The sequence below is a fragment of the Mustela putorius genome, unplaced genomic scaffold (genome assembly GCF_011764305.1).
Source record: "Mustela putorius furo isolate JIRA1106 unplaced genomic scaffold, ASM1176430v1.1 tig00003962_pilon_pilon_pilon, whole genome shotgun sequence".
NCBI lineage: Eukaryota > Metazoa > Chordata > Mammalia > Carnivora > Mustelidae > Mustela > Mustela putorius.
The window spans coordinates 150,539-221,541 of record NW_025422106.1 but is presented as its reverse complement, the minus strand read 5'-3'; the positions used below and the strand labels follow the sequence as shown (position 1 = coordinate 221,541).

Here is a 71,003-nt window from a genome sequence, read left to right as displayed (position 1 = left end):
AGTGTTTGCCAAATACCACCACCTCCCTCCTCTTGCTGGTGTCAATATTCATCCTTCCAGGGGCGCCTGGGTGGCTCAGTGGGTTAAGCCTCTGCCTTCGGCTCAGGTCATGATCCCAGGGTACTAGGACTGAGCCCCTCATCAGGCTCTCTGCTCAGCGGGGAGCCTGCTTCTCCCTCTTTCTCTGCTTACCTCTCTGCCTACTTGTGATTTCTTTCAAGTAAATAAATAAAACATTTTTTAAAAAAATTCATCCTCTGGAGCCAGCTCAAATGCCGCCCCCCCGCCACGCCAGATTTCCCAGCATCCCCATGAAGAACTAGGATCTGTTCTTCCCTGCTATGCAGTGTAACTCTGGTACTTCTATTTAGCACGCATGTTGTTTGTCCTCCACTGAAAGCCAACCCCTTGAACTCCTCCCCACCCTGAGTGCTTGGAGGGCAGGAATGTGTTGCATTCATCCCGATGACCAATATCTTAGGCGCTGCCTGGCACACGGTCCTCCCCAAAGGAATGCTGGACTTCACTGTGAGTTGCCTGTCGGTGGTTTTTAATTTTTTAAAAACTTGGTTAAATTTGAAAACTCAATCCCCAATGCCAGCATGCACATAAAAATAAGGACTCTCATGCTCTCTTGGTAGGAATGTAAACAGGTTTGATTTTTCTGGACAGTGATTTGAATTACTTTAAATGTATATGCCTTTTGACCATAAAATTTTCTTCTATTTTCTCTTCCCTTCCCTCCCCGCCCCCCCACCCACCATCTTCCGAAGGGGTTCGTGAAGGCCTTTTCATAAAGATATTGTTTAAGTTCCTAGTGATTTTTTTAAGCAATAGCGAAAATGAGACCAGTGCTAATATGGATTTGGATAAATAATTGTGGTTTATACCTATGAGAGAATACTATGTAGCCACGGCGACCGATGGTACACGTGTGTGTATCAATCAAGCAAGCAAAGTGACAAAAACGCATCACAAAATGGGAAGCATGGTATGGTCCCAGTTTTGAAGAAAACACAAGGATTGGTCCATGGGAAAGTGTCTGGGAGCGTTTACATCCAACCGTCTTAGCCCTTTTTGGGGGTGGCGGGACTTTAGGGGATTTTAATTATCTTCTTTTTGTTTCTCTGAATTTCCTTCGTTTCCTACAATGAATGTGGATTACCTTCAGCAAAACACCTTCATGTGTCTTGAGTTGATCCTCCAAATAAACTCCTTGGTCCTCAAATTCTGAAAACCCCAGAAATGAAATCAAAATGTAAATTGGAAGCACTGTTGGAAGTTCTCTGGGCCCAGAGGTTAGCAGACTTGGTTGCACGTTCGAGGTACCCAGGGAGCCTTCAAAACTCTCCAGCTCGGTCCACACCCCATGCCAACAAATCAGAATCTCCACCGGGTGGATCCGGGCACCAGAGCGTGTTCCCTCTGCCCAGGTGATTTTCACGTGCAGCCAACTCTGACAACCACGGCGGCTGAGTTGCACAGTTCAACCCAGTCGCCACTACCCATTTGTAGCTATTTACATTTAATTAAAATTAAGTAAAACTAAATAAAAGTTAAAAATTAGTGCCTGAGTTACACTACATTTTAAGTGCTCAGTAGCCACATGTGGTTAGTGGCTACCGTACTGGACAGTGTGGCTGGAGGGCTACCCCTTAATTTTCAGGACAGGAGACCAGAAGGGCCTCCTTCTAGCAAGACCTGATGCTCATTGGAGAAGATTCCTATTCTTGCCTGCTCCACAGTTGCAGAACAGATCTGCCTGGGCCATCAATCATCGTGTGCCTAGAAAGTTCCTTCTGCTTTCTTGTGTCTACCCCATCCTCCACCTCGAGCACTGGAAATTTTTATGCCACATGTTTATTTTCAAGGGCTCGACAGGCCCAGGCCCTTCTGATCTGTTCAGCCTGGTCAGGCCAGCAGCCACGCTGTTTACCTGGAATCCAAGTGCTCAGCGGAGAGTAGAACAGGGCTGTGTTTTCCACGGCTGCTGAGAAAGGTGAGTGAGCCGAGGCAGAATAACAAAAAGCCACTTCAAAAACACATCAGAAAAAGTCAGAAAGCAGAGACAATCAGAGGTTTGAGAGACACACGCCCCCCCCAAAAAACCCTGCCAAAAAAGCAAAAACAAGTCACAGGGGAGCCTGTCGCCTGATGGTTTCGAGACTGTCGCGGTTGCTGACTTGAGAATGGGCCTGTCCCCGTGGTTCTGCGAGAGGCCGGGAGCTAAGGCTGTGGGGGCTCAGAAACTCTACCTAAGTTCTGAGAATCTTGCGGCCTTGGAGGTGGGACAGTCCCTGAGTGTTTGAGGCTCTGGGAAGACAGGGGCGTGTGGGAATGGCAAGGCCAGGCTGGCTGGGGAAGAGTGTTTTAGCCCAGAGACTGGCCACCTGTTAGGAAGCAGAATCTCACCTGGCCCTGGGCTCTACGGACCTACTGCCTGAGAGGGAGAGGCCTGTATGGACATAGTTCATCATGGAATTCAGGGCCAAAGGCCACCCATGTCTAGGAAGCCCTCCTTCGGGACCCGAGGTGCTAAACACAGAGATGTCAAGCCAGAAACGGAAACCTTAGTTGGTGCTCCCCTCCCCGCCCCATTTCCTGAAGTATCTAGTGAAGAGAGCCTTGGAGTCGGAGAACTTGGGTTTCAGTCCCAGGCAATGTCACTCACTTCCTGTGTGACCTCGGGTGGGTCAGTTTACCTCTTGGACCTTAGTTCATTGACCTATAAATTGTAGTGTTGGCATAGACCAGTGGTTCTCAAGCTGGGCTGCATATTGGAATACCCTGATGAGCTGTAAGAAGAAATGAGGTTCTGGGCTGCCTGGGTGGCTCACTTGGTTAAGCAACTGCCTTTGGCTCGGGTCATGATCCTGGAGTCCCAGGATCGAGTCCTGTGCTGGGTTCCCTACTCGGCGGGGAGTCTGCTTCTCCTTCTGACCTCTCCCTTCTCACACTCTCTCTCTCTCTCTTGAATAAATAAGTAAAATCTTTTAAAAAAGAAATGAGATTCTGTTCTGGCATATAGCCTGCCCTCAGGAATTTCTAGAGCTCCTTGGAGGATTCCAGCGTGTAGCCAAGGTTGAGAACCACTGGTCTATTCAGCACATCTCAAGTATAGCACAGGAGAATGTAGAGGAGAGTGTAGGAGCCATCTGGTTAAAATTCAGATCCTAATTCTATAGGCCTGGCATACGGTATGAGAGTCTGCATTTCTAACAAGCTCACAAGGGATGCCCATGGGCCACACTTGGAGTAGTAGCAAGTCTATCTTTAATGTCCACTTCTCTCTGACTAGCTGCAACTCAGTCTGGGTTTTATTTTTGGAGCTGGCATGGGTAGCGTATTTCCACCAATAGACACCGTCGCTTCTAAGGTCTTTCTTTTCCCTCCTTACAAGAATCACTTAAATTCTCACTTGTCATTTGAATTCTGACAGATTTGAGTCAAATTTCCCTTCAAGGGCAGAAAATGAAAGATAAAGCCAGACTTTGATGTGAGTTCCAGGTGGGGCTGGGACTATTTTACTGGGGGGACGGGTGGAAAGCTTCCACGCAGCTGATAATAACAGGTGTTGTGCCCGCACTTCTGCTGGGCACTGTTCAAGTGCTTTATACAAGTGGTCTCATTTATGACTCACAACAACTTCATGATAAGTACTGATGATGCCCCTGTTTACACATGAGGAAGCCGCAGCTAAAAGAGAATCCGACTTTTCCAAGCAAGGAGCAGTCTGGGACTTGAACTCAGGTATCTGTGTTGACTACTAGTCCATGTAGGGCAGGGTAGTATCTGAGCTATATGCCTGGCCAGACCCAACCAGACCCAACCAGATCCAACTAGACCCAACCAGACTCCAATAGACCCAAGCAGGCCTGACCAGATCTGGCCAGACCTGACCAGACCTGACCAGACCTGACCAGATCTGGTCAGACCTGACCAGATCCACCAGACCCAACCAGACTCAACCAGACCTGACCAGACCTGACCAGATCCACCAGACCCAGCCAGACTCAACCAGACTTGACCAGACCTGGCCAGACCTGACTAGATTTACCAGACCCAGCCAGACTCAACCAGACCTGATCAGACCTGACCAGACCTGGCCAGACCTGACCAGATCCAACCAGACCCAGCCTCTTGACACCAAGTTGTTGGCCAGGAGAAAGGTGGGATGAGGTTTGCCTGAGTTTAGTCTCGTCAAGCAACCTCTCCACTCACCAACCAGAAAAAGGGAAGGGGTAACAGCTTTCCACCCCCAGCTGCTGAGGCCAGACCTCAGGGCTCTCACATGGAGTTTGGCTTGTGGATTCACACTCTTCTCCACTTGGCTGCCTGTCTTTGCGAAAGTCTCTGCTGCCTGCATCTTTTTCTACTTGTATCATTTTCTTTTCCCCAGGGGAACAGGCGGTGTGTCCAGCTTTGAGACTGTTTTGTCTTCCTTTTGTAGGCTTGTCTAGCCTTGTCTAGGCTTGTCTACCTCATCTCCCAAATAGTGCCACACAGAAGCTCGTCTGAGGCCACCAAGATTGCTACAAACTCTAAACATCTCAGATTCTACTGGGTTCTTAGCCAAAATGGTAGTCAACACTCTAACCCAATAGTTTTCCAACTTGACTCAACCCAGCTTGTCTTACTTCCTTATATCAGGGATGTGGGTTTGGAATGGGAGTAAGGGGGTAAGAAAGAAAGAATGAAGATGTTCTCATTCCCTTCCTAGATCTTGAGATCCTGGAGGCAAGGACTTTGCCTTTTCATTTTTGTATCCCTGGTACAGAATATGGTGCTGGGCTGACAGACACATGTTTGTCAGATGAGTGAATGAAGGGGAATAGGGCACCTTTTCTTCATGCTTCTAATGACTGGCAGCACTGATAGCTTGTCCTGGTTGGCAGGAGAATCAGCACAGACTGAGCTTGCAAGGTCCCCGGAACCCTGTGGGCACCGGTACCGGGAAATCTGTCTCTTTCACCACATCTGTTTGGTTCTGCAGCAGCTCAGGAAGGTGAGGTTTCCTTACAGAGCCCCAGCCTCTCGATAAGCTGGGTACGTTGTAGAATGCTAACATTGAGAGAGATCAGGAGAGACCTGGCTGGCATGACCTAGGCAGCCCCAGGACTGTAGAGGAATGAGGGACCCCTCTCTTCTTTATCTTCCAAGAAGGAGGGTCATCTTATTCTCAAGATCTGGTTTGGAGTATCTAACCTTGGAAGCTGGGATGAAAAATGTAGAGGGTTCAGTCCACATGGAAGAATTTTCCTCTGCAGATAGTTTCTCTCCCATTATGAAGGAAGGAAGGCAGGCAGGAAGAAAGAAATAAAATATATGCCTTACCTACACCTATTCCAGGGGCTTAATGTGCTTTAGAATCTAAAGTGACTGCATTGGTCATTTGGGTCCCAGCCAGGGAAATGTTCCCATTTCTTCAATTGGTGTAAGAAAATATTCTCGAGCTGACTCCTTAAGACTCTGTCTTGTCTCTTGAGTCTTAAAAGGAATAAGCCAGTGAGAAGTATGCTGCCACGGCTGAGGTCCTATTCTGGTGGGAGTGGGTTCAGTAAGAAGGGCACAAGTTAGGAGAGGCCCTCAAACAAGACCTCTGGATTCAGATGGGGGCTACTCTTGGGGTCCCATGATTGCCACAGACTCTAGCTCTCTTCCTCTGCCTTTCCCGGGGGCCTGGGAGATTAATGCACTTACACCACCTCCTCCGAACGCAGCAGCTGGTCCAGGGAAATGAACACCAGTGATTGGTACTATTTCTATCCCCTCCTTCCATAAATAGCTGCTTTTCTTAATTTTAATTGCCGGGGTGAGAGCTTTTGATTGTGTGGAACCGTGAGATGGGTCCGGGAGAGTGGACTAATTAATCTTTCATTTAGCAAACATCTCTCCCGGAGTATCCATCGGCTCCATGACTTTTATCTATGTGCTCCTGATGTTTAAACCTGTTTCTTTGTTTTGATCTCTCTCCTTAACAGGAGATGTACATTTCTAACAAAAGAAAAAAAAAAAAAAGAGAGAGAGAGAGACAGAAAGAGACAAAGAATGGAAATTGCATGTAAATGATGGCTGTCCGCGTTACGGAAGTCATTTTGTAATACACAGTCAGTGACTTCGTTTCCAGGTGCAGAAGCTGAGGCCACAAGGCGGGCTGGAATTTGGCTAAAATCTCAACAGAAAATTCATGGCAGTGCCACCATCCTGAGAGTCACCTGTGTCAGAAATAAACCAGGTATTCGAAAGGAAACAAACAAACAAGCAAAAAAACCCACAAAAAAACAAGCCATTGGAGTTGATGCTTGTCCTCTTGGGTTCCTCTTTTTAGGCACAGTCTGCCTTCACCAAGGGAGCGAGCTCGTCTCCATTCTCCTCTCCCCTGCGCCTCCCAGCCCAGGGGATGGTACAGACCAGGGGCCCAAGAGGGATGGAGGCGGGGGTTTGAATCCAGTGATTCAAGCTGACTTGTGAAACTCTTGGTCGTAAACAGCATTAAGTGAGGCCACCTGGTTCTTCCCCATCCTCTCCACTCAACTATGTCCAAAAGGCTTGGCTCAGATCTCAGCATTTTCAAGAAGACTTTCCCGACGTATGCAATCTCTGATATTTGAACAATTCCTATCTGTTCCCCTCATTCGGCACTCTCTCTCTCTACTCATTTATGTGTGGAAGGGGGCACCGTGGCATGTGGGTTGCAAGAGTGGGCGATGGATACGAACCCCATGTTTAAGCCCCACCTCCAGCATTTTCTAGCCGTGTGATCTCAGCAACTCCTCTGAGCCTCAGTTTCCTTATCCGTAAAGTAGGTCGAGTCATAACCCCTCTCTTATAGGCTCGTCTCAAGGATCTGTTGGGACCAGCCCTGCAGAGTGTTTGGTGCGTTGCCAGGCACTCAAGACATTCTGGCAATTATTGTTGTAAGTTTTCACAACAGAATATTTTGTTTCCCCACCTCTTGGAGGATGGTTACCTCACCTGAGAACCGAAGGAAATAATACGCAATCTTAGGGGATCGCCATGACAACGAACCCAGAGGATACATGTGAAAATGCTCTGCGAACCTTTTAGGTTTGGGTGTGAAGTGTGACTGCCAGTGAGATTACACAGCTGGGACGGAGCGGCGCCCTTGTGGAACGGCCACACCCTCCCCCAGCGCAGACACACGCGGCCACACAGACACAAACAGGCACACCGCACCGCCGCCACCCCAGGAGCCTCTGGGCTGTCTGACCCCTGCTGGTGTCCTCGGGGAAGTGGTGCTTCCCTCCAGGCCATCAGAGCGGGTTCTCCAGTGCTGGGCAAGGAGGGGAGTGAGGCCTGGGCCTCGCCCTCAGGAGCTTCCAACCCAGCAGGGGAGAGGTGTGAACCAGACTTATTCTGTGTGAGGCCGGATGACAGGAAAGTGGAGGCACCAGGAGGACGATGACGGAAGGAGGGCAAGTTTGGGAGTGAGAGGAGAATTCACAGCAGGGCAGGCCTTTGAGCAGGTCTCTGAGAGACGGGTCCTGTGTTAGGTTGCTTGGGCTGCCATTACGCACCACCACAGACCAGGTGGTTCACAACACGACACAACACAACACAACACAACACAACATAACACAACACAATTTGTTTTCTCAAAGAGCTGAAGTCTGGAAGTCTGAGACCAAGGTGTTGGCAGCGTTGGTTGCAACTTTGACCTCCCTCTTTGGCTCGCAGATGGCTGCCTTCTCCCAGTGTCCTCACACGGTCGTCCCTCTGTTCTGACTGCCTCATGGTGTCAGGATGCCAGTCATATCTTTGGATTTGGGCCTGCGTGACCCATGCGACCCAATCTAACCTCTGTAAAGGTCCTGTCCCCAAATACATTCTGAGGTACTACGGTTTGGGACTTAACCCATATTAATTTGGGGGCAGGGGAAACATCAGCCTCTAACGAGTAGGATATTTTCTCCTTATATTTGTTCAGTTACAGAAGTAAAATGTTGTGAAGCGTTGAGAAGCCCGGGAAGGAAATAAACCACTAAGGATGACCATATCTGTCCAATCTTTTTTCAAAAAGGAAAGAATGTAGTTTTCAAAATGCATATATGGCACCTGATGTTTTATGCCACTATTTTCACTTGACAAACACATTGTGAACTTTCCTCCTTGTAACTAACTCTCCTTCCACAACATCATTTTCAATGACTGTGTATGGCGGCGCCTGGGTGGCTCAGTCGGTTAAGCATCTGCCTTTGGCTCAGGTCACGATCCTGGGGTCCTGGGATGGAGCCCTGTGTCAGGCTCCCTGCTCAGCGAGGAGCCTGCTTTTCCCTCTCCCTCTGCTGCTTCCCCTGCTTGTGCTCTCTCCTTCTCTCCCTCTCTGTGTCAAATAAATAAAATCTTGAAAAAAAATAAATGGCTGCATATGGGTTCATTCTAAGGACGGATTCGCTGTATTCAGTCAATGGGTGGTGGGATTTTGATTAGCCAAGAGTGGGGTAGAGAAGATCATCTTTGGGAAGGAATGATACAAGCTTCACGAACACAGTGTTGGTTACACTTCAGCAATCAGCCAGTAGAGTTCCCAGAATTAGGTAGATTACACTCACATGTATGTGTAATTTTTTTTTTTTAGGGCTAGACTGTAGATGTGACAGTGCCATTTCTTCTGAGAAGTCCTAACGGGTCCCGAGAACCGAGCCAGCTGTACATTTATGTCTGACTAATTGGGATCTCAGTGACACCCCACAGGGCAACTGAAATTCAATATTTGACTCTACGGGGTGAGATGGAACTTAAAACACTTGCTAGTTTTAATTGAGATGTTGCTTTTTTTTTTTTTTTTTAATGGGCAGACTTTTTGTGATTGGTGACAATTGTTTTTCCCACCCCTCCTTCCCCTCTTTGTCTCCTAACAGTTCATCCCTGGTAAGAACTCTGGTAACACAAAGCAAAGTGACTGAGACTTAACCATACAGAAGACTGAAGAATCCTAAAGGGAAGAATCCTAAAGGGAAGTTCAGATTGGGCTAGGAGGGCTTCCTGGGGAGAGAGGAGGCAGGGAGCATATCTCCAGGATGGCCCGTCCATGGTGGGTGTTGAACAACCCAAAGGGCCATTTAATAGAAAATGCTTACCCTCGTTAATTTCAGTAACTTAGCCTTTCAAATTAGGTTATAAAGCCCACAGAGTCTTAGGTTTCATTTGTTTTGTCATGCAAGCGGGAGAAGAGGAAATGGGAACAGCTTTGTTTGTGATTTGATAGAGAAACCCACAGAATAGCGTCAAAATACAGAGGTGTCAGTTTCTAGATAACAGCCCATTCTTAATGGAGAAATGGGTCAGAATTATAGGTGTCTTTGGGTTTGTTTTTTGTTTTGATTTGTCTTTTACAGACCATGGCAACCACTTCTATAGCCTTAAGAATCTTACCAGACCCTATTTAAAAAGAAAACAAAGATTTATTTATTTCTTTTAGAAAGAGAGAGCGTGTGTGCGCATGCATGTGGGGAGGGGCAGAGAAAAGCCTTCAGGAGTCTCCACTGCGCACGACACTGGAGCCCACCACCCACGAGATGGTGACCTGACCTGAAACCAAGAGTTAGATGCTTAATCAACAGAGCCCCCCAGGCAACCCCTTACCAGACCATTTTGTGGAGTGAATGCTTGCAGGGACAGATTTAGTCTAACCAAGTCCAGCCAAGAACAGCGATGGATATTCACGGGTGTCCACACACTGCCCTGGAGAACAGGATTTATATTCTTGAAGAAACCTTCATCCTACCCCCTTATCAGATCTGATTCCTTGAACTGGTTTTCTGGTGGGGATGCTTCTCTCCTTCCTCAGCTGCGGAGGGAGAGACCATCTTTGGCAGTTCTTTCTTGAGAGCTTAGGTTCATGGTGACGGCTTGCATTTTGAGGGCATTAGAAGGAAATCCCATCAGTTGGCATTAGAAGGAAAAAGCAGGCCTGCTGGGCTCAGTCAGTTTTACTAGCAGAAATGGGAAAAGAATGAAGAGGATTGACTTGCTAACTGTGAACTGGGGAGCAGAAATTGTTTTTGTTTGGGACATGTCCTTTGAATTCCCTTTAATGGTGGAAATTCTGACTTTCCTTAGGTGAGGGGATTAGGTTTACGCCTCTCTGGAGGCTGTGAGTATGATACGGGTTGTGTAAATGATGGCCTTCTTAGGTGCTATTTGCCCCTGGGCTTCAGGGAACACATAGGAAAAGGGACTCCGGAAGGATGCAGTTCACTTCAAACCTTTAACAAATCCACATCACGAGAACCCAATTAAGATGACTTGCTATAAAAAAAGGATTTACCACTTTGCAGCAACTTCACCACGTGATTACTTTAAATAGTTCTTCTTCATTTTGTATCCTTTTTTTCCCCCCCAAAATGAATGTTTTTTTTTTTTTTTTTTTGAGACTGCTCTGTGTGCCTAGATCTGCAGGAAAACCACACAGGCCAGATCTCTAAAACGAACGATGCCCCCTCATTCTGTGCAAGTGAATTTTGGGGTGTCTTGGAGCACCCCCTCCAGTGCCTGGTGAAACAGTCGTGCCACCCAGGAAAGTGGGAAATGCTGCTGAAGAACAGCACCCACATCCCAGCGGTCCTGTGGGGGGCTGGCCACCCCTCTCCAAATGCCGGCAAGATAACATGTGCAAGGGCTCACAGACCCCCTGCCGGAAGCCAGGCAGCCTGGGGAGCAAAGCTGGGAAGATGATGCGTGCCAATGGCCCAATACCGGCAAGGCGCCCAGGGCGAGGGCGGCCATCGGGACAGCTCTGCGTCACTCGATTATAATAGCTGGTTCTATTTAATTCACTTTAATTAAAATAGGAGGGCCAGTTTTACCCTAAGGCAGAAGACACTGTGGAGGCAGACCGAGAGTTGAGGTCCAGGAAGCAAAGGTGTCGCCTCCCTTGCCTCTGTCCTGGAGGACTGACATGGCACTGTGTTACTCTTGTCGTCGCCCTTCCAGAGTCACCAGACTGTTCTCCAGTCTGAAGAATGCAGATTCTCCTACAAGGATGCAGGCATCACTACTACCTTGAAGGGCTAAAGCCCAAGGCCTCGGATGAGCCAGGAGAAGGCATGAAGGGAAATGATGAGTGTGTATGTGACACGGAAGACAGAGGTTTTTTGGGATTTAGCTTTTTATTTGAGAGAGAGAGAGGGAGAGAGAGAAAGAGAAAGAGAGAGAGAGAAGGCATGCACATGGGCGGGCAGAGGGAGAGGGACAGAGAATCTCAAGCCGGATCCCCACTGAGTGCAGAGCCTGACGCAGGGATCAATATCACCACCCTGAGATCACAACCTAAGCTGAAATCGAGTCGGGTGCTTAACCGACTGAGCCACCCAGGTTCCCCCGGAAAACAGTTTGTCTCATTCCCTACTGAAAATAAACTCCTGAGGCAAGCAGAAGTTCTTGTGTTTTGCTCATTGATGAATCCCCCAGCACCAAGGACCAAGTCTGGGGCATCGTAGGATCTCAGTAAATATTTATTCAGTGAGCGCTTCTGAAGTGTTGAATGAGGGAGTCCTTCCAATGAAGGGGCTGCTTCACCGTGAAGCCGTATGGGAACAAAAGCGGTGTGAGGCAGGGTGCCTGTCCTAAAGTCTGGCCATATGCTAGCCCGATAACAGTTGGCATTCATTCATTCATTCATTCAAGGAATATTTCCCCAACCTCTCTTGTGTAATATCCTACCCAACGTGAGCCGGGCTCTGAGGTTACCATGGTGACACAGGTTGAGACCACAACTTTCCGGGGACATTCACCGGGCTGGGGTGGGGCTCAGGGGAGCAGTGGGGCAGCTCGTGTCAAAGCCTACAGTCCCACAAAGGCAAACTGGAGCCACCTACCAGCCACACCCCATCACTCTGCACTTCACTACAGAACACACTGAACATAACCTTCCCTCTGGCTAGTCCTTCATGGTTCTTCCTGTCTTTGTTCACCACAGGGCCCAGAACCATAGTAAATGTACAGCACAGATAGGGGTGCTGTTGATCCCAGCAAATGTAAGAACAGTTTCTCAGAGCTTTGTGACTTTACTGGGGCTGATGTCACTGGTGGCTAGGGGATGGTGACTCCCATTTAGCTTCTGTTCCTTGGCCCGAAGCACCTGTTCCTTGGTGGAGCAGGCTGGGGAGGACTGGCCATTCCTGGGTTCTCTGCGTTGTTGAAATACCACCTGGCCCCCACTGGGGACCAGCAGGTCATAGCGCCCATGGACTCTAGCATAACACAGAGACAATGCCTTCCACGGGACTGCCTGAAGATGGTAACAGTTATCTGGTAACAGATAACTGGTAACAGTTATCCAGGTCCAGGCTGGAAGGGCTTTGACAGGGCAATATGGTGTTAGTATGTCGGGCCAGGGGGGTCTCACCACCCACACATTTGTTCTGATCTCATGATTCTTTCAGGCTTTGAATTTGGAACGTCAGAACCCAGTCACGTGGCTGCCACCAAAAGATACTGTTAAAATGCAACTAGAATTTTGTTTTGGTATTTTTTACACGTCACCTGCAAATCTTTGTAGGATTTTCCCCTTCCCAGGGTAAAGAGAGAGAAGAGGAAGTGAAAACAGGAGGGGAGAATTTTCTTATGGTGCCTCTTGCCCTGCAGATAACAACCAAAAACCCCCTTGGGGTTAAGCCGAGACTTGTACTTTTGCGTAGCTTGAGCCCATTCCCAGATGGCCTCATTGGGTTCTGAAAGCTCCCCTAGGTGGGAGGCGGAATTCTGAGCTGCCCCACTTTTCCTCTCATTTGCAGACAGGACGCACTCCTGGGGCTAGAGGCAAGGGCTGGGCACTGGCTATTTCGGGAAAGGAGGTAATTCTTCAGAGCTGTTCAGGAGAGGCGCTGGGGGTTTCTGAGTTTCCTCAGGACAGCACACACGCCAGGGCTGGAGGACGCTGCCCGGGTGGAGAAAGGGTCTGCAGAAACAGGGATCCTCACCTCCTCCTCTGGGTGGAGCCCTTTGGCTGCAGAAGACAGAGGAGCTGTGCTCCCCCCACCAAGGCAACATCCGCTCATTGCTCCTAGTTGTGGGATTCTCCTGGATGCGGGGGATCCCCTACCCCAAAGCCCAGGGACTTTGAGTGCACCTGACTGTAGTATCTGCCTCCGAGAGAGAGGGGTGACCAGCAGAGTCTAGTAGACATGTCTCCAAACTTTCCTGTTGCTTTAGCAGGCTTCATGGACGACCTGGTATATGGACCAGTTTGGCGGGGAGGGCGGGAAGAACATGGAGGCCAATGGATGACGCCCTGGTCTCCTGACGCAGACAGACATGGACACAAACATGACACAAGGGCTAAATAGAAGGGTTGGGGTCGGGGATGGAGGGAGTGCTAGAATCGGCTGAGGCAGCAGCCAACTATTGGAATCCCAATAGCAAGTGCCAGGGAGGAGTCTCCTGGCCCAGTGCCCTCTGCTCTGGGGACCAAGTACACTGCGCTGAAGATCAGGAGTGCACGATGCGGGCGAGGGACAAGTTCCAAGGTTGCTGGAGTGTTTGTTGTTCCAAAGGCGCCTTTCCTGGGGCCCCTTGGGGAGACTCCATTGTGTGGCTTAGTTGAACTGAGAATGTTTGACAGATATCAAATGTAGGGCTACAGGGGACCCCTGCTGGGGGTACCAAAGTGCCCAATAGAGAAGCAACAGGATGGTTGTGCAGGAAGGCTCCCCCCTCCCCCCGAGGTTCGCAGTCTCCCTCTTCTGAGCTCATCTGGCTCAGGGGACCAAGCAAGTGACCCCTGCTGGAGGCATTCAGTCCATCTCTCTCCTCTGTCTCCAAGGTTCCAGCTCCTTGGGCCTGTGCCCGGGCCCCCCTCATCTCGGATTATGCCCCATCACCTCGCTGTCGAGTAAGCTGTCAGGAAGTACAGAATGAACACGTGACAAAGATCCATCCCTCACTCCCTGGCCTCTGCCTACCATCTTCTTTTCTGGAGAAGAGGCAGCTTGCTTTTGTCTATGTCTGAGAAAGAGGCTGGGGACAGAGCTGGGAAGAAAATTTCACAGCAAATTCTCCCCAGATCCGGGAGAGCTGAAATCTTGTCAGGGTCAGGATCCAGGCTCCAGGGTCACCCAGCCAGGGCCACTGGGAATAACAGAGCCGTTTGTGGTCTGAGACAGGAGGAAGAGGGCAGAAATGTTTGCAAACCGGGCCCCTGGCATTGTAGGAATTGGCCTGGCCTATGGGCTTGGGCCTGGTCAGTTGGATTTCAGCTGAGGCCAGGAAGGTTCTATCAAGGTATATTCCAGCTTCTTCTGTCTTCCTAGGGTACAGCGAAATGGGATGAATGACAAGGAGCAAAGGGGCTGGGCATCCTCTCAGGGTGGCCACCTTGGACCGACCCCAGAACCGTGTTTGCAAATGGGTAAAGCTCTGGTACAGAGCTGACTCAATAATGATTCAAATTTCCTACAAGCTAATACTTAGCTCCTTGTCCGCAATTCAGGCCAGGCCTTGGGGGTGGGGGTGGGGGAGGCCTTGGGTCCTGGGATAAGCGCTGGGTGGAGAACATAATGGGATGGAGCCTCACTGGTTTCCCTGGAGCCTTAAAACTGGATGAACAGGAAGCATCCTGTTTAAAACTTACACAAACAACCCTAAGCCTTTTCTAAAGTTCCATGGAGAGGGGGCTGGGCGGGGGGCAGGGAGCCTGGGGTGCGTGTGAGGGGCTGAGGAAGGGAGACGCCGCTGGGCGGCTTTCTCCCGTTGGCACTAGACCCACCTCTGAGCCCCAGAGCTGGCCCTCAGCAGCTGGGAACCTGTCCTGGTGGCCTCCAGGCCACCTTTGTCATCCGCACACACGCCAGGGCTGGAGGACGCCACTCGGCCCGGCCTGGCTGTTGAGTCAGCCTCATGTCTTCATTTTGATGGCAGCTTGAATTTATTATCCTTCAAAGATCATCTGTTGGAAGGACACCCGCCTCTTGTTCCATCTCCTGGCCTGCCTGCGGGCAGCTCTGCAAAGCCAGTGTCTCTACCTGGAGCCTGGGTGTTCCCACGCCAGCTCCAGCACCGGCAGGGTGGGGAGATGAACAAAATAATTAAGCCCCATGAGTTGAAAGGAGAATTAATTCCCTTCTGCCAATGTTGGTCCCTTCTCTTCCTGGGTAACTTCAAATGTATTGATCTAGGACTGTCCTTTGTTTTGAAACAGGTCTCATTCATAGCCATCGTGGAGGGATTTTTTGCTTTATTTTTCAGTGGCGTGTAGCACATGAGAACTTTATATAAATACAAACTGAGTTTTGAAAAGAGAAGAATTGGGGGCGCCTGGGTGGCTCAGTGGGTTGAAGCCTCTGCCAGGGTCCTGGGATCAAGCCCTGCATCGGGCTCTCTGCCCAGCATAGAGCCTGCTTCCCTCTCTCTCTCTCTCTCTCTGCCTGCCTCTCTGCCTACTTGTAATCTCTGTATGTCAAATAAATAAATAAAATCTTTAAAAAAAATGTCCTTTGAAAAGAGAAGAATTAAAGAATCATCCCCTCATCTGACCACAAACCCTCTGGATCTAGTTTCTGTCTGGACCCAGTTTCCCTTCTAGTCCTCGTCCAGATGCCTATTTAATTATACATGATATGATCTCCAAAAACATTTACTTTTTGAAACAACCTACTCGGAGAGCATATGCATATGTCCCATGTGGCTCCATCATCTTTCTCATCATCATTAGCCCCCCCAAAATACCTCTAGTCTCATTACTTACTTAATCAGCCTCCTGTGGTTGGAAATGTGATTGCTTCTTCTTTCACACTCTGAACCTAAGTGTTCACCTATCTTTTCTGGACTCAGTCGATCCCTGAGGGGCAGGCAGATGAGGTGGTCTAGCTCCTGCCCCTCTCTCAGAATTCTGCTCTCTCCTCTCCGTTCTCTGATTTCAACCACAAAGTGATGATGGTCTAATAATGCAGGGTCTCAGGGCGCCTGGGTGGCTCAGTGGGTTAAGTAGTTGCCTTCAGCTCAGGTCATGATCTCAGGGTCCCAGGATCAAGCCCCAAGTTGGGCTCACTGCTCAGAGGGAGTCTGCTTCTCCCTCTGCCTGCTTCTCCCCCTGATCATGTGCTCTCTCTCTCTCTCAAATAAATAAGATCTTTTTAAAAATTCAGGGTCCCCACTCCACCACCTACAGCCAGCTTTAGATCCCCTTTTAGTCAACAGGGTGGCCAGCTTGTCTCAGCTTGCCCAGGACTTTCCCAGTTTTAGCACTGAAAGTCCCCACTCAGTCCCGGTGAAATCAGTCAACCGGAGGGTTTTGTCCCCCCAGCTCCCTGCGTCCAGTTCTTAACAATGTCCTATAGAGGGTGCTGGAGGCACAGCCCGGGATACAGGCGCCCAGGTGGAGGGAGCATTTGTTGGCCCTCCCGGGTGTGAGGCAATACCACAGGGACACCATCAGACTAGCATTTTTGTCTCTGGCCAGAAGCAGTCAGAAAGTAACCCATCTCCCGCAGGAAGCTGACACCTGTTGCAGAAGAGGGCATTACCTCGTCAGACAAGCTTGGTGCTAGGGGCCCTCTCTGTTTCTTGGCCTCAAGAAGGCAAATCATTTATAAATATATTGCTCTTCATCTCGGGCTCTCAGATGACAGCTCTGATGACCCTGCCAGCCAGACACTCCAGCTGTGCTGACCTAGACTGTCTTGGGCCATAGCAGAACAAACTGGCTTGCTTCTTTCTAAGCATGTCTATCAAGTACTCACCTGTCCCTGGTTTACGGACCTACCTTGGGAAGTGGGAGATCATAAAATTCACTTTCACAAATGGGGGGCGCTAATGGGAAGATAATCTTGCTACAAGAGAGGAGACCCTTGCAGATCCTGCTCTGGCCGTTAGCCTGGCTGTGGACAACAGCGAGTCAGCTATTTCGATAAGCACAGATTTCCTGGTGCTCTACGCTTTCGTGCGTGACCCTGACTGCTGAAGCATAGAGGTGCTCAGCTGGGTTGCAAAGCGTTTAGATACAGATGCTATCGTGGTGGGGTCGCGACCTATTCTTGTATTTGCTCTCTCTTTGTTATGAAGCTTCGTATTTTGGTGATAATTCCTATTCAACGGATATTCCGTGAGATCTGTTTTGTAAGGAGGGCCTGGCTGAAAACACCAACATAATGGTGTAAAAACACAGAGCTTCCATTTGTGACTTGACATGTCGTCAGCTTGGGTCTTTCTACCTATGCAAGTATCTGGGAACTGCCAATTAGGATACGAGGCTTTGTTAATGCTCTTGAAAGAGAAGGTGTTGGTTTTTAAGCCCGCCTCCCTCATAAAAAAAATCATTTCAAGAACTGGGGGGTTTATGAGAAAGCAGTGGTACTTTGAAAGAGTTGCAGAAGAGAGAAGGCCAGGGTCAACGGGCAGTCTGAGTCCATATGTCACCGCTGGAGGTATCCATTCTCCCTAGCGCCGGACTCCCGTGGGTCTGGGGTGGGAGAGGGAGGCGTCCTGTCTCCACCAGGAATTGTGTGATCTTCGACAAGTTATTTCACTTCTCTGAACCTCAGTCTGTCCATCTTTAAAGCTGATCTCGTCGGGTTGTTATGAGGGTTAAATGAGATGGTGCCTGTGGAGCCCTGAACTCTGAGCCTGGACCACCTGTGGGCCGGGGTTCCACAACACTTTGTTGAAGAACAGAGGGGCTCCCTTTACCGGCCCTCCAAGCTGACTTCCTACTGGCTCAATACTGCTCAATACTGCATCAGCTAGAATATGGCAGTTAAGTAAGGCTTTCTTTGTATTCTGATACACTTGTTTAGTGGGTTTGACTGTTTCCCATGCTTTCCCAGGCTGGCACTAGGTCACTCGGTCTTGAGACACTGTCATCATCCTCACCCCCGCCGCCCCACGCACTGCGTGTGTCCCATGTACCCGACATCAGGCAAGGTACTTTCATCTGCCTCTCGTTTGCTTCTCCCAATCACCCCGGGAAGTTAATAGTGCAGGAACTTGTCCCCCATTGTGCAGATGGCGTCCCGGCACATGAACCCGGAACTGCACTAAAGCCTGTGTTCTTGACCCCACTCTTCACTGCCTGTCTTCACGGGGCGGATCTCACCCTTTACAGGTTGGATTTCATGGCTTTTGCTTTTGCAGAGGCCATCCAACTCTGCTGCTGGATACTGGTCACAACTGGTTTTGGGTGTCCAGGGACAACACAAGCGGCTGTCAGCTGCGTGTAGGATTTCATTGCAAGGAAAGTGATCCTGATCTAAATAAACTGGCATGGTGGGAAACATTCAAGAACGACACCAGACATTTGGCAAAGTTCAGTTTGATTAGGCTGGAGCAGGGTTTTTTGTTTGTTTCTTAAGTAGGCTCCATGCCAGCGTGGAGCTTGATGTGGGGCGTGAACTCACGACCCTGAGATCAAGACCTGAGCTGGGAGCAAGACTTGGAGGCTCAACCTACTGAGCCACCCAGGCACTCCTTGAGCAGGATTTTGAGGGTCTGATCTCCCCAGAAGAAGCTGTAAAAGAACAATTCTAGGACTGGCTCCTACGGCTGGTTCCTAGATGAGTCACTCAGTTCTCTTCCTTGGACATCAGTTTCCCCTTTTGGAAAATGAGGGGATTAAACCAAAATGGTGGTTCTCAAAGCTTTGATATCCTAGATTCCTGGGCTCTAATTCAGTAGGGTTTGGTAGGGCCCTCGGCAGGCTCCCTGGGGAAATTCTGATGCTCATTAATTTCAGAATTGTCCACCTGGACCATGACTGACATTTGATTTGAAAGCTGATATTTCAGGACACATGGAGTGTTTTTTGAGGAGGAGGAAGACCCATCCAGAGCGCACACACAGGAAGAAGTGGTGGGTAAAGTTTAGAGATGCCTGACAGCCATTTGATATTGGTACTTCCTGAAATTTCTGAGACTCAAATCTCTCAAGTCTTGTAAAAGGTTCCCCAAAGCTCACAGACTGACAGGAAACCACAACAGGGGTAAAATGCAAACATAACACACCCTATCAGACACGCAGGCCATTCTCCATGCAGCATGGTAACTAGTAGCATTGAGGTTTAGAAGTCATTTGTTTTAAATCTGTGCAGTTTTCTTTCTTTCTTTCTTTCTTTCTTTTTTTTTTTTTTTTGTGGTATGGAGAACTCTGAAGGAAAGGAGATGAGGATTCAAAAGGGAATTAATTTTTACACATTTATCTCCCAGTATAAGAACACTGATCTCCAGGTAGGTTCTTTTGTCTTCAAGTCTTTCAGGTTATTGATCCACAGTGATGAAATTCTAGGACACATACTCAATCTCCATTTCATTTTATTCTCTTGGGCTACAGACTTTTTTTTTCCCTCCAACAAACTGGTTTGTAGGGGTTGATTAACTCTGGCCCAAGATTACAAAGACAGATTTCACTGGTAAAGTGATCTACTCTAATATTAACTTTAGGAAATTAGAAAATAATACTCAGAGGTATGAAAAAACACATGGGTATATAGTAAGTGCTCAAAAAATGTTGACCTTTAATATTAGGTCATCACAGCATCAGCTTTCACTAATTTGACCTCGAGTTACAAACTGCTGTTGACTCAGGGGTCATTCTAAGGAGACAAGGGCTCCCGAACCTCTAGGTAGCAGGAAATATCCTTCCCTTCTAGCGCAGCTTTCTCCAAGGACCTTTATCCAAACTACTCTGCGAGATCCTTCGGATGATTTTGGATAGTGTGCAGATCTTCTAAATAATGTTCTTTAGAATAGTACTTATTTAAGTATAAACATCATTAGTAAAATATCTGTATTCAAGGGTATTTTGTTTTGGGGGCTTCTTGATGGCTCAGTCGGTCGTGTCTGTCTTCAGCTCTGGTCATGGCCTCAGGGTCCCGGGATGGAGCCCCGAGTCAGTCTCCTGGCTCAGTGCAGAGCCTGCTTCTCCCTCTACATCTTTCCCCCTGCCCCCTGCTCATGTTCTCTCTCTTGCTCTCTCTCTCTCTAGCTCAAATAAATAAAATCCTTTTTTTTTTTTTTAAAGAGTGTTTTCTTTTTATGAAAAAGACCATGGTTTCACATTTATGCTGATATAAAGTTTCCTTCTAAATTGAATGATTCAAGTGGAATAAGTAAGTTGATTCAGAGAAAGCTGTTAAGTAGTAATTGTACAGATGGTACCCAGAAATGGTAGAAATTGGGGCTGTCCGTGCAAATGACTGAGTTTTGAGAAGTACTGTGTTAGTGAATTAAACCCATTTGCTCCCGGTTTTGCTCCAAATGGAACTATTAATCAACACTCATTTTATGGAGTTTGCATCTGTACTATTTTTTTTAAAGATTTTTATTTATTTATTTATTTATTTGTCAGATAGAGATAGAAAGTGAGTGCACAAACAGGCAGAGTGGCAGGCAGAGGCGGAGAGAGAAGCAGGCTCCCTGCCGAGCCAGGAGCCCGATGAGGGACTTGATCCCAGGACCCCGGGATCATGATCTGAGCTGAAGGCAGCCGCCCAACTGACTGAGCCATCCAGACATCCCTGCATCTGTACTATTATAAACATTTTGTGTTGGACAGGACCTTAAGGTCATCAAAGAACAACCCCTTCTTATTTTAGACAGGTGGTTTCTGAGGTCTAGGGATGTTCCTTGACTAAGGGCAGTACATGGTGAAGAAACTATGATTATCCTCCATTAGAGAAAACATGAATGTTTTCTAGTCGTCCAGACCTCAAGGGTAGAAAAAGGCATAGTCTTTTACCCCCAGTTCATTAAGAGACCCTGAAAGAGAGAAACTGTATCTTATGGCAAGATCTCAAGGTGCGCTTGTCTTGAAATACCTGAAGGTCTTTTATTTGGGAGAGGATTACATTTATTCTATTTGATTTCAAGGTGTGGAAGGACAAGGGGGTTGACAGGAAGGCAGATTTTAGCTCAGTGAGAAGTACTTCAACTAAACAACAAATGAGCTGTGTTCAGAGAGGATGGGCTCCCCAAGACTAGAGGTGTTTATTTCAGCAGCGCATGACAACCGTAGGGGACACAGGGAAGGGGATGCTCTCTATCCAAGGACCGGATAGGACCTAAGGTCTTTGCCACTCTTCAATGTCAAGGAGTCTGAGGTAGGTTTTTCTTCCTTTCAGATGGCTTATCATAGGAAACCATTATCTGCAATTGTCTCAGTTTTGTGTAAAAAACAATTAAATCATTTGGGGATTTCCCCTCCCGACATAACACTTGATTAAAAAAATTATGCAAAAAAAATTATTAGAACCTTTTTGGTGCTAAATGAGAAAACATGTGAACATAAGCCCGCTGGTTTAACTATTTCCTGCAATGTATTTTCAAAATCAGGTGGGGATTTGCATTTTAATCAGGACTTTGTTTAACAATATGCAGTAATTATTAGAGAGGTATGTAGATCAGTCTGGTAATCAAAAGTTCCATCATTTTATACTCAGAAAGTTGCCCTTAAGAGCTTATGCTTGGACTGTAAAATGCGGAATTATTAGCTTGCATCAGGTGAACTCGTCATTTTGTAGATAAAAACCTACACTGGCAATCTCTTATAGTTCAGCCTGATACTGAAGACATTTATAAACAGTTTTTTAACTTCTGATGCATTTGGATATCGTTTTCTACTAAATTCAGAATTTTCCTTTGCATACTGATCAAAGAAACATTATCACAGTAAGCCAAATTATAATTCAGCATGATTTCTTCTAAAAAGGCTCTGAGTTCCTTTTGACTTGTTATTGCACAGCGGATTTTTCATTTGCAAAGACGTTAAGCCCTCTAATGTGCAAACCATTAAGAAGCCAATTGTTCCAGCAAGGTTTGCCCAGTGTGAGAAACAAGATAAAACTCTTGTGCGTGCTGAAACCAGGTGGAGAGCCTGTGTGTGGTAGTGCTTGGGGGTAGAGAAGATCTATTCATGAAGTGAGGATTGAACAAAGCATAATCCCAGCATCCTTGCCTGTTCACATGAGAAACCAAAGCTTCAAATTTAACTGCAGGCGGTGGGAGTTTCACACTGTCAGCACCAACTGTCTGAAACCCCAAACTGGTATCTAAATGTGATGGACCAAAACTAAAAAATTTAGAGTGACTTAGTTAAATGTCAGATTTTTTCAAATATACTGAACTGTTTTATCTTTTCCATAGGACGTTCATACTGTGTTAAAATGGGATAGCTCCTACTAACTTTCCCTCCAATTTCTGTTTTGTCAGAGTAATATCCACGTACTGCAGCAGAGCCATTTAAAAATACATGCTTGTTGACAGGGAAAGACAGGAAATTTGAAACTCTGGTGAGAAAACTAGGGGGCTGTGGGGGATTTCCCCCTCCCATTTTATTGTTAAAAATTAATGAGAATAGAAGCCTTTAAATTCTATGCATTCGTATGCAAAATAAATGCACTCCAAGTCCTGGCTTTTTGGAGCAGTAAGGGCATGAGACAAAGCAGCTCCATCCATTTTGAAGTTGAAACAGGCCTGAGTTTAAGTGACTTGCCCAATGCCTACAGGGATATGGGAAGAGGAAAAAAAAATCAAAGACCTCTATTATATCCCGCATTCTCAAAGAAACTAAGGAACATCTCCAACGTTGGTGATTTCTGCAACAGATCACTCTGATACAGGGGAATATTAATTCAATCTTCCTTGCCCTGTGGTTAAAAGCGGTCCAATCATATCTGATTAAATTCATTCTCCAGCCGGTTGCCCTAGCATGCTTGTGGGCAGGCTGAGCAGATGTGCATTCCCCAGTGCCCTCTCTGGCCTGGCAAAGGCGCCACTTCATCGTCTCAGGGACTTCAATACCGCAGAAAACAACCCAATCCTGCTCTGGTACTCTCTCTACACACGTACTCGAACAACCTCTCTGCCCCATTTTGAGGGGGAATGCACCAACGGAGCTATCTAATCTGTTGGGTAGATGGCTAAATTCTCAGCCCTACAACATCCGACACCCAGAAGCTCATCTATTTGACTGGTTAGTTCTTCAACTCACAAACAAGAGAAAGATCCTCTGTGTTGTTTAGAAAAACAGAGATGGAGGGTTGTTTCCACCCAGTCTGAAGCTTCCTTTCCTCCTCTCCTTCTCAACGGACTGAACAAATGCAGTCAGCCATAGGCATTGGGTGTTGTGAGCTCAAGTTCAACAGTGGTGAATCTTAAAAAAGTCACTATAAATGAAGTCATGCCCTTGTGAGGTTTTCTGCATGTAAGCAGAGGGCTTACATTTGTTTATTTACCTACTTCTTAAAAGGTATTTTAAATGTAGAAACGTATTTCCTTTTACTTTTGGAGTTAAAGGCCAACCTTGATACGTGATCTGACTAGAAGGAAACTGATTTTCCCGAATGTCTTGAACTTGAATGCCCCATCAGTTTATAGACGTTGTTGGGTGAGCCAACGGCCCTACCTGAGGATGCAAATCTGTAATGGCTGTGGGAACCCGCTCCCTGCTGTCCCTGCGTTAGAGTAACAAAATAAATACACTTGCTTTGCATAAAAATAGTGATAAAAACACAGAGACTTTTTTCCACTTATTTATTACATTTGGACCTTTAAGAAACATATATTACCAGATACACCAATATTCAGTAAAAATCTATTCTAGGTTTTGGGAAGCAAACGGGTCACAAACTACCTTGCTTCTAATCTCCAAGACTTTACTAAGAGTTTATCAAAAAGGTAGGCTCTGATCTATGGGATGCTGAGCCTTGAGGTTTTGAGTTTCGATTATTGTAGAACAGTTTCAAAGGGACGAACTGAATTCCTGCTGTTTTCCATCTGGAATGGGCTAATAGTTTTGAAGTTGTCTAGTCCACTGCGAGAATATTCATCTCCTTAAGCTTCGTGACCTATTCTGTCTTTGGAAAACTTGGTAAAAAAGTAATTCTTTTTTCCTGTACAGTAAGGATGAATTTATCAGAACACACCCAATACAAATTATAACAAAAAGCAGTGTACATAATGTGTATACGCCATGTTCATTTTAATGACTACTTTGTAAGTTGGTAACTATTTGAACTATGGAGACTATTTCTGGATCAGTACATCCAAGCTTAGTTGCAGTAAACTCCTTAACACAACTCTTGGTATGTGACACTGATTAAAAAATAAAAAAGGTAAGTGAACAAATACATACTCATACATGATTATGTTTTCAAGAAGCTATTCTTTGTGGAAGTATAGAGGAATGGGGACTTCCGGGAAGCTGCTGACGGGAACTGGGAGGTTTAAAGCTATGGCTCTGGTAAGCACCCCAGTGAGCTGTAGGAAGGCATTTGTAAGAGTAGATTGTGCAGCATCAAAGGATCACTCTCTAAAAGAGGTGGGCATTTTCTCAATTAATTTAAATTCTGAGGCTTTCAGTAGTTGAGGGCTAGAAATAAGACCCAAAGAACCATCTTCACAATGGCTCAGGAAAGGAGACTGTGCCATTTGGCTTGTGATGCTAAATGGTCCAAAAGCCTTTGGTGGTGCGATATGGACAAGAAAAATATTAATACACAAACCACATAACACCATTAAAACTCAAAAAACATTTTTTTTTTTTTCATTTAAAAAAGTATTTAGAACACATAAAACAAGGCAACATTTATTCTTTCTTCTCGTCTTCTGGGGCGGGGTCCGTTGGCGGCTCCTCCACCGTGGCGCTGTTGCTCTCCGAGCCAGTGTTACTATCACTGGTCCCTTCCTCAGCCATACTGTCCACCCCCTCCTGCCCGCTCTCCTTGTCCTCAGGAGTAGATGTGCCTTCTTCACCATTCTGTTGGCTTTCCGTTGCTTCTTCAAGGTGTGTCTCCTCTGTAATCACACATGTGTCACTGTCAGTTCCAAGACATAAGTTTATTCTTCTAATTATGCCGACAGTCTCGAGCTATGCTGTCTGATGTGGTAGCCACTCACCGCACATGACATTAAGCACCAGAACGAGCTAGGGGGACTGAGGAACTGTTAGCACCTTTGAAACAATTCAGGTTTGAAAATGTACTTCTCAGCTATAAATTTACAAAAGCTAAATACAGACCAAGTATTTCTGATGAAAATTTAGCTTCTAAATTTAGATGTGCTACAGGTAAAAAACACACATCAGATTTTGAAGATTTAGTATGAAAATGAATGGAAAAGTTAATCCTTAAAAATGCTGATTACACGTTGAGATATTGCTTAAGACATACTGGGTTAAATAAATATATTATTATTTTTTAAGATTTTATTTATTTGACTGATAGAGAGACAGGGGGAGTGGGAGAAGGAGAAGCAGGCTCTCCGCTGAGAAGGGAGCCTGATGTGGGGCTCGATCCCAGGGCCCTGGGACCATGACCTGAGCTGAAGGCAGACACTTAACTGACTGAGTCACCCAGGCGCTGCTAAATATATTATTATTAATTCATTTGTTCTCCTTTACTTTAAAAAATGTTAGAAATTTTAAATTACACAGGGACTTACATTTTCTTTCTATTGGACATAATGTTGTTCTGTGCTTTGGCTTTAATTAGTGAGAAAGCAGGTATGGAAATGATATAAGGGCAATATTTTAGGTACATTGTTCAATGTTATGCTGGGTTGTTTTCTGTAAGAAATTAAGAACCTGAGGGTTTCTGCTCTAATAGTCTCAATTTTGCTTTTTCCTTTAGCTAAAAGGATAAAATCTGAGTGAAGACCCATAGGCATGCTCTACTCATAAATGACAGAACAGAGGCAAAGGACAGAGTGTTCTGTCTAGTTGCAAAATGAGCAAAGAATCATGCTTCATACCCTAATTCTCAAACTCCTGCTTTAACCACAAAAATATACTAATGCTCCAAATTTGTTAAGATAAAAAATATGTTCACAAAAAAACAGAAAAAGGCTCAGATAATGAAACTTAAAATCTGACTATCTGAAATGCTAATCTGCTGAATGAAATACTGTAGTAACATCTGGTAAAGTAACCTATATTCCATTAAATGTTTTCCTGATGTCAAACCGGAACTTGTCAGTTGAATGTCAAGTATGACTACTGTCTCTCCCCTTGCTTGCAGTGATGGTCCAGGGAGCCTTTGGCTGTACTTCCTAGAACACTTTTAACTTACTCCTGCTTACACAGGGCACTGGGCAGGGTCAAAATAGTGCCAGAAGGTGAAGTAATCTCAAAATTTCAAATAATCGGTTTAATTGGTATTTTATGAAAGTTTTACATGTTATTTTGTGTCTTGAGGAATGCTTTTAACCAGGAAAATCAGTCTGCCTGGAAGTAAGAACTTCTCTTGGATGGTATCAACCAACCTTCCCCATAAAGGCTAGATAGTAAAGATTTTGGGTTTTGTGGGCCAGGCGTCTCTGCACCAACTCAACTACACTATGGTAGCCCCAAAGTAGCCACAGATAATACGTAAACACACAGGTAAGGCTGTGTTTCAACCAAACTTTCTTTACGAAAGCAGGTGGCAGGACAGGATTTGGCCTGCAGGTTTTACTTGCCCAACCCTGTCCTAGGACACCAAAGATGTTTGATCCTAAAAGCAACAACCACATATTACATTTTAGCAATAAAGGTTAAAACACTGAGTGCCACTATCACATGAAATCCAGTCCAAAGTGGTTTTATAAATCCAATATTAAGTGATTTTTATGTATATTTCCTCATTTTTCCTCTGGAACTCTCAAGGGCTGGTACTAGAGCACCTAAAAGTGAGGAAACAGATTAAGTAATTTATCCACTCCTATGCTAGCAAGTTGTGAAAGAGTATTAGAGCCAGAGATGTCTGACTCCAGGGCCCATATTCTCAACCATTCCTATCACTATACTTCATACACCTAACCCGGAAAATGACATGACTCCATCTGGACAAATAACCAAGACCTCAAACAGCCAGACTAAAGACCAATGCCTCACTGCTGTTTGTACGGACATTCACATTTTACGTCAGGATTTGGAAGACGCGTAGATCAGGTAGAGGATAGCCCTGGACACCGACTTGGCGGTCAGCGGGCAGGTTACCTGTCTCCGTCGGGACGCTCTCATCGTCCTTCTTCTCTTCGGTCTTGCTCGCAGCCCGCTCCTCCTCAGCAACCATGCTGCTCTGACTGCGTTCAGCTTGTTCTGCTGCCTCTTTCTCTCTTTCCTCCTGCCTTTTTCGAGCCTGCTCCTCTGCCTGTGCAATTTCAGCAGCAATTTTTTCCATATCCACTTCTACTTTTAAACCGCACAACTAGTAGTCAGAAAGAAAGAAAACTCTCTTAGTACTGTTCTTTTCTTACGACCTCTGAACCAGAGAAATTATTTCACGAGTGGCTTTTCTTGGTTATGAACTATATACATATATATGGGGTGGGGGGAGCGATTCTAGGTCTTGTCGTAAACTCCTGTGTCTACAGGAAGAGAAAGTTGCTGTAGTGGCCATGTACCAGCAAGTGGCTGGTGAGGCAATGCTGAAAGCACTGGATTTACATAGAAAGCTTCCAGTTCCTATTTCAAGCTACCAAACACAGGATCTACTTGTTTTAACACAAAGTGTACACTATAAGCTACATTTAATGATTAAGTCTCAATAAAATGAAACAACTCATGACTGCATGCATTTAAATTAAAACACCCAGGGATTCTAAGGACTACAGGCTAGTTAGTACATGTGTGGATACTATATGATATCTTAAACCTACTGAAATTTTGCCAGAAAATGGGAATAATTTCACAAAGCAAAGACCCTTACCATTAGAACAAAGTTCACCCTATTTGAAAGTGAACAACATTCAATAAAAACACTATTTTGGAGAAAGGAACAAAAACTAAGGAACAAGAACAAAGTCACAGTGATAACAAGTACAGTGAACACAGTGAATTAATACCCTTTTAAGTTCATTGTTAAATGAATCTGTGCTTTCCAGGAATTTCCTCTTCTTTTCCTGGTGTCGCTCCTCTATTTGAAGAAGTTCAGCTTCTAGCTTTCGCTGAAAGACATATGATTAGGCTTTATTACTACTGAATTATTTTCTTGAAAGCAAAATACATTTTTTAAATGGGCATTTCGTAATGGTCCATGCTTTCTCACAGTGTGACAAAGGTTTCTGAATTTTTAAATTAAATCACTTATTGCACAATGTGTCTAGCTAAGATTTTAAAAACACAAAATGCAGCATAGGGGAGTGACTACAATTAACAAGTACATGTTAAAGAACACTCCTTCAGGCCTGAGTAATTTCTTCAGGAAAAAACATTTAGTTAAGCAATAAAGGTTGAGAAGATATCTTAAAATTCTTAATGTGCAAACTTTCTATCACAAGAGTCTGTATTACAGTTTTAATGACAAACTTATTAAATCTCCAGGAAACCTCTACTACTTCAAGTCTCTTCCCTGAATCAGGAATAGGTTAGACTGAACACAGAAATATTTAGCTCACAGGCTGATACACAGTATAGATTCATGCCACTGGGGCTCTGTGACATAAGCCCAATTTATTTTAACAAATGCTTTGTGATTTTACCTGATGAACCATTAAGGACTGGACCTGTCGTTTGAGGACCTGCATTCTAGCTGTTGTGACAACTGACCGAACATCCGGCACCACACTCTCACTGAGGATTTCACTGATGAGGCGGTGGTTTCTCTGGAAACGGGCGGTGGCTGTATGCTTCATTGAAAAGCCATCATCATAATCTGGCATAAACAAGATGTTTGGAAATGAAGTTGCCAGCAACCATAAACAGGAGACAGTGACAATGTTAACACCTGAACACCAAGGAGCCTTGGTCTTCACTGGTCTAATAAGCCGGCCCTTCCCTGCTCAGGGAGGAGTCTGCTTCTCCCTCTCCCTCTGTACCCCGCCAATGCTCTCTCTCAAAGAAATCAACCAACCAATCAATCAATCAACCAAATCTTTAAAACAAAAACAATCACAAGGGGGCCTTAAGGGCATCATGGGAGCACTGGGGAAGTCATTTCATAAAAATCTCGAGGAGGACATAATGTGTTCACTGGCCAGGGTACTGGTTATTCTCACTCTGTCTGAGAAGGTCTTGAATGGAACACAAATGTAATAAAAACCATGTATCTTCTGGCCTGGAAATCCATCAATAGGAAGACTGCATGTTACAGCGAGACTACAATGCTGCTGAAAGGTTCACTCTCTTGGTGGTAATTTAAGGCATTTACACCTGATGACAACACAGGAACTGAGCAGTGTCTTTGTCACTGTATTACTTTAATACTAAAGTTATACAATGAAAATGCCCACTGTGGAGAAAACATTATCTCTAGCAATACTGTGTCCCAGACCACCACATACATTTTATTTCATTAAAAAAACCCATTAAAGGGCGCCTGGGTGGCTCAGGGGGTTAAAGCCTCTGCCTTCGGCTCAGGTCGTGATCTCAGGGTCCTGGGATGGAGCCCTGCATTGGGCTCTCTGCTCGGCAGGGAGCCTGCTTCCTCCTCTCTCTCTGTCTGCCTCTCTGCCTACTTGTGATCTCTGTCAAATAAATAAATAAAATCTTCAAAAAAAAAAAAAAAAGAAAAAAAGTGTTGAACTTGTGATTAAGTCTAAAAAAAACCCCATTAAAGCCCTAATGCAATTTTATAGAAAAAAAATATTTACTACCAAATTTTACTTTCAATTTTTGTCAATCTATACATGTACATAGTTTTCAGTGCATAAAGATACTATGTTGTTTTCACTCCCCCAAGTTCATATACATACGGCATGGATCTGGTTTATATGCTTATTTTTAATAGCTATGCAATAGCATTTCCTTCATTTCAACCTCTGCTTTATCACCTCCACAGTTTTGGACATATCTGCTAAAAAGCCATACTATCATTTATTTAACATAGTAACTTAAATTAACTCACTTTTAAAATAAACCTTCCTTGGGGCGCCTGGGTGGCTCAGTGGGTTAAAGCCTCTGCCTTCGGCTCAGGTCATGATCCCAGGGTCCTGGGATCGAGCCCCGCATCGGGCTCTCTGCTCAGCAAGGAGCCTGCTTCCCCTTCTCTCTCTGCCTGCCTCTCTGCCTACTTGTGATCTCTATCTGTCAAATAAATAAATAAAATCTTTAAAAATAAAATAAAATAAACCTTCCTCTTAAACAATACACATTAAAATAAAAGTTCCTGGGTACCCAGGTGGCTCAGTCGTTAAGTGTCTGCGTTTGGCTTGGGTCATGATCCCGGGATCCTGGGATCAAGTCCCACATCAGGCTCCTTGCTCAGTGGGGAGTTCCTTCTCCCTCTCCCTCTGCTCCTCTGCCCCCACTGGTGTTCCCTCTCGCTTGCTCTCTCAAATAATAAAAAATCTTTAAAAAATAAAAAAAAATTTTTTTTTTATTTTTTAAAGATTTTATTTATTCATTTGACAGAGGGAGAGATCACACAAGTAGGCAGGAAGGCAGGCAGAGAGAGAAGAGGAAGCAGGCCCTCCACGGAGCAGAGGGCCTGAAGCGGGGCTCAATCCAAAGACCCTAAAATCATGACCCACTGAGCCACTCAGGCACCCTAAAAAATAAAAATTTTTAAAAATTTAAAAAATTAAGAAAAAGTTCCTCTCTGAACCACCTAATCATCTTAGTGTCCCACCAGAGGTGGAGGGACCACACTTTAGGAAACTTTGCTTGAGGCCCAAATTGTACTGCTGTGTCCCAGTTTAGCACCTCCCTTATTATTTGGTAATTAAGTAGTTCCCCAAATGCTCATCATCATAAACACCACAGCTACAAACTGTTGTACAAACTACTTTTTGTCTCCTTTCAAGTAATTTCTTTAATGTATTTCTGAAATTAAAATTACTGGAATATAGGATACCATTAAAAAAAATTCTGGGGGTGCCTGGGTGGCTCCAGCTCAGGTCATGATCTCAGGGTCCTAGGATTGAGCCCTATATTGGGCTCTCTGCTCAGCAGGGAGCCTGCTTCCTCCTCTCTCTCTGCCTGCCTGTCTGCCTACTTGTGATCTCTCTCTCTCTGTCAAACAAATACAATAATTTTTAATAAAAAGAAATTGTGACCTTATTTTTTTAAGTTTTTCATATTCACACTTAAGATTACACATGGTATATTCATGCTATCTCTATCTGAACTGTATATACTTTTTTTTTGCTTTCTTCTTTCATTTATATGGTTCTAGTGTTGAACTCTGGTAGGGGAAAAAAGTCTTAGCAATCTGGGTTTGTCTTTCCTTACCCTTAGAATTCTGACTTTTGGGGGGTAGGCTTATATTTTCTAGTTATTTTCAAATTCACCAGCTCTTCATTTTACCTCATTTTCTAAAATGTCCTTTAAAAAACCTTTCACTGTCTTATGTGGAAGCTGCATAAGCCTTTTCTAGAATAGCAGCAGGCAGCCACTATGCTCACAGTCCTTCTCTTGGACTGATGCTAACTCCCCCCTCGCAAATTTCCTCTTCTGCTATTTCCGAGGCATAAAGTCCAAGGTCTGAAGTCACTCTTATCCTGGCATCTTCATTTTCACCTATCCTTTCTTACCAGCAGCTTTCAGTTCTTACCTTAAACTTTCTAAAACATAATGGGCTGAAGTCTACGGAACAGAGAAGAGGATGTTTTTCTGAAAACTGTTCCTGAGTCAATCTCTGAAGTCCTGCTCAGTTCACTGTCCCCTCTCACCTAAAGAAAACTTTTAACTGCTTCTACTCGTGGCTTCCGTGTTGCTAATCTTTGTTGATACTCTTCTACTCATCTCTCATCCTTCCAGTTTTTCGTAGACTGGATCTTCTTTTCTATTTGTTAGTTCTGTATGTTTTTCTTGCATTAATCATCCAATCTGAGTAATTCTGGCCTGTTTGCTAGCATGTCCTTAACACTCAGTATGGTTTCTAATTCATATTCTATTATTATTTACATTATTCTTGTCTCTTCTGTATTTATGAGAGTATTTGTCAATATCCTAGTCCATTCTTTTTAAAAACATATTTCCTCCCTCTCCTATGGGGTACATGTTTATTCATGTTTTTAGTGGCATTATTGCTTCCTTTCTCCACAGTATCTTTCAAGTTCTTACAAGCCTTCTCTTTATACCCCTACTCTGAAATGGGGTCTTCTTTTCTTAATGTTTTGTTGCTTGCAGCTGGAGCCTCTAGCTTTTTCCACATCATAGCAGCACATGAGAAAATGTGATTTATACAGCAGGCGTGACTCATAGAGGAATATGGTCCCTGATGCAGGGGGGTAGTTCTGAGGCTCCTTGCAGCTTCAGACCCTGCCTGGCTGCAGAGACCAAGGATGTAATCTGTATACCTGCAAACGAGTCATGGAAAGCCAATCAGGAAGCTCTGCTGTTTGTGTGTACATACATTTGTGTGTGTGTATAAAGTGTGCATGTGTGCACCCTCATGTGTTATCACAGGCCATGCTGGATTTCTGAATTAACTGGAAAACAATTTCACAATGCTTCTCCCCACTCATTAACTTTCTCCCTGGAGAGCCTTTAATTCAAGAAGTTTAAGGAATCAATAGGAAAACAGGATGTTAACCAGAAAGCATGAACTTTTTAAAAGCAGTTGAGCAAAATTCTGATTGTGACTCAAAAGCCTTTCCTGCATTCTGAGCATAAAGATTCTGATAAACAATAAATAGGTTTTGCTATTTTCTACACCAACAAGGATGTATCTTTTTTTTAATGGAAACGTCACATGCAGATCTTAAGATTAAGTAATCAAAATATTGAAATGGCACTTATATGCTTTGTTTTCCATTTAGGTAGGACATTAACTTGGTGATTGCTTGTATTTTAAGTTCTTGGAGAACGCATAAACAAAACCCCATTTTTGTTTTTTTTTTACCGTCTGGATCTTCAGCAGGCTGGATGCTCATGTACGGCTCTCCTTTCTCCATGCGAGACTGTCTCTGTCGACTTTCTTCCTCTAAAGCAGCTTCTGCACGACTTTTTGCATTTATGTAAGCAAGGTATGCGGGGGAATTATGATAGGCCTTCATAGATTCATTGTACTCTATCTGAAATTCAAATATTTTTCAGTTTTGTAATTAACATATTACAGGTTATATGGATAGCTTTATCTCATTAGAATATCAAAAGGCAGAATTATCTCCTTTATACAGACAAGGAATCTGAAGCCTAGAGAAAGTGACTTGACCCAGCAGAGACAGTACAGCCTCAGCTGATTAGATCTTTTGTTTCTTTCACAAAGAACAAGCGAATGTTTATGCATTTTATATAGTCTCCACCCCACTGAGGTCCCCATTCTACCTTTTCTGCTTCGTATTCGTTTAAATATTCTTGTTTTTCTTCATCAGTGAGATCTCGCCACATGCCACCAATAATCTTGCCAATCTCCCACAACTTTAGGTCAGGGTTGGAAGCTTTAACTTGGTCCCAGACCTTAAAAATGAAACATGAAATTTCAGTATGGATGCCTAAAAATACAGAACTTTAAAAATACTTTTAATAGAGAAACTTTTAAACATAAACAAAGGCAGAAGGAATAGTATCAAATCCCCATGTTCTCATCAGCCCACTGCAACAATTATCAATAGCTGGCCAATCTCATTTCTTTTGCTGGATTAATCCATGGCAGATCTCAAGACATCTCCAATCACTGGGGTGTTAAGATGAGATAACCCAATAACACAGTCTCTGTCTCTCTAAAAGTTCACAGAATTTAGAAGGAAAGTGGTTAATCTGCATAACACAACAGACCATATCATCAAATACATGTATAATAAGTGTGATCCCAAATTTTTAAATAGTGGTGAAAACAGCTCAAAGCCCTTACTATTAATAAAGATATTGGCTCTCTTTGTTACTTTAAGAGACTATAGGTTCATCACCAAACTAAACCGCAAGGGAAAATTCAAAAGTGTAAAGAAAATGAAAATCACCATGAGCTTACTCTGTAGAGATAACCACTGCTTTCTAGGCTTTTTTCTTCTTCAAACTAACACACTGTTGCTATTGTTTTTATACAAAATAAGATAATATATGTAGTTCTATATGCCTTTTTTCACCTCACATTTTTCTCATGTCACTGAATTTCTCCAAAGGGCTACGTAACACTGTCTAATGGACTTAAATGGTTTTTTTAATCATGTTCTTCTTGCTGGATTTTAGTTTCAGAATTCTGAAATCAGAACCAAGTTCTTTAAAAACTGCAATTCCTCATCCTTTCCTCTGACTATACACAGAAACCCTGGCTATGCCATTATGAAATCTGATGTAAAGCGAAGCAGCAAAGAGAACAGTCCTTCCTCCCTCTGGCTCCTGGCACCTACCTTTCTGCTGTACCTCATGTAGGGCATCAGCGGCTTATCTGGTGGCTTTGGGGGTTTTGGAATCGTAATACCAGAGGATGCCTACAAAAGAGTTAAATACATTCATTATTCAACTGCAAGTAATTCACCAGCAAAACGAAAAGAGAGTCCCTTAAAAATTTCTAATGCGCCTTTCTTCTACTCGTCCATGGATACAAGATTCTTATATTTTCTCCACTGAAAATAGCTATCACTGCAAATTCAGAAATATTCACATCAAAAGAAAATAAAGAAAATGACTTTAGGTACATTATTTTAAAATATTTTACTCGGCAGATTTTTGCTACTGCTTTGACAACCTGGCTGTAAGAACAAATAAAGTATTACATAATAATCCATACACTGAAAATATATGGTTACATATCACATGTTCCATGTTTAGGACATAACCTAGCACCCTTTAATTGTGCTTAATTTACCATTACACATACAGTCAACACTTGATTATCTGCTGGAGTCTAGGCTCCTTCAGCACTTACCACTCTCACACTGTCTGCAGGGATTTTTGTGTCTACTTGTACTATTCCAGGAATGCACGACACCCCTACATAAACAACACCCCTACAAAAACTACCTTCTAGGTTCAAAACAGAAAACAAAATACCTTATTTCCTTTATCAGGACTAGAGATTTTATTTTTCTTAAGGTTCTAGGTCCATATCTAGTGGCTTTCTATAAAGGGGATCAAGAATTATAAACTAAAGTCATGCCTTTTCTTGTCCTCAGTCCTAATAATAAAGTGGGAGTGGATGAGTTTACCCAGGGGCAGAGAAATTGCAGCCCAATTGGGTTATTTTTGAGGCCTTATACTGATTAAAAATTTTGGTTTAGTGGGGAGAAAAAAAATGAAAACACAAGCAGGAGGGAAAACTAAAAATATTTTTTAAAAAGGTAAAGAAAAAAGTGGAATAGAGGGAAAACAAAGGCGAAGAAAAAGATGAGAGACCGGTTCTTTCTGTGGAATAACAGCTAGGTAAATGAGAGCAGGCAGCGTCTAGTGGGCGCCCCAGATAACTGCGGTCCACAAGCGTCTATTTCTGAACTTAGTTTCAGCTTAACATATATGACTACCATTGATCAAGGACCCAGAATAAATTCATCATGGCTGAATCACATTTATTTCCCCCCAGTTTCTAGGAGACAACGGATATTGATTCTTCTTGACGGGCTAGAGGGAAGAGGTGTTGGCTTCGCTCTAATTATCAAAGGACAGGGACTGGCAAATCCTCATAAGGAGACTAAGAGATATTTGGATCCCTTGCCCTTCAGTTGCCCAAATTCCTCCTTTCTGGGTTGGGACACCAATTATAACCTTATTTTTTAATCCACACTAATCTCTGAGATTAGTGTGTCTGCCCAATTCCACTGCTTTCAAACAATGCTTCCTCCTCCTAGGGTGAGGGTCTTTCTCCATCCCTACATATTTTGAGTAACTCTGCTTCTTCTTACATGAGATTGTTAGAAAGCAGATCACCTTTGAAACAGTATTTCCTCTCGTCTTTCCACTCCTCCCATACATTCATGCCATACCTCATGCTGGTGCCCATGCAGACAGACCCTGGTTTTTTTTTAAGCCAGCATTGGGCAATGCCGTGAGGTAAGCCAGAAGGGATAGACACTGTCAACAGCAATCATATGAACCTCCTATAAGCCAAGACAAGTTCAGTCTCCAGGTCTGTAGCTCTTTCAAGGAGGGGTAAGGGAACTCCTATGAGGCTAACTTTACTTTACATCATAGGTTCAGAGCAAGATACACAAAGGTCTGATTTTTCATATGTAAAGCTACTAGAAAGCATTTCTAATTTATATCCAACACAAACCTTCAGAATTCCATGAAGTCGGTTACAAATAAAGTTGGAATTGTGCCAATAATTGAAGTTGGTATATCACCACTAACAAATTTTCTTTAAAGAGATAAAGAACTCTAAAATGTCTATGTTTTAAATATATTGACTTAAAACACTTCAAAAACAAATCATAGTAATATAAGCTCTACTTTTCAAAGAATATTTTCATTTGAATGAAACAAGGCTCTATTTCATTGATTAGGCAATTTATAAATACAAACCAAACCAAACCAAACCCAAACAATAACTGCAAAGTTAAAATTTAGCTGGTTTTCAGGACACTAAAGATTTTTATGTCTAAACATTCTTAATTTATTTATCATCTTAGCAGACATCTTTCTACCATGTTTTAAACATTACTCTTTACAAAAAAAAAAAAAAAGGCAATTTGCCCTCAAGACACTTTAACCTTATTTTGATGAGAGTCCATCAGAAACAACCCCTGCTTTCCTGTACTCCTCTGACTTGAGGAGTGAGAGCTGCTGGGCCCCTGACTAAATGGCCACGTGGTTACACCTTTGGAGGGAATGTTTCCTTTCTTAGCAGTTTCTTTCCTTGTTTCTATCAGGAAAGCTACCTCTAATAGCAAATGTCCCTCTTTATAATTTTCTGCTTCTACCTGGCAATGAGTTGGGGGAACGTAAAAACTATGCTTAGCTAAGTTAAAACTGTGCTTATATAACAGTAATTCCTGGAATCGCCTATGCATAAAGATCATGATTCTGTGAAATTTATTTTGGCCACTCAAGAGATTTTGTTGTTGTTTCTTCTAATTCTTCCTTTTCTCTGGTAGAGTTTTCTTCTAGAATGGACTTTCCAATTAGCACAAAAATAAGCCATTTTTAACATCTCAAACTGTTTTCACACCTGTACTTAGGAGAATGTTAACCACCATCTGAGAGGACTAGGAATGAATTCCATCTCATGGCTATCACAGGCACTCCAAAAGTTTCAACACGCTGTAAAAAGTCTCACAACTATTCAAGTGTACTAGAGTCCTGAGGGAAACCAGATGTTCTACAGAGCCTATCAGAAGCTACCAGATAGGGTTTCAGACTCATTCTTTCAAATCGCTGACTTAAGGCTATTTGCAAACAGTGATACCCTATAAGGAGCCTAAAAGAATAAAAAAAGGTAACACATTATCGGGGTCATCTTAAAATAAAATACTTCTATAATGGTCAAAATCACATCCTTTAAGTCCTAACAAAGCTTCAGTTAGATATATTAAAAAAAGTTGTGTAAAACTTTAGGCAAAACTAATTTTCTTAGACAGCAATTCAGTGACCTAAAAGTTGAAGGGGCTGGGATTAAGAGAGGCTAAAAGCCTTCAGTTTCTAGGCCCCTTCAGGTTAAGTCTAGACAGCAGTTTGATTACACTTCAGTCTGGTGCTGAGGACAATAATACCAAAAAAACTAACACAAAGAACCCAAATGCCAAATATTCCATGCTCAACGACCCTCCTGTACTAATCCATCCCAAAGCTAGAGCCAACTCCAAAAGCTAGGTTCGAACATCCCCAAGAGGAAATGAGGAGGAACAGGTAATTGACTCTAGCCCTGAGACAGTGGATGACCTTTCCTTTTCCTACTGAATGATCTCTATTAACAGAGAATTCCCACAGATACATCCAAGTTAGGAACAAAATGCTTATACAAACTGAAACACAAATGATTCTAATAATACAGTTATCACCATTTCTATTCCATTCATGTAGATAATCAAGAGCTGACTGTATAGAGCTATTAAAATGTAATCATTCTCTTGTTCACTCCTCATGAATAATTTTCTGCATTAACATGAATGATCCAAAATTGACTCTGCTCCTTGTTTAAATTAAAATGTTCTTTATCATTGGATAACCTTGCCCCCCATAACACTTGTGAAACACATTTAGGCCAGGGAAAACACATACCGATGTACATAAAAATTGTATGCATTGTGAAATGCATACATACACACACTTTGTCAAAATTCTTTTCAGATACCATGAAATATGCATGGCACATAAAACTTGATATGCTTATGAAGTACAAATTATGCAGAAACAATGAAAAATTTAGACAAACAAAACCTATCAAGCTAAGCAATATGCTTACCAAGATAGACATATAGTTTGATAGTTACAAGCTTTTTGCTCTAGCTTGACTACAGGGTGAGAGGGCTCTTTTGAAGTCACATTAATTATTTATGAATATAGCAAACAAAAACCAAGTATTAAAAAGTTTACAGCCATTCTGGGTTGTATAAATTCTCACCAATGCCACATTCCAACATATGTAGGTATTTGGCTTTTGGATTTATTTTTATTTACTTTTGGTAAATCATTTTTACATTTATTTCTTAGCTACTTAAGCTTCCTTGAATGCAGTTTAAGATGATTCTAAAATAGATATCTGAAATATATCACTCAATTTTGGGTGTCTTAGGTTGATCATTTAAATGAAACATCCTCAGTTTCAGAAATTATACCCCTCTCCTACAGATTATAAGTACACTTTTAGTTGTTGGTATCAAGTCTGGCATGTCAAATTAATTTCATTCAACTTGCATCCTGCAATTCTTTGAAGTTATATTAAATCTCTTTTTAACTGGAGAGAAATGAATCTCAGGAAGTTGAATATTAAATCCAAAAGACAAATAATTATGTGTAGCAGTTCAAACTGGTAGGCCAGCCGAAAAAAGCCCAGGTCCGTAAGCTGGGCTTTTACTCAGAAACTAAGTTCTTGAGCCTGATGCCAATTACCTTAAATGAAAGATACTCTTTATCTCAAAAAGGGTATTTTAACCATAAGAAACTCTAGGTTTATCTACATATAGTATAAGCAGTAAGTGCCCAGGGCTTTAGCTCACCAACCACCAAACAGAATGGATTCTTCTTTTCTTCTACATACATATCCAGATTTCACTGTTCTTTTGTTTTTTGTTTTTGTTTTTTTTTTTTCCCAGTTTAAGATCGTACAATGAATGTTTAAAATAGTCAAAAAGCCAGGTTAAAAAAATTTTTTTTTAAATGGCTGTGCTGCTGATTCAAAAGGACCTAACTCTGGAGGCATTTCTGGTCAAATCCAGTTGTTTGCCGGATGCTGTAATAGTTGATTCTCCTACCGTGACCCGGCTGTTGGTGCCCGGGTTCCCTCCCAGCCTGTAGTTGTTGTAGGCGAGATGACTGTATGGATTGTATCCCACAAACCCTGGTGTGCTGGGCATTTGCTGATGGAAACAAATGAGACAAAAACACGAATGAGAAATGAGCTCAAACGAGGAAAACACAGAAATGAAAAATGATCTGCATATGGCATGCAAAAGCAACCTGAATTTAAACAAGCAATGATGTGTTGTAACTGTTCTTTATCTTTCATTGGGAAACCAGTCTGCAAGTGGTTTTTTTGTTTTTTGTTTTTTTTCCCTTTCTTCTCTTTCTTTCTCTTTACAGGGGCAAGTCGTGTTTATCGTCAGCGTGAGTGTGTGTGCTTGTTTTTTCAGAATAAGCAATATACTGAAGTGTCTCAAACACTCCAGATTACTTTATGGTCAAGAATATGATATAACAACTTAGCAACAGGTGTCTGAGATAGGAAGGCCTGACATGTGATCAACTAGAAGTCTGAAACACTTTACATGCAAAACAAAATGTGATTTACTTGACAGTTATGCAGATGCCACCAATGTATTTATCTACTAAGAACAAATAAAAACAAGAAATGGATTGTGTCAGAGACAATTTTAAATCCTTCTATATAATGTGAAAAATGAAAAGGTACTCAAATCAGGAAGTCAGAGTAGTCAGTAGAAAAGAACTTATGTGGGATTCAATGGGTGTCACATACATGATTTCAAAACAAAGACTTGTAAGAAATGCATGGATTTCATTCAGGGGTGCTATCTGATCTTTTAAACCCAGTCATTCTTTTTTTTTAGGCTTTCTCTTCCATCTCTTCTTTGATCCATCTTCCATAGGTCAATCATGAACACTTTCTGCCATTTAATTTTAATGTGAACTACTTTCCTAGTTTACAGACTTGAACTTCATTTTTTCATCTAGTTTCAATACCTTTGATCCTTTCAAAACACAACTGCTCATTGCAGCAATGGAATTATTGGTTTCATGAATTATGTGTTGATGTAATCAAAAATGGGCTCTTAATATAGCAGTGCCCTCATGGTTAATACAATGACATCTAATGTTCATGAGAATAAAGGTATAATGCATAAAAAGGATATATATAGCGAAGAGAAACCAAAAGTAGGGAATTTTATCTAATGAAACTCAACCAAAACAACTAATTTAATTTTAACATGCAATTAACAATATGAGCCCTCAATTGTAGAATGTAAAATACACTTAACACATCCCAACTAAGCTGTGGCTGTTATGAACACAATTTTCTACAACATGCCGCTGCACATATCCTTAGTGTCCAAAAGAAAGATATTCAGGCTGATATTACATTTGAAACTCTTTAGGAAAAGAGAACAACTGATCAATTCTAGTCTGTATAGTTATAAAAGACGCAAATTAGGCATATTTACGTAGGCAAAACACAGATGAAGTATCAAAGGCACAAGAGAAGTGTATATTACTTGGAGTGGTACATTGGGTGGTGGTGGTGGTGGTGGTGATGGTAGAATGGAAAAAAAAAAAAAAGGAAGGAAGATAATTCATTTGATATCCATTCTGTTGGCTGTCCTAATCCCTAGTCTTCTTTATTTTATGTGTCAATGTGAAATTACAATAGTACAGAAATAGGACTAAAGAAAGGCCAAAAAAAAAAAATCCCTTTCTACATTTGAGAAGTCATAAGGGGACACTTGGTTTTTGAGCTATTTTTATTATCCCAAAAAATCAAGTTTGTCTTCCAGAGATTATACACTGTCAGAGGCAGTATATACGTCAAAATGACATCTTCAAAGGTTGCATAAAGAATGAAAATCACTGTTCAACATTATGAGGCAATAATGTAATAAAGTTACGGGAATTAAAAAAAAAATCAAAACTAAAACATTACAATTATACCATTTCCAAAATTGAAGTACATGGTTAGCTCTTTGAGGTCAGGAATCTCAACTGTTCAACTCCACCTGTATAGCCACTAGCAGAGGGCCAAGGAGATGGTCATTAAGAAATGTTCTTTGATTTAAGAAAGAAAACAAACCAAACACAGGACTTTAAGATCTACTGGAAGTAACTTTAGAAACTATATGTTACTATGTTACATAAGTTGAAATGAGAACATGAGATACAGTATCTCTTTTAAGAAGTATCTTACTAAGAGAAACAAATTGTTGATAAAGGTAACTAAAGCATACATCTGAGGATTAGTAAGTAAGAGCAGTCATCTAGTGGAGAAAAAAAATTACACAAGGACCTAATTAGTAAGCTAGCCTGCAATTTTGGGGATAAGGGGTCAGGAAGGAGGGCTAACAGCTATTAAAGAACTGCTTTTGTAGGCCATGGTCAATGTTAACAGTGTTTTTTTAAAGACAAAAAAAAAAAAAAAAAAAAAAGAAAACCCAAAAAACAACAAGGAATCCGTTTCAGCAAGGCCTGAATAGTTCCTGTTAGATTTGTTTTGTGGATTGGATGGTTATTTTACATGCTGTCCAAGCTGGGCCAGAACTTGCTTGATGAAAAACCTAGTTCACAAGTATTATTTAGAAACTTGAAAACATATTCAATAGGCAGGATCTGACCCACAGATAATGAAATCCTTACTTAAACAGCTTGAAAAATAAAAATTTACAATGAGTGTTATTATGGTACTGGATGCTTTACTGTTTAATATGAAAATTATATATAAACAAGGAGAGAAAGTGTAACCAGTTGAAGGTTAGGTTTAAAAATAATAACAAATGCCAGATTGAGCATTCACTCAATATCAACTTTTAAGACTCTTATAGAGATTAACTAGAAAGAGATGTTAAGCTTATCATTTATTTCCCATTTAAAAAAGAGAACTGAGCAGAGGAGGTTGGAATTTCAGCAGTATGTTTCTTTAAATGTTGGGATCGGTTCAAGGTAAGATGCAGAGAGTTATTTTATTTAGTAGGAAGTGCTGTTTTTTGGCTGAATTTTTCATCCTGTTGCTGTGATGATTGAGTGACTGTCACTGGAAGACATCTGGGTTTTTGTATCAAGGCCAGACTTGGCTATTACATTAACAAGAAAATTAAAACTTACTGTTGCAGGAGCTGGGGTGGGAGGTGGGGCATAAGATGGTCTTTCTGTTTGAAAGAAAATAAATAACTTCTTGTAAACAACTGAGATATAATACTATGCAACAAAACTACCAATGGTCCTGTTTTGAAGAAAAAAAAATGAGAGTATTTTGGAATTCCCATTTGCTAGGGCATTAGTCTCTTATTAATAGATAAATATAAAAAATGAAACTTACTTGACATTTTGGAAGATTAAGTTCTCAGTTCCTTAAGAATGAATCTGAGACACTAAAATAAAAAAAAAGAAAAAAAAAAGAAAAAAAAAGAGAATCAAAACTCAGCAAGCATAAGAGATGTTTTCCTAAAGAATAGGGTAGTTTAATTGGTATTTCTTAGTAAAATTACACTATCTTCTAGTAATCAAATCCTTTGCATATTTTACTAAATCTTATAGGTCATTTGGATCATCAGAATTAAACGACTAAAACAAATTACTGGGGATATTAAAAGTAATATTAGACGTGTACTTTCAAGTTTTTTCTTGCCACCTCCTTCATGGAAAACATTCTGCTAATGCCATGTAAACATTTAAACTGATAAAAATATAATGACAATAGAATGTGATGTATTAACAGGGCCCACCCCAACAAGGCCTACCAGATACTAACGGCTCACTGATCAACAGCAGCTCTACCTTCCTCTTAGAGTAACAAGTTCTATTAAAACAAGCCAGCATTTTATTTCTGGAGGCAGTGCAAAAGGTAACTGGTTGATAAAGAGCTTCACATTCTCTTAAAGTGGTAAATAGCTTTGTATCTCCTGGGAATAACTTCTGAGCCTCTACCTGAAAAATTCATTAACCCTTCACAGTCCATTTCAAAATATATATCTCAAGGGAGATTTCGTGATAAATTACTTGGGGAGAACAAATTGCTTCCTTCTCTGTACTCCTATCCAATTCACCTAAATCTATAATATTGTTCATTACATTGTATTATACCTGTTAATATGGCTAAATTGTAGAACAGAGGCCATCTCATTCATTATCGCAGTCCCAGCACCTAGCTCAATGCTTACATTTGGTCCTAGTATTACCAGCTCTGAACAAGAACATAAAGGCATGAGCTTGTTTCTTACATCAATATACATCACACACAATGTGTACAAAAAGACAAACATTTTAGAAAAAGAGCAAATAACTTCTATGACTACTGGAGTACTTTCATCAAACATTACGTGAAACAAGCATGATGCTTTTGCTTCTCTTCTACATTTTAAGGGAAGTCCCTGGAATAGAAGGAATCAGAGGACTGTGTGGAAAGAAGTATTTTTTGAACAGCCCAACCTGGGTCTCTCCCTCTTTCGGTAAGAACCGGGCAGAAACCATGGACTCGGGTGATCTCCTTCCTGCTCAACATGGGGGTGGGGGTGTGCTGTCAACAACAAGTAGGCCTCGCTGTGAGAAGCGCTGATAATAACTGCCAAAGCTCCCCGGTACATCACACTATTGTTAAGACTTCAAAATTACTGCTGTCGTCTGCTACGATAAAATTCTAAGGGTGGGCTTGTACATTCGTCTGCCACTGGACCCATCCCTGGCGCCTGGCATAAAATACTAGATACTTGTTGAAGACTTTCTACGGGGCGGGCTTATCACTTATCTCGGTTCAGGGTCGCAACTACCCTTCGAGATATGTATGGATATATCCGTACTTTACACAAGAAAAATGGGAGCCTCGGCGGCGAGTTTAAGTAACTTGTCTAAAGCCACACAGCCAGGAAGTGCCAGAGCTGGGTTTCAAACCCAGGCCAGACTGTTTCCGAGCTTTCGCTCTCCGCTCTCCACTCGTAGCCACACCGAGTGTCCTCGGTCGCTGCCGAACCAAAGGGAAACCACCTTCCTGGGGGGGTGGGGGGGGGGAGGAGAGGGGGATGGACCACGGACTTGGCTTGCCCCAAGGGGTTCCCCTGAGGTCGCTTCCTTCAGGTTGTGGTGCTGAATGCACGTCACTAACAACTCCACTAAAGAGGAATGCATGGGTGCCCTGACCCATGTCGCGGGGTTAGTGGAAGGGGCAAATCTTGCCGCCGGGGAGGGGCCCCAGACGGGACTCCCTCCCGAACCCCGCTCCGCTAGGCCTCAAGGAGGCCGCAACCGACCCCCAGCTCTGGGCCCGCGGCCCAGCCTGAACCCCAGCAGCCCCCGGGAACTCGAGGTCCAGTCAAGCCGGGACACCGCGACTCGCTACCCTCCCGACCCGCTCGGGCCCAGTCGGAAGCACTCACCCGCGGGCAGAAAAAGCGCCCGCAGCTCCGGCCTCGTTTCCCTTTGTCCCGCGCACGCCCCGCCCCTCGCGTCCGGAGCGTCCGCACTCGCACTTTCCACACTCTTCTTAATTGCTTTCCAGCCCTTCCCCCGACTCTTTTTGAAAAAATAAAGCTCCAGGTGAGGATGCGGTGATGCTCCGTCCGGTCAGGGATTTTTTTCAGATCCCACACGTTCTACAAAACCCCACGAATGTGGGCACGCTCCAGGCCGGGCGCCGATTCGTCACGGCGGAGTGGGCGGAGGGGCCCGGCGGCGGGAGAGGCCCGAACGGCCGCCGCGCGGGGCCGGAGCGGCTGCAGGTGGCGTGGCGGCAGGCGCTGGCCTCGGCTTCCACGCGCGGGGCCGGAAGACAGCGGGGTCTCTCCGGGTGGAGGAGCTCGGAACCACTGCGGCCGCGGCGGCCGGGCCTCCGCTGCGCCGGCGGGTGGTGGTGGTTTTTTCCGGGTTCTTCCTTGTTCTTTCAGTCGGTGAAAGAGTCTATACTTCAGCAAGCGAAGGATGGAGGCGAGGGCGACCGGGTTCGCGCAGTTTCCGTTCCCACGCGCGCCTCGCGGGGCTTCCTGCCTTAACGGCCAGGCGTGAACCCTTGACCAAAAGCAACACGGACCTTTTTAGTTTTTCCAAGCGCGCGTGTGTTTTAAGTGCCAGGTTTCTGAGCCGGGGCCCAGAGATGGAAATCCCCTCGGCCAAGGCTGTGCGCCCTTGCCGCGCGGGGAGTGCCACTCGTCTCTGCCCAGCGCTGCCCTGGCTCATCCCCACTTTCAGCTTCTCTGTCCTTCCGGATCCTGCTCAGATTCTCACAGTGGTGCCCTCCTGGAACTTCCCCCCATAGTCCTTCCTCTGAACTCCCACGGTTCTTTGGTAACTTCACTGTACTCTATACCTGATCTATTGTATTGAACTGCGTTTGTCATCTCCCGTGCATTACAGCGCATTACAGGACATTTCAAGACCCATTACAGTGGGTCTTGAAAGAAAAGGTTCAGTTACTCTGCAATGGCCATCTTTCTATTGCTTAGAAAGCAGTTCTACTTAGGGCTTGATTCATTGTCAGATGGTCAGTAAATGGGAACAGAGACAGGTTTCTAGTCTAGTCTAGTCTAGTCTAGTCCAAGGTTCTTCTCACTAAATCATGAGTACATTGGTTTACCAGTACTACCCCTTTCCTTGGCTGTATAAACACCTGGCCTGTGCTGTGGGCCACTGAGAAGGGAGAAGGATCTGTAATTTTTTAAAAACACTGTTGACATTTGGTGACTGTTTGGATTCTTGGGCTGCTCTTAGGTGCTTTTCTGTGTGCCAGCAGGGACCAGGGCATCTCCAGAAGTCTGCACAGCCAGGCATAAGTGACATTTTCTGTAATTCTGCTTCCAGTATTTTTATACTCATAAGTAGGGGTTGGTGAAATTGAAGGGGAAGACTGAAAGAGAGGTCATCAAAGGGTAATAGGTAGTCTGAGTTGTACTTGAGTTAATATACAGTTGACCTTGAACGGGGGGAATAGGTGGGGTGGGTTGGGGACCTCCCCTGATTGAAAATCCAGCTGTAACTTTTGATGTCCCCCAAACTTACCTACTAATAGTCTACTTTTGATTGGAAGCTTTACTGATAACATAAGTGGTAGGTTAGCACATATTTGGTACCTTAGATGTATTATGTACTGTGTTCTTACAGTAATACCTAACTTTGTCTTAAAATTTCTTTGGCATTTCTAGGCTATACAGTTCCTCTGCATTTTCGAATTGTTGCAGATCTCCAAAAAAAATTTCCCAGTGTATTTATTGGGGGAAAAAAATCCATGTGCAAGTGGACCTGCACAGTTCAAACCCATGTTGTTCAAGGGTCAACTGTACTTGAAATTGCATTTTTAGTATAAAAGCATCTGAGACCTATAAAAGACTAATGTAAGATACATGGAGCTTCAGCAAGGATCTCAGTACCTTCTTTCTCTCGTCTTGTCCAGCACCTCCCGCCTGGGTTCTTCCCTGCACTTGGGGTTATGGTGGGGGATTGGGCAAGTGCAATGCTGGGGCAGGTGTTCCATTGTGTCATCTCCAGGCAGTCCTCAGCAGGTGCTAGATGTTACACTGTAGTGAGAAAGAGATGGCACAAAAATGGTGGAAAAAGAAAGGAGGGGAGCTGAGTGTGACAGGGGCACTGATGCACTTTCCCACCTCCTCATCTTTACTTAAATGCCATCTTCTCAGCGGGTCTTCTCAAACCTTTTTAGAATTACAGCTCATTTTCCAGCTCTCTCCATGGTCTTTGCTTCATTTTTCTCCTATAGCTCCTATCATCACCTAACATACTATATTTGTTATAGATTTTATTTTGTTGTCTTTTTCTTCTCATCAGAATAAAGGCTTCTTGAGGGTGGGGACTTTTCACATCTGGAACAGTATATGGTACGTCCAGGTGCTCAGTATTTGCGGAATGAATCAATGGGTATCTCATTTTCTCTGCTTGGCTCTTTTCCCACTCCCAGAGAGTTGTAAAATTAAGAAAGGAAGAGTACAGACAAAATATAATGGGGAAAAAGTCTGTTCCCTAGTCCTGAAGAAATTAAGACTGAAGAGAAAAATATTCAGCAAGACAGACTCTGTTTACACTGAGTTGTGGTGTCACGCGCCCCCCCCCCCCCCCCCCCCCCCGCAAGCGAACTCAGGTATGATCTTGTATGTACTGGGGTATTTATGGGAATGAGAGGACAGACTTTTGGAATGGTGGTTATTCCTAGAAAATATGAGATGCATCATTAATTATGACTATTTAAACTATTATAACTATAAAGGTTGTTAGGAGCCCTCATAGAAGCCTAGTCTTAGGCCCAAGTAGTTTAGTTTTCTTTCTGGCAGCAAGACCCAGAAACTTGGCCTGCTTTTCTCTCTGACACTTACCTGTACTTTTCTGAGGTTCTTCCTCCCCCCCCCCCCAAACAGGGAAGCCAGAACTAGTGAGTGATTAAGTTGAATTTAAGCCCAGGTCTCTTTGATTTCTTTCCATAGTACTGTGGGAAAAAGCTGAGGAAGGAGACAGAATGTGGGGTAGAAAGAGAACCGTGGCTCAAAAGGAAGAAGGAAAAGGAGAAATGGGAGACAACGAGGAAAATCCTGCAGTCCTTGGATACTTAGGTAGTCCATGACTAAGCCCTAAAATTCTGTACAATGTTTTGTGCTTCTCCTGCTGCCTCGCTCCCCACCCAAGCTAGATGGTTAGTAGTTCAACAGATTTTTCAGAGATCTGTGACAGCAAAAAGATTTTGAACCAACCACTGAACCATGTAGTTTGTAGTATTTTTTTTTTAAAGATTTTATTTATTTATTTGACAGAGAGAAATCACAAGTAGACAGAGAGGCAGGCAGAGAGAGAAAGAGAGGGAAGCAGGCTCCCTGCTTAGCAGAGAGCCCGATGCGGGACTCGATCCCAGGACCCTGAGATCATGACCTGAGCCAAAGGCAGCGGCTTAACCCACTGAGCCACCCAGGTGCCCCGTTTGTAGTATTTTTAATGAAGCTATTTTAAATGGATTTTTTTTTCTTTTCTTTTTCTTTTTTTTTTTTTACTTTTTATTTTTTAAGATTTGTTCATTTATTTGAGAGAGAGATATTGAGCAGGAGGAGCAGAGGGAGAAGAGAGAATTTCAAGCAGACTCTGTGCTAAGCACAGAGCTTGAGGCTGGGCTCCATCCCAGGACTCCGAGATCATGACCTGAGCTGAAATCAGAAGTTAAACACTTAGCTCACTGCACCAACTAAGTGCCCCTTAAATGGATTTTTTTCCCCCTTAAAATAAGGAAAGGGATGAGAGCGTTCTCCCTGGGCCAAATAGCTTATAAAAGCCTGGTTATAGGCAAAAGGGTGAAATAGGTTAATTTTCTCAGCTGTGTCTGTGAAAGCAGAAGTCATGGGTATTCAGTTTCTATCGCTAGAAATATTTGTGAGACATTGAAACCCAGTAGATTTCCAGGATAGAGTAATTCACAGTGTTTTGTAGAATTTCACAAAGTATGGTTTGCTTTAATAAATTTCCGAGTTGCCTGCAAAATGCCTTGGGGATTTGGGACACGAGCTTTGACACATGGTGTGGGAAAGGATGAAAACACGATGGTCCTGGAGAATCTGGGGGTATGGTCTAGCATCTACAGACCTTATTTGAGGGTCTAGGACAGGTATGAGCAAACACCTGGGATTGGAACTACTGCAGACCCAATCTGAGCTGCCTCCTGTTTTTATAATTAGGACACAACCATGCCTATGTGTTTCCATATTATTTATACTTGCTTTCAGCTACAAGGACAGAGTTGTATGGTTTTTACAGGGATCATATGTCCTGGAAAGCCTACAATATTTGCTATGTGGGCTTTTACAGAGCAAGTTTGCCAGTCTTGGCCTAGGGTCTAAGTGAATGAAAGGGAAACAGGAAAAGGCTTGTACTGATCACATGTATACCTTCCTTTAAAATCTGTATCTGTAGGGGCACCTGGGTGGCTCAGTCATTAAGCATCTATCTGCCTTTCAGCATTTTGGGATCGAGCCCTGCATCGGGCTCCCTGCTCGGCGGGAAGCCTGCTTCTCCCTCTCCCACTTCCCCTGCTTGTGTTCCCTCTCTTGGTCTGTCTCTCTCTGTCAAATAAAATCTTAAAAAATATATATATCTATAGTATGTCCATCTATTAACAATCTGTGGGTCCATGCTGGCCCTAATTTATAGACACAGAAGTAAATTCTCTGTGCACACACTTTGATTTTATGTGTACACACATTTGAATAATGTGTGTATACGTGTTATTTAACTAAAGTTTAATTTTGGCCCATGTCCCATACTAAGTTTCCACTTGAAACTTTCAAATTAAATTTAAGCATTTTTTTTTTTTTTTAAGAGAATGTTTTTGTACTTTGAAAACTATTGTGGTAGAACAGCTCCAATGAGGCAACTCCCTGGGAAAAGATAATTCGTCTGGCAGCAATGGAAGAAAATAGAAAATTTTCAGATTACTGTTGTGTTTTGAACTATTACTTAATCACCATCAGCAATGATTGTTCTCACAAATTCCCAATGACAATTTTCATTCAAATGGTGCTGTATATTTGAGTAGTGCTTTATCAAATATTTTCATGTGTATATTATTTCAAACAACTCTGTGATGTAGGCAGGGTAGAAATATTACCAAGCACCGCATTTCCTATTGTTTTCAAGTGTGAAATTGAGGCCTAGGGGGACTCCAGTGATTCCTTCCTGCTCACATGGAGAATTAGTTACAGCACCCGGGGTTAAGGATCCTATAAAATTGTTAGTAACTGGAATTACTCTTTGCTTTTGTATTTGTATGTTAACATACACAAAAATCAGAGTGAAGAATATTAATTTCTACTCATCCATAAAATGAGGATAGAATCTTGTAGCCCAGCTGTCAGGATTAGAGAACACGTATGAGCTTGCTCAGGAAAGTGCCAGGAGCAGAATAAACACTTAGCAAATTATGGCTATTATACTTTTCCCAGGGTGATGCGATTGTTTTGATTCTCTTAATTAGAATATATCATTTATTAAACTGTACCATTCTTAACTTTTATTTTGCAAAAAAAGTATAAAAAACTATTTTCTGTCTATGGTTGCAGTTTTATTCCCCAAGGGAACTAACAATATTGGAACAATTAAACACAATACAATGTTTCAAACTCAAATAAAATGCAGCTTTGGAGTTCATGTTTCAGGTTTTTTTTTATTGTAGTGGTATCATTTACTTTGGTAAATTCATATCCCGATTTAAAATGCCCCAAAACGAATAATTTTTTTAAATAAATTCAAGTACTGTATTTTTAAATGTACATGTTATACACACAAGAGATGAATAGCGGAATTACTATAACAAGCAATTATGATGCCCAGTACTGTTCTGAACACTGCATGTAGATTATACTAGATACTGTTTTATTATGATTACTGTTGCTTAGTACAGTAACTTTAGTACAATAGTTTATATGATTGCATTTTTCAAAGCATTAATGAAATTAGTAGTAGCATAGCATTTAACTAATATTGAATGAAAACACTGTATAAGATGTATTTTAGGACAGATGCTTACACAAGAATAAGCATTTAACATGCTATTGTATCCTTGACAAAACAAATCATCCCTTTTGCTAAATAGAATAAGAGAGGCTGAAAGAAATCTAAAGGTAATTGAAAAAGAAAATTTTAAAATTTTATATCCCTGCATTATGTTAAAGATGATTTAACATAATTTTCTCCTGGTTAAAATATATATTTTGTTCTGAGTGAAATGAGAGAGAGATTGCAAAGACTGGTAATGAAAATGCTAACTGAGCTGTAGCCCTTTGATGATACTTTAGCTGGGAAAAAGTATGGTAAGTTGTACTCAACATTTTTTTTTTTTTTTGCTTAGAAAAAAAGTGATAGCCTATAAATTTCTAATGTTTTAAAACAGGTATTTATTATTTAAGGTCTTAAAATAAATAAATATGCCTGTATTAAACAAATTAAGTTGTTTAAAAAACTTTGCAACAGTACTTGGCTTATTCACAAATAGGTTTTCTGTCCGTATTTATTACAGTTTGAACAATTTAAAAATGGAAATCCTGCAAATACTCATCACTTAGATAACAATATTGTTCTCTTAACTCACATAAATGATTGCAAGAAATATTTATAATACTTTTACCTAGTATCTTACCTAATGCTCACATTGGATATTCAAATTAGTCACATTTAATTTTACAGAAGGAAAAGTTGGGATGGTGAGATTAGAGAACTCTATTCTAGTAATGGTAGCAACAAGATTTTCATCTTTTATTTGTGCCACTGGCCTTCTGATTTTTTGTGGGGGAAGACACAACCTTAAAGGTCCTTGAATAAAGTAACTCTTTGGAAAACAGATCATATTACAAAAAGCTTTTGGATGAAGATTTATTTAATCATCAGATTAGCCAGGGGTGTGTTCTATAGTTTGTTTGGAAGTGCTTGTGGAAAGTAACTCTGTTATTTTTCTAAGTATGCAAATGATTGTCTCAAAATAAAAAAAAATAATTTTTTTTTGATATGTGAATAGTGAATCCTCTTTAAAAGTTTGTTTACAATTGCTTTCTTTTTTAAGTAGAAAAATCTTTTTAGCTATAACCAGTCATGGAATAATGATGAATAAGTCAGTGTGATTCTTAATATAATACAATCATACTTAAACAAATTGTTCCTTTTCCTTAGAATACTCAGCCACTGAGTGAAATTTCAAAGACTTTTAACCAAGCCACCTTAATGCAACAAGTCTCTGATAAAATTTCAAGAGGAAAAGAACACTATTTGGAGTAAACAAAATAGAAACCATACTGAATTTCTGATCTTATTTTGAAGCTCCTCTTCTTCAAAGAATGCATCCATAATTAGATTCAGAGAAATTGTGTCCCTTCCTGTTTGTTTTCTGAAGAGAATCACACATTAATCATTGCATACATACTTAATAACTTACATTTTGGGACAGAAAGCAGTCAGCATGGCCCACCTTGGTCCACAAGTCAAGTACTGTCGTTGGATTAATTAGCTGCTGATGGAGGTTTGATAGAGGGGATACTGCATGATCTTCTCATGATAAGCCTGACTTCTATATCTGGTAGATTATCCTGCTTAGTCTGTAAACACCCTTCATCAGTGGCTGCTAAATGAAGATCAAATCGAAGAGAAACCGATTTTTTCCTTAATCGAGGGTTATCTTTAAAGAAGGAGCCTTCCCATTCTTTAATAACTTCATCCACCTTCTCTGTCCTGAAATGATACAATAAACCTTTCCATATGAAGAAGTATGGATCTATTAAAAATATGTAATATGGGTTCCACATAAAAAAGAAATCAAGAAATTGATGTAATTCATAATTGACACATTTTGAGTTATAACTCACAATTTACATTGTGGAGTTTATAATTTACATACTTTAAAAATCACACAGGTATAATTTCTAAGGAATTCTATGGAATTTCATGTTTTGATTATATTTTTGGAAAAATGGCGAATTAAGGATTGAGTACTCCTATATCTGAGTTTTGTTTATATTTACTCATGTCAGAGTTAAAAAATAGCATATTAAAATTATGTTTGAAAACACGCAAAGATTACTGAAGTTTGCATGTGTTTATTATTATTAGTCAAAGTTATTTTACTTACTGAATAGTACCATGAGCCTCAGTGCTCTCCTTCACAATATTTCCATTTAGTATTGCCTGTTTGGTCACTGTTTCCACTTTTTCGTTCTCATACTTTTGTGGGAGCTTCGTTGAAAAAGATATTTCATTTATAATGGCTGTGAAAATGTTATCGTGAAACGTTAAACCACAGTGTTGAGTACTAGTCACAGTTGATTCATATGTCAAACTTCTTTCAAATATTGCTTGTTTTTGCTACTTTATAGTATTTAGTTATAATCCTTATAAATGGCACTTTATTTTTTAAGTTTGTTTACTTATATCAGAAACTCACCTGAAGGTAAAACAAAACCAACTCTACTTGTCGAAGGTTTTTGTTCTTTTTTCTCACCTTGGATACAACCATAATATCTGAAATTGGAAAGAATTATATTATAGAAGCAACACTGTGTTAGCATATAATTGAAACAAATGCTCACCAGTAAGAGAATGGATAAAATGTAGTGTATTCATACAATGGAAATTCTATTTAACAATGAAAATAAATGAACTAAGGGTACACTGTTTCTTTATAATGAATCTTCTAGTATACCACTGAGTGGGAAAATTGAAAGATAATTTGTAGCTAATTTTATAAAGGTTAAAATAATAGGCAAAACAATTTCATATTTTGTTCAGAGATATATATACATATTAGTAGAAAGGAATGTTTACGGCAAATAAGCATCAGATTCAGGAGCCAGGTTAGACTAAGAAAGAGAATGGGGTTATGGGATAGGGTTAGGTGCCTGGAGTGGGGGTGGGGAGACTTCAGCAACACCACAAATATTTCACTTCTCAAGCTGGGGGAAGTGTGTACATGAAGTTCATGACATTCTTGATATTTTCTTGTATATCTTAAATATAGCATAGTGAATGTTTTAAAAATTGTATTAAAGGAATATTAAAGACCACTTTTCAACATCTTCAATGATTAGGCATTAAATAAAATCCACAACCACTTATTTTATTTAACAAGACATTATATGTGTGAGTATATTAACATACCTCTGTTTTAAGCACTTTACAAACAATCTATTCAATGCTCACAGGAATCCTATGAGGTGGGTAGTATCATTCCCATTTTATGGATGAAAAAACCGAGGCACAGAGAGGTTTGGTAACTTGCCTGGTGTCACTCAGCTAGTAAGTGGTAGATTTTGAATTCAATCCATGTTTTTCAAAACTTTAATAAATGTCAAAACTTATTATAGGTTAAAGCAGTTTCATCTAATTTTGTAGAAGACTCAGAATGCTGGAGCAAGCAAGAATAAAGTTTTCTTTCTATGGGAACATGGAAAATTGGAGGATGTCCTGTGCTCAAAGCCATGTGATCTTTTAAGTGATTGCTGATTATGAAGCTGAATTAGTAAGAATTCCTCTTTTGTGATATTTTGATACTTTTGTTATCAAGAAATCCAGAAGTCTTTTAAATCATGTATTCAGAACTAAATTATTAATTTTGGCTTTTGATCTGTGGTGGGAGTGGGCCCTGGGTGGGGGGAATGTGGTAATATGTGCATTTTCCAAGCTTTCTTTGTGGGTGGTCCATAGAAGGCACTAACTAATTCTAAAAGAGATGAATGACAAGGAAAATGAGCAAGTCCAGAAAGGTCATTCTTGTAGTGATTGAGAATTATTTACATTTTCGCTATAGGTGTGAAGGGCTCTTTGTTGTAGCTACTGTCCCTGACTTCGGCCATTCTGTTCATAATTTTGGGAGGCTGGAACTAGTTCTTCCACATATTCTTCACAATGTCTACTAATCCTATTTTGCTGTAGGAACCCAGGGAGCATGCCATGCGGATGATGGCTCTTTAGACGTAATTTCTCTACCTCAACAAAGACAGAAGCTCTGTATTTCTGGTCAAGTGACCATTAACGACTGCATATGGGATTAGGTACCTGATTTCTTCCTTTTCTAGGAGGCGGCGATAAGTGGCGATTTCCTGTTCTAGCCTCATCTTCGTGTTGAGAAGCATCTCGTGCTCTTGAAGCTGCTTTTCAATGCCCCGCCTTACTTCCTGCAGCTCTTTTTCTAGTCCTTCAATCACGGCCTCTAGGTCTTGCAGCTGCATCTGGTAATGTTGCTCACTGGCGTGTAGGGAGTTTTCAAGGCCTCTTTCCTATTTTATATAGACTTTCATCAGTGAAATCAGTGAGACAAAATGTGCTGCTGAGATCGGATTTACAATGTCTCCATTCTATCGTGTTCTTTCAAAGTTTGCCATAATGGTATGTCACTTATGCAAAAGATGCTTCCTTACAACTGTGTGGAGGACGCAAATGAAAAAAAAAATTGTATCTAGATAGCTAGAGAGCTTAGTATTTCAAAGGAATCCCGTAATAATTCTTATGGCCAAAAACAAAACAAAACAAAACAAAACGAAACAAAAACCCTGCAGTGTGAGTGACTTATTATCATTCTGATTTATTTGGCTTTTAAAAAATTGGAAATATAGAATAGTGAATGTTAAAGCAGAGCAGGCTGCTTAGAAAAGGCATTTTAGGAAGGTATTTAAATATTTTTTACTATTAGAAATTTTAGGCATGGAGATAGAAGACTCCCTCCCCGCCCCCCCGCCCCTCCCCCACCAAGGCTATATTCTCCCAACTGCAGCAATTAGAGAACCCTAGGATGATAAGAAAGGATTACTTCCTTTTTATAGCCATGAACTAGACCTTGAACGAACTGAGAATAGCAATGGCCATGATGGGGGTGGGGGTTAGTTGAACTAGGACCAGGGATAGAATTCTGTGGCCTTGCTTTTCAAGTTTCTCTCTGTAAGGTAATGGGTATTATTCCTTTCTCTCTTTCTCTTTTAATCAACAAATGTCTGGGGACTCAGTGGGCCAGTCTCTTTTGAGCTCATTCTCACCACTGCCTGGAGAGACTCAATTTCCACTTGCAGGTGGTGCCACTGGCGTCGCGCTTCCTTGAGTTCTGCTCGAGCTGCCTTTAAAGCCTCTTCATCTTTGTCCATTTTTTTGCTCATATCTTCTTCTAGCTTTAAGTAAGCCACCAGCCACAAGAATAACAGAAACAAAGAGCGCTCTTGAAAATGAGACCTTTAAAAGTCATCCTAGAAACACAGCATAGGCGCCTCATCAGTTTTTCTTTAAACTGTTAAATTTCAAAAGTGCGTCCCAGGGCTTAGTTACTCATTAGTCAGATAGGGGAGCAAGTGAATTGCTTCAGTGTTCTGAGACACAAAATGAACCTCAGGCATTTCTTCCTAATATGATAATCTATGAGATGCAGAGAAAAATACTTCTATTAAATGAAAAGTACCATTTTGGAGAATCTAAGTTTGAGGCCTCTGATTCTTAACTTTCTATTATTTATGACCTTATGAGGAAGATGGGTTGAAACTTAGCTATTATTTCCCCTGTATTTTCTTGTAGGCTGCTTTGTAAAAGCAGATAAAGTTATGTATCTGAAACCGATCAATTCTGGAACTGGGCATATGGACAGAGATTAAATACTGCTGGGAAGTTATATTATGAATAATTTAGAGAATTAGGTTATCATAGGCATTAGAGGCTCTAAAATGACTTCTGTAGAAGGAGAACCCCCAGTCAATTTACCTTATTTAACCGATCTTTTTGGAAAGCATGTTAATCTTGGGTATCTGGGGAAGTAGCCAAAATTACATCTTTAAAGATTGTTTTCTAAATGTCATCATATTAAATAACAAGTGGAATATGTTCTATTTGGCTTTGAATGTTCTTATGCTGATGTTCAAATCAAATGAAAGTATCCTTTGACAGAATTCTCAACATTTGCTCCCAAGAGCAGCAGAGGCAACGTATGGAATTGACTGTAGTATTTTGTAGCAAAAATTACAACTTATTAATGCTTTTATAAAAATGCATTTTGCAATCACAAATTTTAATTTGATGGTACAATAGTTTTTTTGTTGTTGTTTTGTTTTTTTGTTTTTTGTTTTTTTTTTTTAAAGAAAGCACTGCAGTAAATGAAAGTTCACAAAGTTTAGGGCAAGGCATTAAAGAACAAAATTCATACATCTCTTTTGGTTTGTTGTATCACTTTTTCTTAGTGTTAAGTTGGCAAAGTTAAGCAGCAACACTTAGCAGAGCAACTACAAAAGAGAATGTTGAGAATATAGCAAATAGGAGAGCATAAGAATGCTTGTATCTGCTGGTCTTTTGGATTTTGTGTTTGAAACCAGCAGCTACATTTATGTGGTAGCTAGATGTTGAAGATAGTCCCCAATGACCCACACCTCCCCAAATTCATGTCCTTGTGTGGTCCCCTTCCGTACCAAATCTGGGTGGACCTTCTGTCTTGCTTTAGCCAGCAGAATGTGGCAGAAGTGCCAGCTATCGCCCTAAACCTCAGGAAGCCCTGACAGCTTGCACTCCTGTGCTTTTGGGGAGCCTTGGGCCAACATGTTAAGAAGTTTGGATATCCGGCTGGAGAGATTGCAGAGAGGCCAGATGGAGAGAGACCCTGAGGGGACCCAGAGAGAGAGAAACAGACCCAACTGTCTCAGCTGAGCTGGCCTTCCAAAAATCCCCTGCCAAGGCACCAGACACGGGAGTGAGCCACCTTGGATGTCCCAGCCCAGCTGTGCCCCAAGATGATTACAGTCTCAGCCAATGTCATGCACAGCGGAAGAATCACCCCCACTGAACCTAGTCAACCCACAAAATCATGAGAGAATGTCATGGTTGTTTTAATCCACGAAATTTGGGGGTAGTTTGTTCTACAATAATAAATCACAAAAAGCTTATGTTTCTTTATTTTATAATAATGAATCAGGCTTCCCTGAATTTATTCTGACATTCCGAATTCTTTGGGAAAAAAAAAAAAAACCCAACTTCTAAAGTAGATATATGTTAAACAGACCCGAAACAAAACTTATAGTAGCCTTGCCTTTTCCCTTTAATTTGCTAATTTTGGCATTGTGACTTACAAACTAAATAACTTGTATTGGTACCATGGCCAAATAAAATGTTTATTTGGTTTATAATTTTCAGAAATTATAATCTAATGATTTTTTCCTTTCTCTTTACAAAAGGTGAGTGAACTATTCCAATACTTAAATATCTCAGTGACTGCTTGATCTAGGATATTGATCATTCTTTGTGAAGAATGAAAATATTACCTAGAGGTAAAATTTATATTGTCACCAAAAATGAATTGTTAATGAAATAAAGTCCTATGATTTCCTAGAAATATTTTTTTACTTTTGGTGATTCTTCTTAAGTTCACTCTTTGCTGTATTTGGGTGCCTGGAATAGAATTTGAACTTAGATATAATAGGTAAAACAACCCCCAAACCCAAAAACCAACCCTGAATTTTTAAATCTTCTTTCTAAAATATTTGTTTGTGCATTTAATTTAAATGTTTGAGATCTTAATTAATTGCTAAATGCATTGTCACTTTAAAACAAAGTAAGTCTATGAAATTAGGATTTAGCCTTTATTCAACTGGGCTCTCCCTCTTTTTAATACTAAAATATTTCATGACTTGTACTGGAAATAAACATTTCTCATCTTGTAGTACAAAAGCAAAAATCTGTAAGTGGAGAGTCAGTATCAATTTGGGGGATTTTGATTCTCCCAGTTTATATCACTGTTTCGGAATGCCACCTTCACATACTTAGATAATTTCTATTTATAACAATCTGGTATAAAACTGATGACAGAAACCTTTCAGAAATATTTTATTTCATTTTATCTCTACGAAGTGAGCAAACTAATACATGTTACCATAAAGCTTGCCATTTTAAAGACGTTATTGAAACATTCTCTATAAATAACTCTGTAATATCTTTCGAAGGGTATTTGAAATGCCTCCTTCCTGAAGGATGGCTAAAAGAGGTTAGAGTGCCCCATTTTATTGCATGTTGGCCCCATGTTTTGTTAATGATAGGAACCTCACCACTGATGTAAAAATCATCAATTGACATGAATCAAACGGCCACATAACAGTATAATCCCAGCGTTTCCCCGTGGTCCCAGTCACATCGCAGTAAAACCTAAATTCCTTCCCCAGTAGACACTGCATTGAAAAGGAAATACTGTACCTCAGAGAGGCCGGGACAGGAATTGGATAGACAGGGATTGTCTCCTTATCCTGGAAGGTGCCTGTCTGTATGAAATCATTACCTGGATCCTTGTTGAGAGCACGGTCTCTATCTGATTTCTCGTGAGGAGCTTTTCATAGTTTGCCCTGATCTCATTGAGTAGCTGGGACAGCTCCATTCTTTTCCCATCCTCCACCTTGGCTAAGTGAACCTTATCGATAGGATGAGTCGCTGCGGCAGAGCCGGTCTGTCTGCGTCGAGCAGAGACCGAGCTCCGCGGAGCCTTAAAGACGCAGAGCTCCCTTTTTCCAGAAGCACCGAAATTCCCGTGCTTCCCATCAGTTATGCAAATAGGCAGATCCTTTTCTCCTGCTGTCCTTGGTAGAGTAGAAGCCTCAGACTCTCCGTAAAGGAACAGGAAAAGGAAAACCTCCTCAGCATTTCTGAATTGGTTCTCCATAAAATTGAGCGTTTGAGGGGTGGGGGTGGGGGTGTCCACTTACCTTGGGTGTGAAGAAAATTGTTTTTTGTTTTCCCCCAAGATTCTGCATGGCAATTAATGAGGGCTGAAAACACGATAGCTAAAATTTTCTTTTATCGTTTTTCTTGCCATTTGGATTATTTAAACAGAGATGTTGTGGTGGGGCATTAGAAGATGTCATAAATCTCGAATATTTGGACAGGAATTGGGAAAAACTACCATCAGATGAGGCTGACAGTTGTCATTAGCCATGGGACTGACTGTATTTATCTCAAATGCATACTGTGTGGCTCATGGCCCGCTGCTGGTCCCATGGCACAGTTTGATGGCTTGAGGTGGGTGGATTCCTGAAGGCATACCCAGAGGAAGCGGCAGCTGGAGGTAAGCGCTAATAAGCTGTGAGAGCTGAGAGTTAACATTTCCAATACTTTAACAAAGTTGAAGAAATACAACCAGATGGTCTATGTTCAGGGGGTCTTCACTGGGGAAGACTCACTGTAGGGGTTACTCCTTTGTTAGTAAACGTATAGTAAATGACAACTCATATAACATTTGCACAGCCCTCCTAACTTTAAAAAGCATCTTTATGTCTATCATTCCATCTAAACTTCACAATCCTTGTCACTTTGTAGTCTGAAAAGGTGACAAGCCTGAGGCCGGAGGGGTTGAGCGTCTTGCTCAAGGTCCTAGGGCTATGTCATGGCATCTTTGGGACTGGAACAGTGCCTGCCTCTCTGTATCCATATATTGCCCCATCGGCCTCTGCATTCTCTCTCTCTCCCCCACCTAAATTCCTTGTTTACTCTGGCCAGCTGGCTATTGGAAGTGACTGAAATATTTTGGAGAATAGATCTATCGTCATCGTTATTTGTAGAGTGGCTTGGCTGGAATTGTATCCAAAGAGTAGTTCAGGAAATAATCAATCCTTGGCTCTAGTGCTCACAGGACCTTTGAATGTGCATTGTGTTCTTTTAATTTCTGAATTAATTCACTGATGGCCAGGCCAGTCTGTGCTGGGGATTCCTACAGTCCCCTGTAAACAAAGCTGGCCATCCATTGACCCTCCAGAGAGGAGAGGTTCTGGTCATTCTGGTCCTTTGTTTAACCTGATCCATGCCTCCTCCACCCTCCCCATCAGCCACAAATGATTGGTCTAGAGATGAACACTTGACCGAAGGATAGCCAATCCATGAGGCAGAGACCTATGTGGTAGCCTGGTACAAAAGCTCTGACTAGGGGAACCTAGGTGGCTCAGTGGGTTAAAGCCTCTGCCTTCGGCCCAGGTCATGATCCCAGAATCCTGGGATCAAGCCCCCACATCGGGCTCTCTGCTCCGTGGGGAGTTTGCTTCTTTCTCTCTCTCTCTGCCTGCCTCTGCCTACTTGTGATCTCTGTCTGTCAAATAAATAAATAAAATCTTAAAAAAAAGCTCTGACTGAAGAGGGTCACTTATGATTACCAAGGTCAAACTGATCCCCTTTCTCGGTTACTGCAACAGAGAAATACAAAGAGAATCAGGCACTTGGTAGTGGGAAGAGAAGCAAGAGAGTAAAGAATTACAGTCACTATGTAGCTCCTGCTCATCTCTGTGGAAAGTACAGAAAGTTGAACTAGATTCCACAGGCTGGTCCTGTCAATCCGCATTTTAAGCAGGACTCCCAGATATTTCCTATGTACCCTAAAGCAGTACTTTCCAAAAGAAATGTAAGGCAAGCCACAAATGCAATCCGCATACTAGAATTTTAAACTTTCTAGTAGCGAAATAAAGAGAGAGAAACAAAAACAAGTGAAATGAATTTTAGTATTATACTTTTCTTTAACCTGATATAGCCAAGATATAATTATTTCAACTTGGAATCAAACTAAAATATTACTGAGCTATTTTACGCTCTTTATTTTTGGTAGTCTCTTTGAAAGCCACGTGGTGGGGAGACAAGATGAAGAAGGCATTACAGAGGAAGCAGTTAAAAAGAAAAGTGGTCGGGGTCAGATGGTGGAAAAGCAGGTGATGAAGATGGGGTTTTATTTGGCACGTAATGGGAGTCATTGCCGGTTTATGGAAGGGGAAGTCCCATGGTTGGATTAATTTGGAAATAGTGCCAAAGATTTCAGAGTAGGGACACCTATGAGAGAAGACGTATTAATGAAAAAGAAGGGAAGTTATTTTAGAAGTTCGGGGTAACTGTAATCTGGAAGCTGAATCTGAGTAATGCTGTAGGAATAGAGCAGAGGGGAGAGGAAATGACCTCTTAGAGCTTTAGCAAGGGACCGCTATTTACAAAGGAAGGGGAGGGAGGGACAGAGGTGACTCAGGTTTGCACTCTTTGCACCTAGAACCTCAGGGATACAGGGAAGACAGGAAGATAATGAGACAATTCAATCCAGACCCTTAAAGCAGCAGGATATGGTGGGAAAAGACCAATGGTTCAGTCCCTTCCTGCCGGTTACTAACAAGGCGAGCTTGGGTAAAGTCCTGATGGTTGTTGAACTCTAAGGTCCTCATCTGTGAATTGAGATGAATGATACATTTCTCATGCTACTTCTACGGCTTCTAACATTGTAGATATTGTTGTCGTCATCCTCAGTTTACAGATAAAGACATTGAAGTCCAGTTGACAGCAGAGGCAAGACTCAAGGCCAGGCAGTCCGACTCCCCAGTCTACCCTTCACAGCACAGCTGCTAACTTCTTAATAATCAGAAGTAGAACCCAGGCACAAAATAGAGGTCTTTAAATCCTTGCTACTTAGGGTGGGAGCTGGTTAGAAACGTAAGGCTCTCAGGCCACGTCCCAACCTCCCATATCAGAATCTTTGTATTATCAAGATACTTAGTTGATTTGTGTGCACACTGAAGTTTGAGAAGTACCATTTTAAAATCACTGGTTCTTAAACTTGCTGTGCAATGAACTCACTTGGGGGGAACTTTAAGAAATAGTGATGCTCCAGCCTCCTGCCAGAGATTTGAAGTTATTAGCTTAGGAGGTTTTGCCTGGGAATCAGCACTTTTAAAATTCCGCAGGGGAGTTTAATAAGTAGCAAAGTTTGACAATTATAGCTATATGTGTTACAAATGTTTCCTTCTACTGGTTCCCCATCCTGCTTCACCCAAAGGAAATGGGTCGTTAGTACAAGTGTAGTAAGACTAGTCGTTAAACTAGCAATGGCTGGTTTATTCATGCTGTGACTGGTGCAGATCTGAGTCAGGTAGATACGACATTATGCCTTGTTTATTTTTCTGTAACTAATCTTTACTTTGAGCTCCCGTTCTGTAGAGGAGGAGTACTTGAATCTCCTCAATTGGGTTTCCTGCATTTTCTCTAGATGTTGCATCTAAATTTCAGGGAAGTTCGGTAGGTAGGATCAGGGCTGGTCAGGATGGTTCTTGATGTCATCCCGTCCGTCCAAGTCTGTGTTCACTAAGTCAATGACTGTTCTTTCCCTTTGTCCTGTTCACGTTATTAGGGGAAACAATTAAAAACAATAACTCCCAACCCAGAAAATCTTTCTGCAAAGGGAGAAGAGAATGAAAACACTTTTATTATTGGATAAACATTAAATCAGAATGGGAGACACAGTACAGGTAATCCGCCGAGATTGCAAAAAACAGAAAGAAATCTCACCGTTTTGTGTACTTACAACCCATGCATCCCCGTTCTCAAGATAAACAATAGCTAGTCCTCAAGTAGGAGGACTGGATGTAGCAGCTGCTTTTAGGCAACAGGCTTGAACAATGGAAATTAGAAAGGGCCCATGGTAACCACCCATCACTGAGCTGAATACAGACGACCCACCTCAAAAGATCCGTAGGCCCTAACCTACCAATGGGTCCAAAGATCCGTAGGCCCTAACCTACCAATGGGCTACTTACAACCAGGCATGGTTACCAACAAGAGGGCAAAATTTCATAGTCCCCATACCTCCTCCCCTTCCCCTCTAAATACAGCTCCCACCCACTGCCTCATTGCAGATGCCTTTCCTTTGCTGCCCTGCCCGCTGCTCCCTTGTAGTGTAGTCAATCAACTACCTCCTTTGTTCTGCCTCAGGTGAATCCTGGCACTGGCCACACCCCCAGCCCCCACGCTCCTGACTGTTGGCTCACCTCTGGGGGCCCCCATCCGATCGATGGGGGAGAGACACCACACTCGACAGCCCCATGAGTCACACATAATTCATCCAGTAATTTGGTGACTTTCCCTGGTTATGGGGTGACCATCTGTGTTCACCAAGAGGCTTCACATAAAGGAAAATTACCCTTTATAACAGGATGTAGTTTGGAGAGAGGCTCCTACCTCCTCAAGGAAACAGACAGGACTGTTTTGTTCCCAGGTCCTTGAGGAAGACCTTCCAGGTCAAGACCCTCCAGGTGGCATATAGGTCAAGGGCTTATTTCGCTTTTAAATAGATTTACTTACATTTCAAAGAGACCGAGAAAGTATTTGCAATTACACGGTTTCTGAGGTAAATGCTCTCAGAGAGGGGGAGTTGGTGTGTCTTCCCTTGTTTTCTACCTGGAGCCCTAGGCCTCTCCTTTCTAATTTGCTTTTGCCCTCACTGCCTCCAGCTGCCTGCCCTCTTGCAGACTCCCTTCTGGGAGGAGAGCCTGGGAACCATTCTGCTGCTTCCGGGTGCCACGGCAGGGAAATAGCGGGTAGGTTGTGGCCCCATCTGCCCAGACACACTGCTCAACCCAAACCTATCTGGCCCTCGTCCCTTTCCCAGGGCCACAATCCAAGAAGCAGTCCAGTCCCCAACTTCCCTCCCGTTTTGCTGCTTTGCAGGGGCTTGGACTCAGAAGCAAGGCCTGGGGTTCCCCTCCCAGGGATCCTCCTGTCTCCTTTCTCCTCTCTCCCTCTGGTCCAGAGAAGCTTTTCTCTTCTTGAGGGTTCTAGTGTAGGATGGTTCCAAGACCTGTCTGGTCCCTGAATCCTGTGTGTCTGGCACTGAGACAGCCGGCAGAAAATGTGTGTGGAAGGAATGATGTTTCTTCTGTACCTTTTGACTCAGTCCTGAGTCCTCTTCAGTCGAAGACTTTATAAATGGCTTTATTCACTCTCCCCAAAGGCAATGAACAGAATCACTTATTTGCTCCAAGGAGGTGGGAACCGGGCTAGTGAGGAACTAGCAGGAGACAGGTAAGCAGTTCAAGAACATTACACACCTCACGTTTTGGTGTTTGTAAATCCAAGGGTCAGGCACGCACCCATCTACCATCTTGGTGGATTTTTGCTGGGTGATATGAAGAGATATGCATTAACCTTTTGGGAAATAACATCTCCCCTGACCTGTTTCTACTTAAGATTGGATTTTTGCTTTAAGGAGGAAAAAAAATACATAGAAAAGAAAATAATGGGCAAATTTATTTTTATGCATTGCCCTTGGGCACATATGTATGCACTTTTAATGCAAGGCATTTGGGCCTCCTTTAAAGAACTTAATTTTGGGTGCCTGGGTGGCTCAGTGGGTCAAAGCCTCTGCCTTCAGCTCGGGCCGTGATCCCAGGGTCCTGGGATCAAGCCCCATTGGGTTCGCTGCTCAGCAGGGAGCCTGCTCCCAACCCTCCCCCGCCCCCCTCACCTGCCTCTCTGCCTACTTGTGATCTCTGTCTGTCAAATAAATAAATAAATAAATCTTAAAAAAAAAGTACTTAATTTTGTTGTATACAAGAGCCACAAATCTTAGTCCATTTAATGTTTTATCCTACGCATCGAAGTGATCAGGTTTTATTCTAACAAGCATGCCAGATAGAACTGATGGCAACACGTGTTTATATTAAATGGATTTCTTCTCCAGGCAGTTGTAAATAAGAACCTCTTTTCTTTAGACAAGACATCTCAGTCCAACTGATCTTTTAATTTGGGTGAGAATCCCATAGAGCTGGGGTATTATTTTATTTATTAAGTGTAATTTCTTCAGTAGCTAAAGATCCTGTTTTTTTTTTAATCAATCATGCATTTTAATAAGATTATAGATGCATAATTAGTCAGCAGATAAAGATATATTATTGTTGTTGTTGTTGTATTTGTGAAAAATCATGTTTTGAGACAGGCCTTTACTTTTCCTGGTTTATCCCCTTTTTGTTACATTGTTGCTTTTCCTGCTCATAGGAACATGCCTCCACATGATATGTTTTCATCTTGTTTCATGTGTCAGTTAGGAATATAATTAGACAAAGATTTGTGTTGGAATATATCTGTCAGCATTTTCTCAGCATGCTTCAAGGTGCATGTGCAACGGATATGTACGTACAATATGCCCTGCACGTGCATTTCGTACAGAATAAGTGAACAGGCTACAGTACACACACAGGCCTGCCCTTGGCGGCTACTGACTTCATTCTTTGCTGCTGCAACCCACGGATGAAAAGCCAGACCATTTCCCCAGTCGAGGACTCTGCCTTTGGATCATGTCTCCTCTCGTATCTTCCTACAGTCCTTCCTCTTCCTACTTTGTTCACTGCAGCACACAGTACTGGTATGCAGACGTTTCATGCTCAAAAATGAGCACCACCAGGGGGGGAGGGAAATTGAAGATCCCTGTTACATCCAGTTTCAATGTATTGCAAATACATCTCCATTATACTGGTAGCTTTACAGACTATAAACCTTAAGCGAAACTATTCGGGAAATTCAATTTTCTTTTCCTCATCGCCTTTTCCTCTGGAGGTGCCTTCATTAAATCCCAACACTGGAAGGTATAGCTCTTTTTTTTTTCTTTTTAAGATTTATTTATTTTAATTTTTAAAAAGATTTTATTTATTTATTTGGCAGAGATCACAAGTTGACAGAGAAGCAGGCAGTGGGGGGGGGGGGTGGGGAGCAGGCTCCCTGCTGAGTAGAAAGCCCAATATGGGGCTGGATCTCAGAACTCTGAGATCATGACCTGAGCTGAAGGCAGAGGCTTAACCCACTGAGCCACCCAGGCACCCATAAGATTTATTTTTATTTAAGAGAGAAAGAGAGAGAGAGAGAGACAGCATGTACGTGAGCAGGAGGAACAGAGGGAAAGAAAATCTCAAGCAGACTCTGTGCTGAGCATGAAGACTGATGTGGGGCTCGATCTCACGACCCTGAGAGCACAGACTGAGCTGAAACCAAGAGTCAGATGCTCAACCCACTGTGCTGCCTAGGCGCCCAGAAGGTATAGTTCTTAGGCTGAAACTGTGCACCTTTCCACTGGTCCCACCCAAGCTACATTATTTGCTTTGCTTTTCTGATCCTTAGGACAGAGGTCTTTGCTGGGTCCTGAGTACAATTTTCTCACCAATTAGACAGGTGTTCCCTCAGCTTCCCTTTCTGTCTTTGAAATACTGGTTTTTCTAAACTCCCCTTCTTTCAACTGATGGCGTTGGCCCTGCTGTCTTCTAGTGTTGTGGATATTCTGCTTTTAGTTATTTTCCCCTCATCTTGGTTTATTCTAAACAACTGAATCTCTTGCACTTGGATCCATCCTTTCTTGGATATTAATCTCTGTTATCTTCTTTTCTCTTAAAATTTTTTTAACAGTTTTTTTTTTTTTTTCCTTAGGCTCATCTCACGGTTTTCCACTGTACCCAGAAGACCTGACGGGTCTTCTGCACAGTTACCCAAAGGTGTCTCCTAATTCTGCATAACTCTTTCCCTGCATACAGCTGTGAATTTTCTTCTCTATAGTTGGTCTGTTTTTCTTTTTATCATATTCTGTGACTAGTGTTTGATGGTTGATAATACACATGTGTTTATTTATTCAGGACCTTTTTGCTTTTTTACTGAACTTTTTATTTTGAGGTAATTGTAGATTCAGTTGGAAGAAATACTACAGGGAAATCCCACATACTGAGATTCCCCGGTGATACCACCTTAGAAAACTATAGGATAATATTGCAACCAGCCAAACTGTGGGAAGAGCCCCCATGTCCATCAACAGATGAATGAATAAAGAAAATATATTGTATATATATACAATGGAGTATATCAAAAGTAATGAAATCTTGCCATTTGCAATGACTGGTTGGAACTAGAGGGTATTATGTTAAGCAAAATAAATCAATCAGAGGAAGACAATTATCATATGATCTCACTCATATGCAGAATTTTAAGAAAGAGGGGCGCCTGGGTGGCTCAGTGGGTTAAGCCTCTGCCTTCGGCTCAGGTCATGATCTCAGGGTCCTGGGATTGAGCCCCACATTGGGCTCTCTGCTCAGAGGGGAGCCTGCTTCCCCCTCTCTCTCTGCCTGCCTCTTTGCCTACTTGTGATCTCTCTTTCTCTGTCAAATAAATAAATAAAAATATTTTTAAAAATTTCATAAAAAAAAAAAGAATTTTAAGAAAGAAATAGGACCATAGGGGATGGGAGGAAAAAAAGAAACCAAGATAGAATTAGAGAGGGAGACAAATCATAAGAGACTCAATCACTGGAAACAAACTGAGGGTTGCTGAAGGGGAAGGGGGATAGGTGGATGGAGTAACTGGGTGATGGGCATTAAGGAGGGCACTGGGTAATATATAAGACTGATAAATCAGGGGCACCTGGGTGGCTCAGTTGTTAAGGGTCTGCCTTCGGCTCAGGTCATGATCCCAGGGTCCTGAAATTGAGCCCCTCATTGGGTTCCCTGCTAGGCGGGAAGCCTGCTTTTTCCTCTCCCACTCCCCCTGATTGTGTTCCCTCTCTCGCTGTATCGCTCTCTCTGTCAAGTAAATAACTAAATAACTTAAAAAAAAGACCGATAAGTCACTGAAATCTACCTCTGAAATTAATAATATGCTATATGTTAATTAACTGATTTTAAATAGACAAAATTTAAGTAAATAAATAAATAAATAAGACTCCCCCCACCTCACCACACCACAAAAAAAAAAAAAAAAAAAAAAAATGGAGTCTCAGAAGAGATACATCCAGACTTTTAACAAAGAGACATTTTGCAAAAGAAATTTTAGCCATACAAAAATTTTTTTAAAAATTTATTTTCCCAGATAGAAGATACGATCTAACCTTGAGTATTAAATGAATGGCATTTAAAATATATAGATTAATAAAAATTTTATTTCTCCATATTCTTTAAATGAGGTTCAAAATGCTTGGTAATTATTTTCTCCTTAACTAAATTGTGAAATTCTCAAGGGCACACAGTGCGTGTTTTATATTTCTTTGGAACCTGCCCCAACTCCCACTAATTTAATGGGTTTTGCCATTAATCCTTTAGACTTGATGTTCATTTAATGCTTTTGACACATGAGTGAATATCAGAGTAGATAGTCTTTTATTGACTTTATATCTTGTCTTAAAAAATTAATTGAAGATTGTTAAACTTTTCTCAAAAATGTTGAGAAATGTTCATTGCAAGGTTCAGATTTGTTTGGATTTCTTATTGTATAACCAGGAGAAGCGTTACTCTCTTAGGGATTACTGTTGTATATTTAGGATAGAATGAGAATCTTTTCCTCTTGGGTGTGGGCTGTATTCAGATTAAAGACACTAATCCAGCATACCCAGCAATTACCCAGTTTAATGCAACATAATTATCTCTATAGATCATATAATTTTATGTGAAAATTGTACTTCTATTTCCGTGAATAATTTTATGCATTTAGAGGAAATGCTGGGATCGGTAGTTTTGACCTTTGAAAATCATCATCTTTGAAACCTGCCCCCAAGCAGCCACAAAACTAGCCATCATGCTCTGAATGATATGTTCGTTGAAGTTAGCAATGTTGGAAAATTCGGGAAACATTTCCTATTCTCTTTGATAAATTCTCAGTGTTAATCTAGAGATTGAGTAAATCAAAACCCCTTCTTTTCAACTATATGATAACTTTGATAGTTTAGTTATATTACCTTTTTACTTTTAACTATACCTTCACATTTTTTAGCAATCAATAAGTTTGGAGCTGGGACGCCTGGGTGGCTCAGCTGGTTAAGCGGCTGCCTTCAGCTCAGGTCATGATCCCAGCATCCTGGGATCGAGTCCCGCATCGGGCTCCTTGCTCAGCCGGGAGCCTGCTTCTCCCTCTGCCTCTGCCTACCACTCTGTCTGCTTGTGCTCACTCTCGCTCCTCTCTCTCTCTGACAAATAAATAAAATCTTAAAAAAAAATAAGTTTGGAGCTATTAAAAATAATCTGGTATTAAAGATGTGCATGGGGGCCCTTGGGTGGCTCAGTGGGTTAAAGCCTCTGCCTTCAGCTCAGGTCATGATCTCAGGGTCCTGGGATCGAGTCCCACATCAGGCTCTCTGCTCAGCGGGGAGTCTGCTTCCTCCTCTCTCTCTCTCTCTCTCTCTCTCTGCCTACTTGTGATCTCTGTCAAATAAATAAATAAAATCTTTTAAAAAAACTGTGTATGATTCAGGGGCACTGGTAGCTCAGTGGATTAAGCCTCTGTCTTTGGCTCAGGTCATGATCTCAGGGTACTGGGATTCAGCCCCACATTGGGCTCTCTGTCTGTCTCTGTTTTCTTGTGATCTCTCTCTGTCTGTCAAATAAATAAATAAAATCTTTAAAAAAATTTTTTAAAATGTGCATGATTCATTTTCTGATTTAGTGCTGAACACAGTTGCTGACTTCCTCAAGACTGTAGTCTTCTGCAATACTGTACTCCTTGGTGGTACAAAGTGTTCTGAAATTAGTGAACATTTTTTGTTTCTTTTCATTTTTTGGCCCCTCAATTTGACGTTTGTTTTTCTTTGGCTTCTTATGCCACTGGTCTATTCAGTTAAAAAAAAATTAAAGTTTAATACATTTAAAGATGTCTTTTGGCTTAAATCTTAAACAATTACATTTGGAAATTAATGAACTTTCTGAAATTTAGTCCAGTCCATATGAAAAACAAAACTGTTGGTAGGGCCAGAATAGTTGCCCTTCAGTGATTCCACATTCTGCCACACCTTTTATGAATATTTTCACATGTTGCCTTAGGAAAAATTCATTATACTAATCCATTAAGCTTCAACTCCTTCTTAATTGCTTTTTTTCCCCCCCAAGTATCTCATCTCACCAGTGGATCAGTACATTTATCATTGCTGACTCCTGAAATGAAATTAAATTTGGTGATAGGTTGACATGCAGGTATGACAAGCTCAGTTACCCTCAAAAATCATTACCTTTGAAACTCCTCCAAGTAGCCAGAAAAACTAGTGAGTCATACCTTGGAAGGGATGGTCATTGAAATCAGCATTGTTTGAGAATTAGGGAAACATTTTCAGCTCTCTTTGAGAAATCCTAACTGTTAATCTTTTAGGGTTCACTTTGGTGAGTGAATGAATGAATGCATGAATGAAAGGCATTTTTGGTTCATAGTGTATCTTCTTCAACTGTAGTAGATAATAACAACTGTTTTCCAAAGTGTTTGCACTGATTTATACTCCCATCAGTAGTAGACATTGAGTTCCAGTTGCAGGATATTCTAGTGGCTTCACATCCTTGTCAACACTTGATATTGTCTTTTTAATTTTTGCTCACTGATGAGTATGGACTGTTGTCATATTATTGTTAACTTTAGAGCTTTGTGAGCCTTTTCTTGGCCTCTCTGGCCCTTATTGAACTCTCATCTATGAATTCCCTTGGCACTTATCATCTGTACTACTAATTTTGGTGCTATGTGATATTCTGATGTCATTGAACTTTCTCATGGGTATCTCTTACATTCCAGCTAGATGTTAGCTTCTAGATGGGCATACTTGTTTAGTATCTTGAGTGTTTAGCCAGGCACTTGGCCCAAGTTGACTGCTTCAGACCAGAACTGAAAACCTCAACATTAGACCTCCTGAATTG

General features: G+C 42.0%; 2 protein-coding genes and 1 long non-coding RNA gene across 10 annotated transcripts; 1 reads left to right on the top strand and 2 right to left on the bottom strand.

Moving 5' to 3' along the window:
- The first annotated feature begins 8,605 nt into the window (after positions 1–8,605).
- LOC123389163 lies at positions 8,606–11,399 on the top strand. Its single transcript, XR_006603720.1, has 2 exons — positions 8,606–8,747; positions 8,883–11,399. It is a non-coding gene; the product is annotated as an uncharacterized LOC123389163 (long non-coding RNA).
- A 13,064-nt stretch (positions 11,400–24,463) lies between these two features.
- On the bottom strand, positions 24,464–44,620 carry SMARCE1 (SWI/SNF related, matrix associated, actin dependent regulator of chromatin, subfamily e, member 1). 3 transcript variants are annotated; one of them, XM_045070038.1, is made up of 12 exons: positions 44,490–44,577; positions 43,204–43,303; positions 42,440–42,491; positions 42,226–42,269; positions 39,153–39,257; positions 34,158–34,238; positions 33,136–33,267; positions 32,711–32,882; positions 28,407–28,579; positions 27,771–27,872; positions 26,923–27,133; positions 24,464–24,743 (listed from the first exon to the last, which is right to left on the bottom strand). In XM_045070038.1, exons 3-12 carry the CDS (start codon positions 42,444–42,446, stop codon positions 24,535–24,537), a joined length of 1,236 nt encoding a protein of 411 aa, XP_044925973.1. In that variant the 5' UTR covers positions 42,447–42,491; positions 43,204–43,303; positions 44,490–44,577; the 3' UTR covers positions 24,464–24,534. The 3 variants fall into 3 exon arrangements, with proteins under 3 accessions (XP_044925973.1, XP_004764644.2, XP_004764645.2); XM_004764587.3 differs by lacking the exon at positions 43,204–43,303 and having other exon boundaries at positions 44,490–44,620; XM_004764588.3 differs by lacking the exons at positions 39,153–39,257; positions 42,226–42,269; positions 43,204–43,303 and having other exon boundaries at positions 44,490–44,620.
- A 5,614-nt stretch (positions 44,621–50,234) lies between these two features.
- KRT222 (keratin 222) lies at positions 50,235–59,088 on the bottom strand. Of its 6 annotated transcripts, none has more exons than XM_004764585.3 (6): positions 58,862–59,088; positions 55,602–55,730; positions 54,628–54,848; positions 53,018–53,094; positions 52,706–52,841; positions 50,235–52,308 (listed from the first exon to the last, which is right to left on the bottom strand). In XM_004764585.3, exons 1-6 carry the CDS (start codon positions 58,955–58,957, stop codon positions 52,080–52,082), a joined length of 888 nt encoding a protein of 295 aa, XP_004764642.1. In that variant the 5' UTR covers positions 58,958–59,088; the 3' UTR covers positions 50,235–52,079. The 6 variants fall into 6 exon arrangements, with proteins under 6 accessions (XP_004764642.1, XP_044926180.1, XP_004764643.1 ...); XM_045070245.1 differs by having other exon boundaries at positions 55,602–55,805; positions 58,780–58,979; XM_004764586.3 differs by having other exon boundaries at positions 58,780–58,979.
- Positions 59,089–71,003: the final 11,915 nt, after the last annotated feature.

What these genes read in the sequence shown, in the direction of transcription:
- SMARCE1 (XM_004764587.3), bottom strand. An exon ending in CCACCCCAGCTCCTGCAACA is followed by an intron (nt 39,258 to 42,225) that starts GTAAGTTTTAAT and finishes TGTTTCCATCAG; the next exon opens with CAAATGCCCAGCACACCAGG. An exon ending in ACATGAGGTACAGCAGAAAG is followed by an intron (nt 33,268 to 34,157) that starts GTAGGTGCCAGG and finishes TTCATTTTTAAG; the next exon opens with GTCTGGGACCAAGTTAAAGC.
- KRT222 (XM_004764585.3), bottom strand. Translation starts at nt 58,957, where the DNA reads ATGGAGCTGTCCCAGCTACTCAATGAGATCAGGGCAAACTATGAAAAG. An exon ending in CTAGAAAAGGAAGAAATCAG is followed by an intron (nt 53,095 to 54,627) that starts GTACCTAATCCC and finishes TTCCAATTTCAG; the next exon opens with ATATTATGGTTGTATCCAAG. An exon ending in GAGGCTCATGGTACTATTCA is followed by an intron (nt 52,309 to 52,705) that starts GTAAGTAAAATA and finishes GTATCATTTCAG; the next exon opens with GACAGAGAAGGTGGATGAAG.